We start from the raw sequence: 72,089 nt of genomic DNA, 5'->3' as shown, positions 1-72,089 counted from the left end.
TTTTCTGATTCAGAATAATTTCTAAGTAGACTTCTTGTGTGAGCAATGGTTTTCACTAAATGAATTGCATACAAGGGTCACATTTGGACTAAATATCCTCTGCCTTTGGGCTAATGGGTTGAATAATAATTAAATTTGGATGAATCAAAATTATCATCCAGCATGCTGAGCACCATGGGGCAGTACTTCTAAGGCAAGAGTAACTACTGTCTGAGCACTGAACTTATCTTTAGAGTATACTCTAAATCAGTAGTCCCCAACCTTTCTGGCACCAGGGGCCAGTTTCGTGGAAGACAATTTTTCCATGGACCCAGGGGGCCAGGGGATGGTTTCAGGATGATTCAAGCACATTACATTTATTGTGCAATTTATTTCTATTATTCCATTGTAATATGTAATGAAATGATTATACAAGTCACCATAATGTAGAATCAGTGGGAGCCCTGAGCTTGTTTTTACTCACTGATAGGGCTTTGATATGAGTCTGCAAGCAATTGATTTATTACGGTCTCTGTGCAGTCAAACCTCTCTGCTAATGATAATCTGTATTTGTAGCTGCTCCCCAGCGCCAGCATCACCGCCCCAGCTCCATCTCAGATCATCAGGCATTAGATTCTCATAAGGAGCACGCAGCCTAGATCCCTCACATGCGCAGTTCACAGTAGGGTTCGAGCTCCTATGAGAATCTAATGCGGCCACTGATCTGACAGGAGGCAGAGCTCAGGCGGTCATGCGAGTGATGGGGAGCAGCTCTAAATACAGATGAAGCTTCGGTCGCTTGTCCCCCACTCAACCCCCCGGAAGTTGGGGACCCCTGCTCTAAATGAGTGATTTTTATTTGCCATGCCTGCAGCAAGGTTTTCTGTTGTTGAAGAAGGCTTGTCCAGCTCACAAGGGATTCTACGAGAGGCAGAGTTTGGTGACAGCTCTTCCACTCTTGTGCATTCCACAATCCCTCCTCCATATCCTACTCCTCAGTGGGCCACTGAGCTCACAGTTGACAGGAAAAAACCCTTTGGGATGTAGGGAAGAGGGAACTTTCCCTCTTCCCTACATCCTATGGCCACCCAGTCTCCTTAAGTGCCTTATTCCCTTCCCTTCAGGCTCTTCTTCTGTTTCTCTCACCTGTTCAGTTTTAGCTCTTTTCAGGCAAAGGGAAGAGGATGGGGAATGAGGCTTGGAACAGAATGTTCTGAGGGCACTATTTTGGGAACAGTGACCCAGCAGGCCAACTGTCTGTCACTTCCACACCCGTCAGTTTCAGGACTGGTTCTTCCGGGAATCTAATCCCAGGAAAGCTTTTGGGGGTGGGGAGAGTTGTTACCCTAGAGCATGCTGTTGCAATGGGAAATGTTGAAAGAGGAAAAAAAAAAAGCCTGTAACCTGATGCCAGTCTCAAATACTCTCCACCAACCATAAATCGAGAGAAAGTGGGGCTTCCCTGGTGGCGCAGTGGTTGAGAATCTGCCTGCTAATGAAGGGGACACGGGTTCGAGCCCTGGTCTGGGAAGATCCCCCATGCTGCGGAGCAACTAGGCCCGTGAGCCACAACTACTGAGCCTGCGCGTCTGGAACCTGTGCTCCGCAGCAAGAGAGTCCGCGACAGTGAAAGTCCTGCGCACTATGATGAAGAGTGGCCCCCCGCTTGCCGCAACTAAAGAAAAAGCCCTCGCACAGAAACGAAGACCCAACACAGCCAAAAATAAATATATAAATAAATAAATAAATAAAAGATTACTATTAATTAAAGAAAAAAAACAGAAAGTGAAATAATTTCCATCACACTCAAACAGCGTGTACTCTGGGGTTTGCAGGAACAGAAAAGACAATATGGAGAATATGCATTGCTCTGTGGTTCTGAAATCAAAGCCCAATTAGTCAGAAGATAAATCCAAGAGACTTCGGTAATAAAACATATGTCCCAACCATGCCTTATTAAGCAAGCCCTAAACATCAGAAAAGGATAGACCATAAGGCAACTGCAGTCGAGAACATCTTTGTTTCCATTACAGGATTTACAGGTAAATTTTGAAAGCACTCTATCGACTGAAGAAAATATTTTAATTGGCCTTTAAAATATTCTTATGGGGCAAATTCAGCTGTTTAAAATGTTTCCTGACTGGTCTCTGGTTATGATAGCTCGTTACAGTGTCTTAACACCATAAGAATTATTAATCATTATGTCAGTTTTTAAAAAATCATTCCAGATTTTATCCAATTCTGGGTAGAGGTTATTTATACCTTAGAATAAGCTGTTCTTAACAGCTTCATGTCAAAGGAAAAAATCTGGAATGAGTTATAATTATGACCTAATTTAATATCTTTCTAAATTATAATGTCTTGGGAAATTTTGCTCATATAATTCTTTGAGCCTGGGATGTCCTTTTATCCCCTTCCGCAAATTCTCCTTATCATTCAAGACCTAATTCAGATACCACTTTCATCCATGAAACTGTTCCTAATTCTTCATCAGCATTAACCAAACCTTCCTCTTTGCTCCAAAGACAATGCATCTATCTTCACTCAACATTTTATAATGATCATTTTGCTTTATGTTATAGTTACTTGCCTACATCTGTCTTCCTGAGTTTAAATATCTTCAGTGGAACAGACAGGATCTTATACATTTTGCATCCCAGGAAACTGATAAGGTGCCTGGAATTAGTAAGCATCCAACAAAGGTTAGATTACATGAAATTGAACTGTACGGGTTTGATCTGATAGAAATTGTTTTTCAGCTTGTTCTCTTCATGTGTTTGAAGCAGTTTGTGCATTTCAATAATTATGAAACCCAAACTTCAATCAGTTAGGACAAATACTTCTAGTGCCTTCTCTTCTCTGGTCTTAATTTTGAGTTCCAGTAAGTGCCAGGAGATAAGCAAAACATTTTCTGATGCATGCTGTCTCAGATTGGAATCGCACCAGATACAAGTCCAAGTGGGTGAATAATGCAATGGCAATTTGGCCTGACTTCAGGTGCTTGCGGGCAAGCTAGCTAATAATTAATTAACGTAAACTGTTCTATAAATGCTTTGTTTCAAACTCGCCCACTTGTTCCCTCACTCAGTAACTCCCTCATTTATTATCAACAAATGATGTTTGAGCCCATAGTACATACTAGGCATCTTTAGCAACTAGAATTACAGAGTTCAATAAGGATATAGAACTGTACTCCTATAAAGAAATGAGGGGCATATTAATAGAAGATTCAAACTTTTAATATTCAAAAATCTAAAAGATTGTTTTAACAGAAAATGTTCATCCAGAATATACCCTAGGTGAGAAAGAAGAGTTTGTTTTTCAGCAAAGACAGGGACTACTTTAGTAATTGCATTTCAAAATATACATTGTGCTGTTGGGATCATGTAAATAATTCAGACTAAGGTCACCAACCATGCACGGCAAGAGTAATTGCAGGCATGTATCCAGAGACAGTGACCATCTCTGGGAAATCCCAGTTGCCATACTGTACCAAGTTTGCACCAGCCTCTCCACCGCGTCTCCCTCAAAGCCGAGGCCTCACCAATCTGGTTTGATGTTTGTTTTTCTATGACCTGAAACCTGATGTTGTAGATCAAGAAAACCACTCCCAGCCTGCAATTTGTGGCTGGGATTCTGCTTACAAATATCGAGAGTCATACAAATCTTTCAGATGCTATGAGATTATTTTTGTAGAAGAAGAAATCAGAGCAAATTCCCAAGTGTTCCTTATCATTTGCATTTTTAATTTTATGACATTTTATTTATTTATTTTTATTGAAGTATTGTTGAGGTACAATATTATATAAGTTACGGGTGTACAACAGAGTGATTCACGATTTTTAAAGTTTATACTCCATTTATAGTTATTTTAAAATGTTGGCTATATTCCCCATGTTGTACCATATATCTTTATAGCTTATTTTATACATAGTAGTTTGTACTTCTTAATCCCCTAATCTTATATTCCCCCTCCCCACACTGTCCACTGGTAACCACTAGTTTTTTCTCTATATCTGTGAGTCTGCTTCTTTTTTGTTATATCCACTAGTTTGTTATATTTTTTAGATTCTACATATGTAATATCATACAGTATTTGTCTTTCTCTTACTTATTTCACTTAGCGTAATACCCTCCAAGTCCATCCATGTTGCTACAAATGGCAAAATTTCATTCTTTTTTATGGCTGAGTAGTATTCCAGTGTGTGTGTGTGTGTGTGTGTGTGTGTGTGTGTGTGTGTGTGTGTGTGTGTGTGTGTTTATACACCACAATTTCTTTATTCATTTGCATTGTTAACCCTGCAACTCTGGCTAGAGCCAGGGGCTTACCTTCCACAGCAGTGTTCAGCTGCCTCAGCCCACCTCACAGTAGGGACAGAATGAGATGCAGTTCAAATAATAATTGCCCATTATACCCAAGGTTGCTGTGTATAACCCTATTCTGGGAGAAACTCACACAAGTGTAGAAAGAGTAGGCAAAGGACTGTGGACAGTGGTTATTCTATTTATTATTGAATGTTTTTCACTAAAATGTGCTTCTTTGGTTTTCTGTAAGCATTAGGTATATCTGTTAGAATGTTGTTGATGCAAGTCATAGAATACCCAATTTGAAGTAGCTCAAACAGTAAGAAAACTTGTGATAGGGCAAGGCAGCGTTCTTTAATTCAGTGGATAAATAATATCAAAGCCCCTGGTACTTCCTATATTTTAGTTTTGTCATCCTCAGTATGTCACGTGACACCCTTTACAGTCAAAATATGGCTGCAGCAGCATCAGATGGCAGCTTTAAACACAGCAATATGTAGAGAAGAGGAGGGGAGTTTCCGCCTGTGTCTTAATTATTTTTGGTGAGAGGAAATTTCCAGAGGCTCCCCAATTGACGTCTAATAAAGTCTTATTGGTTAGATTTAGTCACACGCCCATGCCTAAATCAATACCTGTGAAGGGAATGAATTTATTATGATTGCCTTAAACCAAGCATAATTCACTCCCTGGGGTCCATAGAGACTGTCACCTATCCTGCACTCATGAGAAGGTGACACCAGGACAAAATCAAGCCTCAAGGGAAAGGAGAGGGGATGGCTTAGGGTAGGCAAATAACTGTCGCAACAGAATTAAAGAACACATTTGGCAGGGGAAGGAGACTGGTTACAAGCGAAGGACTTTTCTATTAGAGTATAAACCAAACTTGACCTCCCAATGATGAAAGAAAAGGTCACCAAACAGTGTTTGATTTCAAAGAGGTTTTCCAAAGCCTAGCCAGTGAATTCATTTATTTAATCACCAAAGTTAATGAGAATTTTGTATTTATAAAACACCATTAAAATTCCAAAGCAAATTTCCAAATTCTAAATAGCATTTTTACTTGTGGACGAGGCTTCCAAAATCCAATGAGAACCTTTATTTTAAAAAATAAATTTTATACAGAGAACAGATCAATGGTTGCCAGAGGTAGGGGTGGTGGTGGATGAAATGGGTGAAGGTGGTCAGAAGGTACAAACTTCTAGTTATAAAATAAATAAGTCCTAAAGAAGTAATGTACAGCATGGTGACTATAATTAATAATATCGTATTGTATATTTGAAAGTTGCTAAAAGAGTGGATCTTAAAAGTTCTAATCACAAAAAAAAAATTTGTAACAATATGCAGGGATGGATGTTAACTAGACTTATTATGGTGATCATTTTGCAACTTACACAAATATTGAATCTTATGTTGTACACCTGAAACTAATATAACATATCTCAATAAAAAAATAAGTTAAAAATTGTAATGTTTGAAAATGATTTCAATAGTACAAAAGAATAGTCCTAAATTTCTAGATTTCATATAATTTTCTTGAATATAAAATTTTCAAAAGGCAAAACACACTTTTTCTGAAATCCACAAAACAAATGCAAGATGTGAGAAATGTAGTTTATCTCTTTTGCCAAGCTCATCTCAGCACCTTCCCCTGTTTTTTATCTGCAGCTGTCCTCCTCTCCTCCTCAATATTTTCTCACATTTCTCATTCTTTTCTTCTCCTAGTTTCTCTTCTTTCCCCACACCTCACCATTTTTCATAATAATTTTGCACCATTTGCTCTCTGCTCTGACCTTCTCCCATCTCCCTGTCTCTATCTTTTCCTTTATTCCATCTCCACTCCTCTTCCATCCTTATTTTCCCTTAACTAGTCCTGCTACTACAAGTGATGCCAGTGCAAATGACCTTAGATGTGAAAAGTTCTTTACTACCTAAAAGACATTCTTCACATATATTATCTCATTTAATGTGTCTCTTAAATTGCCTGTGTTCTGGCTGGCCACATAGTAGGTATTCAATACAGATTAATTTAATTGAAAAAGACTTTTCACCTTTGCCTATTAATTATGTCTTTTATATTTACATATATAAAATATCTATTGTTGCATAACTTATTGGCTTAAAAGAATACTCTTTATTGTCATAATTTTATAGATTGACTAAGTGGTTCTTCTGCTTACCTTACCTGGACTCAGCTGGTACTACATTCAGTTGGTGACTGGGCTGAACTGTAAAGTTCAAGATGGCATCACTCATACATCTGGGCTTCAGTAAAAATGGATGGAAGGCTGGAACCACTTTGTCTCCATCTGGCCTCTCATAATTCAGTAGTCTATCTTGATCCCTTTCACATGTGACTTGTCTCCAACAAGGCAAAAAGGAGGCTGCAAGACCTCTTAAGACCTTGGACTAGAAATCACACAGCATGATTTCCACCATTCTATTGGCCAATGCAAGTCACAAGGCTGGTACTGACACAAAGAGAAGAGAAAGAGACACCACCTCTTGATGAGAGAAGAAAAGGGCAGGTAGAATGAAACAGATGATTGGAGCCATTTTTTGAAATAATCTTCCTCCGGTAGTGATGTGATGAGTCTTCAAAATTTCTCTGTATAGATCAGCCATCTTTCAGAAACAGCAAGTTCAAAATCTTCATGTTGTCTAGACATAAGACCAATTAGTAGAAGAATAAAATAGAATGTGTAGGAATAGGCACAAATACATAGGAAATGTAATACATTACAGAGTTAGAATCTCAAATCAGTGGGAATAAAGATGAACTTTTTTTAACTGAAATTTTTATTGAGATAATTATAAATGTATATAGTTATAAAAAATAATACAGAGAGATATTTTGTACACTTTGTCCATTTTTCTTCAATGAAAACATTTTGCAAACTTACAGTAAAATAGCACAACCAGGTATTGACACTGACACAATCCACTGTCTTATTCAGACTTCCCCAGTTTTATTTGTACTCGTGTGTGAATATGTGTATGTGTAGTTCTATATCGTTTTATCACCTCTGTAGTCATATATACAACCACACTCGAGATACTGAACAGCTTTGACACCACAAGGATCTCTCATATCGTCTTTATGTAACCACACTCACCTCCCTTACCCTGCCCTCCGCCTCACATCCCCAGCCCTTGGCAAACACTAGTCTGTCCTCCATTTCTAAAATGTTGTTAATTTCAAAATACTATATAGGCATACCTCATTTTATGTGCCTAACTTTGTTTTGCTTCATTGATACTGTTTTCTAAAAATTGAATTTTGTGGCAACCCTGTGTCAAGCAAGTCTCTCGGCACCATTTTTCCAACAGCATTTGCTCACTTCATGTCTCTGTGTCACATTTTGGTAATTCTCACAATATTTCAAACTTTTTTGTTATTATTATATTTGTTACGGTGATCTGTGATCAGTGATCTTTGACATTACTGCCATGACTTGTTGAAGACTCAGATGATGGTTAGCATTTTTTAGCAATATTTTTAATTAAGGTATGTACATTTTTATATATAATGCTATTGCATACTTAATAGACTACATTATAGTGTATACATAACTTTCTAAAAATTCATGTGACTCACTGTATTGTGATATTCACTTTATTGCTGTGGTCTGGAACCAAACCCACAATATCTCTGAGATCTGCCTGTGTAAGTGATCATACAGTATGCAACTTTGGGGGATTGGCTTTTTTCACTCAGCATAATTTCCTGGAGATTTGTCCAAGTTGTCATGTGTATCAACAGTCTGTTCCTTTTTGTTACTGAATAGTATTCCTTGGTATGGATGGACCACATTTTGTTTAATCATTCACCTGTTCAGGACAAGTGGACAGATTTCAGTTTTAGGTTATTACAATTAAAACTATAAACATTTTCATATGAATATGATTTCATTTCTCTGCAATAAGTGCCTGAAAGTGTAATTTCTAAGTCATATGGTAATTACAGGTTTTATTTTATAAGAAACTGCCAAACTTCTCAGAAGTTTGACATTCCCACAATACAATTTGCCACTCCCACCAGCAACATATGAATGGTTCAGTCTCTCTGCATCCTCATCAGCATTTGGTGGTGTCATTCTGATAAGTAGGTACTGGTATCTCATTGTGGTTTTAATTTGCGTTTCTGGATGGTTACTAATGTTGAATATCTTTTCATGTGCTCATTTGTCATCTGTATGTCTTCCTCACTAAAATATTCACGTCTTTTGCCATTTTCTAATTGGATTTTTTTACTTGAATTTAGTTGAGTTTTGAGAATTTTAATATTCTCAAAACTCAGAGATACAAGCTGTTGTTGGTTATGTGGTTTGCAAATGTCTTCTCCCAGTCTACAGCTTATCTTTTCATCCTCTTCACATGGGCTTGACTGAAACTTGCCAATACACTACATGGCTAAACTTTAGTTGACAAGCTTGGGACCCTCACTGGTTTCTGCTTGGGTAACTTTGGAAGACTGACTAGAAAACTTTTAAAGCCCTTTCAAACCTTGAGGTTCAAAAAGATAACAGTAGTACTTAGTGAACTAAAGTTTTACTCACTAAAATAGTAAGTAGTGAGTCAAGTACTCTATGTCTATGCAACAAAGAAGTTAATTGTTCAAATCCCTCGAGTCCCAACTCTCTGGAAGGATCCTGGGGGACTCAGGAATTCCTCTAGGCCACCATTACCATTCTTCTGTGGCTGTTTGACAGCATCCTCCCCTCTTGGTGACCTTTATTTGCCCCTGCTGCTCTGGCTCTTGATCCACTCTCAATATTGCTCCTGAGCTATGACTGTGACATCACTGCTTGAGGACATCACTCATCCATCAGCAGGACCTCCAGACAGGCTACACTTACCTGCAGTCGAGGCTTTTCACTGACACAGCAGGCAGTTTATCATCATGTTTATGGATCTTCAGAGTTTCCCGAAAGCATGGTCCTTTCACTCTCTGGTTCCTAAATAACTTCTACTAATACAGCTTTTATTATTCTCACTTTTCAGGGTTTTTTTCCCCAAGGCCCTATCTCAAAGAACATAGGTTATGTTCACTGAAGGCCAGTTTAGCAGATATTAAAGAAAATTTTCATAATTTATAATTTAAAGCCCCCTTCCACTGATTGACCTCTACCTAAAGATGAATTCCCTATTTATTTTAACTTTAGGGCCTTGCAACCTATTTATCCAGCCCTAAGATCACCTTCATCATTTAAATGGAACACGTGGCCACTCATGAAGCCATGCTAGAGTTTTCAAGGTATGTTTCTGTGTTCAGAGGTCCTCAGTGATTCATTAGAATGACTTAACTCAAAAAAACTGTTATGCTCACAATTATGCTTTATCATATATCAAGAGGATTCAGATTAAAATCAGTACTGGAGAAACGTAAACTCCAGGAGAAACTAGGTATAAGCATCCAGTTGTCCTCTTGCAGTAGATTTACATGGACAGCTTAATTCTCCCAGCAGCAATGTATGACAACAAGCACAGAGTATTACCAAACAGGGAAGCTCACCTGAGCCTTTGTGTCCAGTCTGACTGCTCACTGGGCTGACCTTCAGTCTCCAGTCCCTCTAGAGGTTGAGCTAATACATCTTCCAGAGGAACAAAGATGCTCTTATCAAACAAGATACTCCAAGGGCTTAGAAGTTACCACCCAAGGACAAGGCAGAGGTCAACCTCTCTTTGGAATGTACAGGGTGTGGACAACCTGCTAAGTTAATCCTTTACTGCAAGGGTCCCCAGTGGTACCCGTCTGTGTCCTGTTAGGAACAGGGCTGCACAGCAGGAGGTGAACAGCAGGCAAGCGAACAAAACTTCATCTGTATTTACAGCCGCTCCCCATCACTCACATTACCACCCGAGCTCTGCCTCCTGTCAGATCAGTGGCAACATCAGATTCTCATACGAGCTCGAACCCTACTTTGAACTGCACACGTGAGGAATCTAGGTTGCGCACTCCTTATGAGAATTTGATGCCTGATGATCTGAGGTGGAGCTGAGGCTGTGATGCTAGCACTGGGGAGCCGCTGCAAATACAGATTATCATTAGCAGAGAGGTTTGACTGCACAGAGACCGTAATAAATCAATTGCTTGCAGACTCATATCAAAACAATATCAGTGAGTGGCAAGTGACAATTAAGCTACATCTTACGGAGTAGACTAGACATAAGCAACACACTTCAGGTGTCACTGTCTCCCATCACCCACAGATGGGACCATCTAGTTGCAGGAAAACAAGGTCAGGGCTCCCACTGATGCTGCATTATGGTGAGTTGTATAATTATTTCATCATATATTACAATGTAATAATAATAGAAATAAAGTGCACAATAAATGTAATGTGCTTGAATCATCCCAAAACCATCCCCCATCCTGGTCCATGGAAAAATTGTCTTCCATGAAACCAGTCCTTGGTGCCAAAAATGTTGGGGACTGCTGCTTTACTGTACGGTTCCATTCGGATCACCTAAGATTCTCAATACAAAAACTACCTTATTCAAAATGTAAAGGGTGCTCAAACATCAATATCTGTGTTTATCACATCCTAATCATTCTCCCTTCTGACTTTTCAAAATTGAATAGTCTTAATCTTTGCAATGTAGTCTCAATTGAGAGTGACTTTATTCCTTTGGTGATTTTTCTTCTTTATTTCAATTATTTTACTTGACACATAGAGAACTGAACTGCATCTAATAATCAAGGTATATGCATATCATAATTTATATATAACATTAGGAAAATATCTATGATCAAAATATTTCCCAAATATCTTGGTCCAAGATACATGTGTTTGATGCTCAACATTTATAAGCATTTTAGGCCAAAGAAATGGACCTTGTGATGGTTAATTTTATGTGTCAACTTGACTAGACCAAGAGCTACCTAGATAACTCATTAAACATTTTTTTCTGGGTGTGTCTATGAAGATGTTTCCAGAAGAGATTATATTTGAATTAGTGAGCTGAGCCAAGCAGATGGCCTTCCCCAATATGGATGGGCATCACCCCTCCAAGGAGAACTGGCACTGGCTCCTGCAGGAGACCCACATCCAGATGATGACTTACTACCACAGGAGGGAGAGCCTGCGCCAGGTCCTGCAGGAGCTTCAAAGCCAGGTCAAAATTCACCACCACCACAACGACCACCCCTCCTCCCCCACAGGGAGAGCCTGTTCAGGCTCTTGCAGGAGACCCAGAGCTCTTTCAGAAATCCACCAGCCCCATGGGCAGAGCCAGCTCTGCAGCTACCATCGCTGTCAACTCCTGATGTACACCATCGATCTGCTCCCCCGCTTGAAATTTACTTTCCTTTCCCTGTCTTTGTTTGTGTTTGGGTGTTTTGTAATTTTATATTTTCCTTTCATGTTATTTATGGCATACTATACTTTATGCTTTAAGTGTAAAGTAATAAATTTAAAAGTTGTTTTATGTTCGAAAAAGAAATATGGGTGGGCATCATCTAATCCATTGAGGGCCTGGATAGAACAAAAAGGCAGAAGTTTGAATTCTCTTTCTCTTCCTGATTACTTAAACTAGGACATGAGTCTTTTTCTTCCCTCAGCAGTTCTGGTTCTCAGGCCTTCAGACCCAGGCTGGAATCTATACCATTGGCTCTCTGGTTCTCAGGGTTTTGCATTATACCATCTGCTTTCCTAAGTCTCCAGCTTGAGATGGCAGATCATGGGACTACTCAGCCTCCAAAATTGCATGAGTCAATACCTTATTTTATATATATATACATGCATTTAGTTTAATATATTTAATATATATAATATAATAAATGCATTACATTGTGCTTTCACTAAACCACATTAACTTATCCCTATCCAAAAGGAAAATGTGGATACTTAAATGAAAAATTAAATTTTTGCATGTCGTAAAAGGAGAAATTAATAGTTTGAAAAAACTTAGGTAATAATTGTCATACAAGTGATAGAAAAAAAGTTTAATATCCTTAATTTATAAAAAATTCACAAGAAAACTTCAAAAAAAATTTAGTGAAATATAATTGATATCTATCTTTTCTATAAGACAACCTACTGAATGGGAGAAAATATTTGCAAATGATATGACTGATAAAAGGGTTCCAAATATATAAATAGCTCATACAACTCAATATCATAAAAACAAACAACCCAATGAATAAATGGGCCGACGACCTGTATACACATTTTTCCAAAAAGACATGCAGATGGCTAACAGGTACATGAAAAGATGCTCAACATGACTAATCAGATGAACTCAATTCAAAACCACAATGAGGTATCACATCACATCTGTCAGTATGGCTATTATCAAAAAGCCTACAAATAAGAAACACTGACAAGGATGTGGAGAAAAGGGAACATGTACATTGTTGTACATTGTTGATGGGAATGTAAATTGGTGTAGTCACTATGGAAAACAGTATGGAAGTTCCTCAAAAAACTAAAAATGGAATTACCACATGATCCAGAATTTCACTGCTGGGTATATATCCTAAGAAAACAAAAGCACTAATTCAAAAATATACATGCACCCCAACATTCATAGCAGCATTATTTACAATAACTAAGATATGGAAGCAACCTAAGTGCCCATCAACAGATGAATAAATAAATAAATAAGATGTGGTATATATATACAATGAAATACTACTCAGCCACAAAAAAGAACGAAATTCTGCCTTCTGCAAAAACAATACAAATGAACATATTAACAAAACAGAAATAGACTCACAAACATAGAAAACAAACTTACGGTTACTAAAGGGGAAAGAGGGGAGGAGGATAAATTAGAAGTTTGGAATTAACAAACATATACTACTATATGTAAAATAAACAACAAGGACCTACTGTATAGCACAGGGAACTGTATCTTTTTTTTAAACTGTAAAATTCTGCGGATTGCAAAATCATGGATGAACCTAGGGAGTCTTATGCTTAGTGAAATAAGTCAGACAGATAAAGGCAAATACTCCATGTTATTACTTACAACATGGAATCAAAAATAAAACAAACAAATGTGTATAACAAAAGAGAAACAGACTCACAGTTACAGAGAACAAACTAGTGGTTACCAGTAAGGAGGGGGAAAGAGAGAAGAGGAAGATAGGGTTATGGAATGAAGACACACAAGCTACTATGCATAAAATAGATAAGCAACAAGGATATATTGTACAGTATAGGGAAATATAACCATAATAATAATAATAATAATAATTTTAAATATAATAATTTTAAATGGAGTATAATCTATAAAAATATTGAATCACTATGTTGTACATCTGCAACTAATATAATATTGTAAATCAACTATATGTCAATAAATAAATAAAATAAAATACAAAAAGATAAAATTAATCTAATATCCCTTTATATAACTGTAATTTTCCAGAAATACTGATGTTCTCTGTTGTCAGATACACATTACTTTGATGTAAGAAAAACTGATGATATTATCAAAATTAATTTTCAAAATCTTTCTGTGACGATAATGGTTATTTTAACAAAAGAGCAGCACAGGACTTTCCTGGCAGTCCAGAGGTTAGGACTCCATGCTCTAGTTGCTGAGGGCCCAGGCTCCATCCCTGGTCGGGGAAATAAAATCCCACAAAGCTATGCGGTGCAGCCAGAAAAAAAGAAGGCAAACTCATAGAAACAAAGAGTAGAAAACTCAGAAAGAGAAAAACAAATATCGTATATTATGCATATATGTGGAACCTAGAAAAATGGTACAGATGAACCGGTTTGCAGGGCAGAAATTGAGACACAGATGTAGAGAACAAACGTATGGACACCAAGGGGGGAAAGCAGCGGGGGGCTGGGGGTGGTGGTGTGATGAATTGGGAGATTGGGATTGACATGTATACACTGATGTGTATAAAATGAATGACTAATAAGAACTTGCTGTATAAAATAAATAAATAAAATAAAATTCAAAAAGAAGAAAAAAACCTGATTACCAGGGACTGAGGGGTGGGGTAAATAGGGAGAGATTGGTAAAAGGTTACAAAACTTTCAATTATAAGATGTTAAGTTCTGAGGATCTAATATACAACATGGTGACTATAGTTGATAGCACTGTATTGTATGTTTGAAATTTGCTAAGAGAATAGAACTGAAATGTTATCACAAAAAAAAAAAACAAAGGAAATATGTAAGGTAATAGATGTGTTAATTAACTCAGTGGAGGTAATCTTTTCATGATGTATACATATATTAAATTATCACATTGTATACTTTAAATATCTTGTGAGTTCATTTGTCAAATATAAGTCAAAAAAGCTGAAAAAAAGAACATCTCATAAGCCTTTCAATTGTTGATAGAAGCTTGAATTACCTAAAGAAAAACATATAAAATGAAAATGTAGATAGTTCTTTTGTTTAGACTTCTCTTGATGCTGCATCCATTTATTTTTGGATGGGGAACAGCATAATATTAGAAAAAAATCTTTCCCAGGTGGAATTTGAAAAAGCCAGTGATCTAATCTTTTAAAAATTATTGTCATGAGGCGGTTGAGAAGAACAGAACTTTACTGGAGAGCAAGTATGTCTACAGACTTATATAAGCAAAGAAGTAGAGGAAAGCTGTTCAGAGAGCCGTCGACTACAATCTATTCCAAGATGACAAGATTTCTTTCTATTTGCAACAGGAAGCTGCTCTGAGTGAAGAGAGCACAGTGTCAGAATCAAAGAATGAATCCATATGGGACCACAGTCAATCTTAGTGGGATTCCTGGAGGCCAGAGTCATGACCCTAAAAGTCTTTAGAGAGAGGAATGAACACAACAACAAATGTGGGAGAAGGGAAGGAATGACTGTAATTTTTTTTTTTTTTGGCCGCGTCATGCAGCATGTGGGACCTTAGATCCCTAACCAGGGATCGAACCCATGCCCCCTGCAGTGGAAGCACAGACTCCTAACCACTGGACTGCCAGGGTATTCCCTATAACTTCCTTTTAGAAAATAAGAACTCAAATTCTATAAAAAGTGAAAACAAAACCTCTCTTGGAAAATACACTATAAACTGGCAGTGGCTTTTGGTATTGAAACTTATTAGGAGAAACAATATTCAATCAAAACAAATATACCTGAGTAAATAAAAAACTTGCAAGTAACATCTTTGCTGTCACAGATACAGATGTAAATAATATCAGTGCTAGTCCTCTACTAAAAGACCCATGATAATAAAAGAAGCTTTTGTATTATAAAGCTCTTCATTTTCCAATTAATGAAACATAAGGAGGAGGTTGATCTGGAACTTCTCTAGGGGGCCCAGAATTCAAATTTATTCTGCTTAAAGGGAATCAAATTAACAACCAAATGAATTGTCAGTGTCATTTTTTAATTAAAGCAATCAAAGAAATTTCAAAATGTAACATGTTTATCTTTTTAGTTTCTTTATTTTTTGGCTGCGTTGGTTCTTCGTTGCTGCGCCTGGGCTTTCTCTAGTTGTGGCGAGCAGGGGCTACTCTTCGTTGCAGTGCACAGGCTTCTCTCTGCAGTGGCTTCTCTTGTTGCAGAGCATGGGCTCTAGGCACGCGGGCTTCCGTAGTTGTGGCAGAGCACGGGCTCTAGAGCGCAGGCTCAGTAGTTGCGGCACACGGGATCAGTTGCTCCTCAGCATGTGGGATCTTCCCAGACCAGGGCTCGAACCCTGTACTGGGTGTCCCCTGCATTGGCAGGTGGACTCTTAACCACTGCACCACCAGGGAAGTCCCTGTAGCGTGTTTAAAAATTGAGGAGCACCCACCTAACTAGATGACAGAAGAGAGAGGCAAAAATCAGAATAGCCATCACTGTCTTTGGGATTTGGGAGATCTTAATAACGTAGGTGAGACCCACAAATAAAATAACTCAGAATCACTCAAGACCAAAATCACTACAAGGAATATACGAGAGTGGAAAGGATGAAGAAATGGGGTAAAATCATAGGGTATGGGTTACAGGCTGGTCATTAAAACATCTGGGCAATAATGATCACTTACCAGTTTCGATGGAAGGAAGAAAAGTAATTTTGAAAAGAAGAAAATGTTTTGTGTTCTTGGAACTATCTTAAGCAAGAAGGAGGCCCATTCTACTTTCCAGGAATATATATCATTGTCTGAAGTGGAAGTGGGACAAGAAGGGAAGAGAACTTACTTTTATTGGAAGGTACATGGCCAGACGTGAAGCTTAGCGTCTACATGTACTTTCTTATCTGATCCCAATAACAACCCCAGTAGAAGACATCACTGATCCCATTTTACAAATATGAGTAACAATTTAATGAGTGCTTCTCGTATGAAGAAACTACGCTTAAGACTTCGCATGGATTATCTTTCTCATCTAAGCCTCACAACAACTGTTAAGTGAGTGCCAACATTATCCCATTTTACAGAAGTGAGGTTCAGATGTTGAGGCTCGGATGTTGAGGTCACTTGTCTATGGCCATATATACATTAACAGTAGAGCTGGGATTTCAAGAACCCTGGACTCCTTCATAGCACATGCTCTTCCCACTATACTAAATGAAAAACTTCAAATGAGAATGAACTGTAGAAACCATGTTGAAGAGGAAACTGACCCGGACAAGACCAGGCCATCAGTGGCAGAACTTGTCTACTTTCATCTAGTGGTCCTTCTAGCTCCCCACAAAGCCAGAATGAAGTCTGCGAGATCTGCTTTGTCTTATTCCATCCTCACCAAAACAAACCTCTTGACATTAACTTGATTTTCAAAACAAAGGTTTCTCATCCTAGAAAGAAGAGGCACTATAAGGAAGTTACTTAAAAATAAAGGTGTTAAAGGGAAGTCTTTGAAAAGGTTCCCTAAGCATTTTTTTTTTCCTAATCAGATGGCCAGCATCACTAATCATCAGGGAAATGCAAATCAAAACCATAATGAGATACCACTTTATACTTGTCAGAATGGCTATCATCAAAAATGTCTACAAATAACAAATATTGTCGAGGATGTGGAGAAACTGCTACACTGCTGGAGGGAATGTAAATTGGTGCAGCCACTCTGGAAAACAGTATGGAGGCTTCTCAAAAAACTAAAAATAGAACTACCATATGCCCCAGCAATTCCACTCCTGGGTATATATCTGAAAAAACAAAAACAGTAATTTGAAGATTCATACACCCCAATGTTCAATTGCCAAGATATGGAAGCAACCTAGGTGTCCATCAATAGATGCATAGACTGCTCAGCAATAAAAAAGAATGAAATTTTGCCATTTGCTGCAACATGGATGGAGTTGGAGGGCATTATGCTAAGTGAAATAAGTCAAACAGAGAAAGACAGATACTGTATGATATCCCTTATATGTGGAATCTAAAATATACAACAAAGTACTGACTCTAACAATAAAAGAAGCAGACCCACAGATAAAGAGAACAAACTAGTGGTTACCAGTGGAGAGAGGGGAGGGGGGAGGGGCAATATAAGGGTAGAGAAGTAAGAGGTACCAACTATTAGGTACAAAATAAGCTGCAAGGGGGCTTCCCTGGTGGCGCAGTGGTTAGGAGTCCGCCTGCCGATGTTGGGGACACGGGTTCGTGCCCCGGTCCGGGAAGATCCCACATGCCGCGGAGCGGCTGGGCCCGTGGGCCGTGGCCGCTGAGCCTGCGCGTCCGGAGCCTGTGCTCCGTGACAGGAGAGGCCACAACAGTGGGAGGCCCGCGTACCACAAAAAAATAAAAAAATAAATAAAAATAAAAAAATAATAAGCTGCAAGGATATATTGTACCACACGGAGAATACAGCCAATTTTTGGTAATAAATGTAAATGAAGTGTAACCTTTAAAACTTGTATTAAAAATAAAATTTTAAAAACTTTTTAATGAAATAAAATCAGATGGCCAGTTGGTTTATGGTGTAACAATGCTCAATCACGTTAGCAGGCATGTGTCATGCTGCTCAGACCTGAGCCAGCCCAGGACAGGGGGCACCTATGTTAGATACCTTTCACCCCCAGAGTCTATAATTTGGCAGATAATCAGGAACTTAAGTCCTGATGCCAGCTGCTACTTCCTCTCTCTGCTTGGGCATGAGCAGAAATTGTTCAATGAGCACATTTGAACAAGAAACAAAATGTTGATCTTTCTTGAGACTCACTGAGATAGATGCCCACTGATGGCCAAAATATTCGTCTCACAGAAGTGAAATCTGAGTTCCCAAACCTGCCAAGGGGCATAGAGGACTCTGGAGGAAAGGCACCACAGGAATTCCGTAGTCACAATGCTGTCATCAGGGTTAGATCATGTTTGCCCGCGTGGACATTACCACATAGCAGGGGAGGTAGACACTGAATAAACAATTATAAGGACAATAAATGCCATGCATGAGAAGAGTTATGGAGCAGGGAGACCTAACACAACCTGGGACAGGGGTGAGGGGGCAGGGGTAATGTATCCATGAAGGTTTCCCTAAGGAAGTAAGTTTAAGATTAAACCTGAAAAGTTAGAGGGTGAGAAGAGGTTACCCAAGCTCGTGTGTGTGTGTGTGTGTGTGTGTGTGTGTGTGTGAGAGAGAGAGAGAGAGAGAGACAGAGACAGAGACAGAGAGACAGAGAGACAAAGAGACAGAGAAAAAGAGATGGGGGGTGTTTATAGCAGAAATCAACATCCTTGGAAAAGGGAACCACATACAAATAAATTGATAGGAAGTAAAGAGCATAGAACATTTAAGAACTAAAGGAAAACTCCTGTCACTGGAACAGAAGGAACAATGGAGGAGAGGCCTGGAGATGCAGCTGGAGCTGTAGGCAGAGACATTCTGATTTTATTCTTCTGTCTCGTGAGCTTATTTAACAAGTCTGCTCATGAGAGATGGATCAGCTCTCAGTGTTCTGCCAAAATCCAATTTAAGAGCCTCTAAGACAGAGGCCAGACCAAACATGACATCTACCAAGGCAATGATGCCATCCTATCAGCCTTGTGGGAAACAGCCTGCCAGCCCTTTACCCCAAGACCAAGTTATGGTTCTGCCATATGGCTACGAAAGCACACTTTGATTTCCTTTTGTGATTAATCACAGCTTATCAGCGTATAGACAAAAGGATTCCTTGTGTTGATTTGTGAAAGACAACTTCTTGATTCATTTTGGTAAGAATCTAACTATCTACTTGTTGCTGGGATTTTACACATTGGCCAAATATCCACTGCCTTTAACTAAAACTGACTTTCTAATTGATCGACTTAAATGTCTTTACTTCCAAAACCCAATCAATAGGATCCTTGCAGAAATTCAGAACATGCCTAGATCCCAATTTCTGTGCCTCTTATATCCACACCTTAAAAATAGTAATTGATGACATAATTTAACTTAGTGATTGTGAATATGTTAATGTCAAGCCCTCATAAGAATTTTACAGAGTATCAGTTAATGAGACCTGAACCAAAAGCCCTCTTTTGCAAGAAAGTTTTATGAAAACTTACACTCAAGCTTTTTCTTGCTGCCCTGCCAAATGTCTGAACAAAAGTCTGAGAAATAAGTTGCCATGTCTAATGCTTACAGTTTCCAACTCCACAGATAATTCCAGATGCAGATGCAGCCCCACAAGATATGTTTAAACTTTTGGTCTACGTTCTACCAGATATCCAATTCTAAACACTGAAGAAATGAGTTCAAAATTGATATCTGGGCTTCCCTGGTGGCGCAGTGGTTGAGAGTCTGCCTGCTGATGCAGGGGACACGGGTTCATGCCCCGGTCTGGGAGGATCCCACATGCCGCGGAGCGTCTGGGCCCGTGAGCCATGGCCGCTGAGCCTGCGCGTCCGGAGCCTGTGCTCCACAACGGGAAAGGCCACAACAGTGACAGGCCCGCGTACCGCAAAAAAAAAAAAAAAAAAAAAAATCGATATCTAACATCCAGATCTTGAATGTCTATAGATAAGACAACCAGGGTTATCTCACTAAATTTTGTATTTAACAGTTTGTTATCATTCGATCTATTCAAACATATGCCGAAAATCAGAAGGATGTGGTCAAGCAGGGCAGGAAGATGGGTCCCACTGGTTTCCGCGGCTTAGTAGAGATGGGCCTCAGTCCATGTACAGAGGAATATTCTTTGCTGTATGTTCCCATTTCTTAAAAGAGCCAGGTCAGGCTGGACATTGATGATTTTCAGCAGAGTTTGACGAGGGGCCAAAAAGATATAAAACCATAACTCCTGTGTACTAAACTTGGAACTATCAAAAAGAAAAACTGTAGCTCAGGGCAAATTTTCATGACACTCAACAGCTTTTTTTTTTAATCTTCTTGGAGTATAGTTGATTTACAATGTTTTGTTAGTTTCAGGTGTATAGTATAGTGATTCAGTTATTCATATACATATATTCATTTTTTTCAGATTCTTTTCCCATATAGATTATTACAGAATATTGAGTAGAACTCCCTGTGCTATGCAGTAGGTCCTTGTTGGTTATCTATTATATATATAGTACTGTGTGTATGTTAATCCCAAGCTCCTAATTTGGTCAGCTTTTAACTCCAGAAGAATACTGAGTGGTGAAAGATCAGAAAAGCTCTGAAGGCTTCAGTTAGGGTTGCCAGGTAAAACAAAACATCCAGCTAAATTTGAATTTCAGACAAATATCAAATACATTTTTAGTGTAATCATGTCCCATGCCACATTGGCAGTAGTATTATTTGCTAAATATGGCAACCCTGGTGATAGGAGACTTTTGTTTTTACTGCTCTCCTGCTCTATAAGGTTTTGAGGGTGAGGGTTTAGCTGTGAGGTGCTAAGACTAAATTGCTCTTCACATGAAAGGGAGAGATATGGATGCCCAGGGTAAAGCTGGGAAGATTAGTGCTAGCTAGGTGAGGGCAGGAAGACAAGCCACTTGGCAGAGGTTTGAGGGGCTTGAGAGAAAGGACACAAGGAAGGGACATGTATGAAATGTTATGGACATTTTCCTGAAGTGTAAAATCCTCCTCCTTTTCCTCTACAAATGCATCAGTAAAATCTACATTGTTCACAATGCATGGGGGTAGGTGTAAGTAGTTCCTTCTAGAGTGAATTATTTCTTTTTTTATTGAAATCTAGTTAATGTACAGTGTTGTGTTAATTCTGCTGTACAGCAAAGTGACTCAGTTTTTTATATATATATATATATATATATATATATATATACATTTTTCATATTCTTTTCCATATGGTTTATCACAGGATATTGAATATAGTTCCCTGTGTTGTACAGTAGGACTTTGTTGTCTATCCATCTTATATAAAATAGTTTACATCTGCTAACTCCAAACTCCCACTCCATCCCTCCCCCACCCACCCTCCCCCTTGGCAACCACAAGTCTGTTCTCTATGTCTGTGAGTTTGTTTCTAGAGTACATTCTTTCTTGCTACTAAAGGGTCAATTCCTACTTAAAGTTTGGCACAAATCAGCCAACATACGGATGAAATGAATAATTGGAGAGACTCTTTAAGCAACAGCAAATCTGCATATGTTTGCAACAGCCTCTAGACTGGCAGGTCTGTAAACCCGACGTGACTAAATGTGAGCTAAAACAGAGAAGGTTCTGCTTAGGGCTAGTGGATGATAGCTCGTGAGCATGTATAAAAAGGAGTTTGGACCCAGACCAGACTAAAATCATTAACTAAACACTCATAGACAAGGGCTTCACTGATACCCTACCCACAGAAGACTACAACAGTACCTCTACAAGGATTTTATTACTATTATTATTATTAAGAAATATTGGTCTAATGCTATAAAGGTTAAACACCAACATAGCACTGCCAACCCAATACCTTGTGAGTTCACTTTAACTTAGTTAACTAAGTTTTTAACTTGGTATTTGCTTCCTTGATGACTTAACAAGCTTGACCATTTTACAAACACTCTGTGGCTAATCACTTTATAACAAAATACGTTTACAGAAGTGTAAATGAATTTTGGTAATGTGAAGCAATGAACTACACCAGAAAACATCTCTGAAATCTTTTTGAATACCAGGTTTCAAAATAAAAACTTGGAAATGTGATTCCATTTTGATGATAAACACCTGCAATAAACTAAGAACATTTTTCCAAACTACTCTCCCAGTTCCATGGAACATCAAAATGCTATGTGATTAGGTTTGGGAGGGTGTTTACTGTTGCTTAAAATGTTTTGTATTATTCAGAGAGAACTTAAGTCAGTGAACCCATACTTGTCAAGCACCCTGTGGACCACCATAGGGGATACTGAAGTTCAGGTGTTTTACTGATTCTTTGTTTTGGACATTGTGCGACTGTTCTGAGTACAGCAGTTTCCATCTATCGTTAACCATGGAAAACAGAGCATAAGATGACACCATCGGTGGTGCAAAAAATCACAGCATGAGTAGCTGATAGAACAGTGCTGGGCACAGAGTGGGTGATAGATAAATACTCATTAAATCAATAAATATTTCTCTATCTTCCCTCTAACTTTAGGAAGAAATATTAATGAAAGAAAAAATAAACTCTAAGTGTATTCTGGAAATAATCTAAGGGACATTGTATATGTGTACGTTCTAAATGCATTTTTGTTCTTTCTAAAGAACATTTTGAAAATAAGGTAAAAGAAATTCCTCTGTCTAAATAGCATTCCTATCTGTGAGTGTTGGTTGGATGTAGAAAATGATAGCTGTACTATTTACAATAGCCAAGACATAGATGCAACCTAAATGTCCATCGACAGATGAATGGATAAAGAAGATGTGGTACATATATACAACGGAATACTGCTCAGCCATGAAAAAGAATGAAATAATGTCATTTGCAGCTACGTGTATGGAACTAGAGATTATCATATTAAGTGAAGTAAATCAGACAAAGGCAAATATCATATAATATCACTTACATGTGGAATCTAAAATATGATACAAATGAACATATTTACAAAACAGTAACAGACTCACAGTCATAGAAAACAAACATCATTACCAAAGGGGAAAGGGGGCTGGGAGGAATAAATTAGGAGTTTGGGATTAGCAGGTACAAAGTACTACATATAAAATAGATAAACAACAAGGTCTTATTATATAGCTCAGGGAACTATATTCAATATCTTGTAACAAACCATAATGGAAAAGAATATAGATATAGATATATATGAATCACTTTGCTGTACACCAGAAACCAACACAGCATTGTAAATCAACTATATTTCAATTAAAATTTTTTTAAAAAGAAGAAAAGAGAATGATAGCTGTCATTGTGTGGGTTAGGAAGAGTGTGCACACCAAATGTTCTCAGTCTTGTCTGCACATTAGTATAACCTCAGAGACTTTTTTAAAATTCTGATTTCCAGGCCACATCGCACACCCATTAAATCAAAATCTGTGTAACTAGAATCAGACATCGTTTTGTTTTTTTTTTAAGGAATCTTATCGTGTATTCAAGGCTGAGAATGACTGGCATATACTCTGATTCTCCTCTTTGCCCAAGAAGAGCATGCATATTACTTTGCTCTAGACAAAGAATGAATAAAAACCCAGCCTCCATTTCTGAGACTCTGGAGCACTGTCCTTCCTTGGCTGAGAACTATTCATCTCCTGCACTGTGTTCCCAACTGGTGGTCACACAAATGATATAATTCCCCAGAAAGGGTGAGGGGCAGAAGGGGAAGTTGAGCAATCTATGTTTCCTCTTCCGACGAGATTACTCTTATGATGCTCTATTTGACATAAACTTATAAAAGTTAATGTTTAAAAGAAACACAAAAGTACTTTTAGGAAATCTCAATTTGGGGCAGACAGGGGCAGAGCTTGGAACCACTGCTCTAGTGGTTCTGGATCTATTGGTCACCTGGTAGCATTAATCAACAGGAGGAAGATGAGCCAAATCCACTGTGTTCAAGTCCCCTGAGCACCCACATACGAGGGACGAGACAAAATAGGGAAAAGCTCAGGGAGTTCACATCCTACCCAGTGGAAGATCTTCTGTGCCTCTGCTCTTGTGGTCGCAAGAAACAGAGTCTCACCGGTTGTCTCAAGTCATGAGGGCTCATTAGATGGACACCTGGGGCAGTAAGAGAAATGTCAATTCCAAATCACAAGATGGTCCCACTCAACAACAGCTGATATCAAACCTCTGTCGCTAGGGTAACATGGCTATTCCTCCTGTGTCGGCTTCTACCTTCTCAGCCTTCTTCCCTTCAGTACTGCATCTTTTCTCTACCTCACTATGTATGTTTACTCCAGAACACATTTCCCTATGCCTCTCCATAAACCTTGCTGCTTTTTATCTCTCTCTGGATCTTTTCAGCCTTTGCTCCCAAAGCTCAGGCAAATCAGAATCTCTCATGTAGCACCCAGGTATCAGTAACTTTTCAAACTCCCCAGAGAATTCCAGTGTGCAGCCAAAGTGGAGAACCATGGCACCAAAAAACAGGGAGTATGTGTAAAGCAAACTGGATTTATGATTACAGCTTTAGCCCAAAATAAAGAAAACTTGAAGATGTTTTCTCCAAATGCCTGAGATTGCTGTTCTCCTCGCATTTTTCTTTTAATTCAGTGTCTCATTTCTCTTTCTATGGAGTATAAATTTATTCATAGACTTCCCTGATTGGCGCAGTGGTTAAGAATCTGCCTGCCAATGCAGGGGACACGGGTTCAAGCCCTGGTCCGGGAAGATTCCCACATGCTTCGGAGCAACTAAGCCCATGCACCACCACTACTGAGCCTGTACACCTAGAACCCATGCTCCGCAACAAGAGAAGCCACCACAGTGAGAAGGCCGTGCACCACAACGAGGAGTAGCTCCCGTTCGCTGCAATGAAGACCCAATGAAGCCAAAAATAAAACATAAATAAATAAATAAATTTTAAAAAATAAATTTATTCACATGTATATTAGTATTTTAACTGTGTTATATTTAAAGGGAAGCAAAAACTGCCTTAGGAAGTGGTGGTCTCAGTGCAATAACTTCCTGGAGAAACTATTAGGCAAGCTTGATGCTCTCTAATGAGCCAAGACTGCCATCTAGTGGTGACTTCCAGTGAATTGCAAATACGAGGCTTCTCAACTTTTAACAAAGCTCCTGGGGGAGTGGCTGGTCAATTTCAATAACTCATCTGCCTAAAACAATATGCACCTGTTGGTAAAAGTAGCTTTGCTATTTTCAAGCTGTGTGTGTAAATATCTCCAGGATAAATTACTGATATTGAACTGTACTTGTAAAGGAAAACCAACTTCTTCACTCTGTCAAATAAGAGGGTTTTTCACTGAATTGAGAGGTTATGTGACTGATAAGATGAAACAAATGGTGGTTATTAAATGGTTTATGTACATCCCAAGTGAAATGGCTAGCAATAAAACCTTGACTTATAGTGCGGTTTGAACAGCAGACCCTGGAAAGACATGTTCACATCCTAATTCCCAGAATCTGTGAATGTGATCTTATTTAGAAAAAATGTCTCTATTGAAGATGATACAAACAGATGGAGAGATATACCAGTTTCTTGGATTGGAAGAATCAACATTGTGAAAATGACTATACTACCAAAGCAATCTACAGATTCAATGCAATCCCTATCAAACTACCAAGGGCATTTTTCACATAATTAGAACAAAATATTTCACAATTTGTAAGGAAACACAAAAGACCCCGAATAGCCAAAGCAATCTTGAGAAAGAAAAACAGAGATGGAGGAATCAGGCTCCCTGACTTCAGACTACACTACAAAGCTACAGTAATCAAGACAGTATGGTACTGGCACAAAAACAGACATATAGCTCAATGGAACAGGATAGAAAGCCCAGAGATAAATCTACACACATATGGCCACCTTATCTTTGATAAAGGAGGCAAGAATATACAATGGAGAAAGGATAGCCTCTTCAATAAGTGGTGTTGGGAAAACTGGACAGCTACATGTAAAAGAATGAAATTAGAGCACTCCCTAACACCATACACCAAAATAAACTCAAAATGGATTAAAGACCTAAATGTAAGGCCAGACACTATAAAACTCTTAGAGGAAAACATGGGCAGAAGGCTCTATGACATAAATCACAGCAAGATCTTTTTTAACCCACCTCCTGGAGAGAGGGAAATAAAAACAAAACTAAACACATGGGACCTAATGAAACTTAAAAGCTTTTGCACAGCAAAGGAAACCATAAACAAGACCAAAAGACAACCCTCAGAATGGGAGAAAATATATGCAAATGAAGCAACTGACAAAGGATTAATCTCCAAAATTTATAAGCAGCTCATGCAGCTCAATATCAATAAAACAAACTCAATCCAAAAATGGGCAGAAGACCTAAATAGACATTTCTCCCAAGAAGATACACAGATTGTCAACAAACACATGAAAGTATGCTCAACATCACTAACCATTTGAGAAATGCATGTCAAAACTACAATGAAGTATCACCTCACACCAGTCAGAATGGCCATCATCAAAAAATTCTACAAACAGGGCTTCCCTGGTGGCGCAGTGGTTGAGAGTCCACCTGCCGATGCAGGGGACACGGGTTCGTGCCCCAGTCTGGGAAGATCCCACATGCCGCAGAGCGGCTGGGCCCGTGAGCCATGGCCGCTGGGCCTGTGTCCGGAGCCTGTGCTCCGCAACAGGAGAGACCACAACAGTGAGGGCCCACGTAGCGCAAAAAAAAAAAAAAAAAATCTACAAACAATAAATGCTGGAGAGGGTGTGCTGAAAAGGGAACCCACTTACACTGTTGTTGGGAATGTAAATTGATACAGCTACTATGGAGAACAGTATGGAGGTTCCTTAAAAAACTAAAAATAGAACTACCATATGACCCAGCAATCCCACTCTTGGGCATATACCCTGAGAAAACCATAATTCAAAAAGAGTCATGTACCACAATGTTCATTGCAGCTGTATTTACAATAGCCAGGACATGGAAGCAACAAAAGTGTCCATCAACAGATGAATGGATGAATGGATAAAGAAGATGTGGCACATATATACCATGGAATATTACTCAGCCATAAAAAGAAACAAAACTGAGTTATTTGTAGTGAGGTGGATGTACCTAGAGTCTGTCATACAGAGTGAAGTAAGTCAGAAAGAGAAAAATAAATACCGTATGCTAACACATATATATGGAATTAAAAAAAAAAGTGGTTCTGAAGAACCTAGGGGCAGGACAGGAATAAAGACGCAGACGTACAGAATGGATTTGAGGACATGGGAAGAGGGAAGGGTAAGCTGGTACGAAGTGAGAGAGTGGCATGGATTTATATGTACTACCAACTGTAAAAGAGCTAGCTAGTGGGAAGCAGCCACATAGCACAGGGAGATCAGCTCATTGCTTTGTGACCACCTAGAGGGGTGGGATAGGGAGGGTGGGAGGGAGACACAAGAGGGAGGAGATATGGGGATGTATGTATATGTATAGCTGATTCACTTTGTTATAAAGCAGAAACTAACACAACATTGTAAAGCAATTATACTCCAATAAAGATGTTAAAAAAGAAAAAAGGTTTCCCCAGATGTAATTAAGTTAGGATCCTCAGATGAGATCATCCTGAATTATCCAAGTGGGCCCAAAATTCAATGACCTTGTAAGATACACACAAAAAAGAAGAGAAGATACAGGAAGAAGGAGGAACTGGTCATGTGAAGACAGAGGCAGAGATTGGAGGTAATGATGCAGCCACAAGCCAAGGAACGCCTGAAGCCACCAGAAGCTGGAACAGGCAAGGAAGGAATCTTCACTAGAGCCTTTTTTGGTTGTTTTGGTTTTTTTTTTTTTTTTCCTTTGGGTTTTTCGGCCGTGCTGCACAGCATGTGGGATCTTTTTACCCCGACCAGGGATCGAACCCATGACCCCTGAAGTGGAAGCACGGAGTCTTAACCACTGAACCACCAGGGAATTCCCCACTAGAACCTTTAGAGGGAATGTGGCCCTGCTGACACCTTGACTTCAAACTTCTAGCCTCCAGAACTGTGAGAGAAAAAAAATCTCTGCTCTTTTAAGACACCCAGTTTGTGGTCATTTGTTCTAGCAGCCAGAAACTAATATAGCTACTCTTCCTTCCTCTTCAGTATACTTTTCCAGGAAACAAAATTAACATGTTTGGAAATGACCTAGGTACCTAAAACTCTTTTTGTTTGTTTCTTTGTTTGTTTGTTGTTTACACAGGAGAGCGTGTGAGCTTGACTTGGAGATGCCCCTCCAGGTGAAGTATTACCTTTTGGCCAACAACACATAGAATTAGAAATGACTTAATGATTTGCTCCAACAGAAGTCAAGGCAAAAAGAGTAAAGCAGAGAATAAACTTTCATGAACATTTGCCCAATTGGATTGGGGAGCCCTCACCCAAACCTGGGACTGGCTTCCAGAAAGAGCCACCTTTAAACACAATACATGTAAATTCATCAGCCTACAATATTACAGAATGCTATCCAATCAGTAGCATGAATACTTCACTGCCTAGCCATTATTTCCAAAAGTATTTTGGATATCAAAATTTCCATTTCAGAAGTATTCCACTAAAAATACTGAAGCTGTAAGATTTGTCAACTAAAATTCTCTTTCCTAAGAGGGAAAGTGAAGCAACAAGACTTTTGCCTAAATATAGAGATGTATAATCAGAATAACTCACGTGTCAGGTCCAGTTGGGACAACATTGTAAATTCAACAGGAATGTTCATGAACTGCCCATGATGTGAGGTATTTGGAAGGTATGTGAACACAGAAAACAACAATGTCAATACAATTGAACTGGCACATTAATAAAGCTGTCATTCAGATCAGTGGATAATCTTGTAACTGAATATTTGGGAATCTGGGGGAAGGAAATGTACAAATAATCAAAGGCATCAAATTCCCTTCAGGAAATGTGGTATCCACACATTGTATTACAGGTTTGGTTTTACTGAATAATGCATGAAGAAGTCTGTTTTAAATTATTCACTGACTACGGAGTTGATAAGTAACCACTGAAGAACCATGGGATTAGCCACTAAGTGCCTCTGTTTGATGTTTGATTCAATGAAGGCTATTTTTCCTCTAGGGCATGAGAGGTTCCATGTAATATGATTCAAGTAAGAAGTGCAGATTCTGTGGTCTGCTCACAAAATGGTTCCATTAAATGTGCTGATAGAATTCTGGAGCCCAAGTGTCTAATAATAGGTGTCATTGAGGGCCACACCTGGTTCTGTAGCACTTTGATGTGTCAAAGAGTTAAGTTCTGCCATTTTTCTGCATAAGCATATCCAAACATAACACTACATGAAATATTGAACTATCCTATAGTGTCCTTGGAGCATTTTGGCAAAGAATGAGCACTGCCCCTAGGAGATAAGAGTTCTGTCCTTCTTGAATTCATTCCATTATTCTTCATCTATGTTGTTTTCAAAATTTTTAGATACACTGAGAAAGATGGAAGAGAGCAAGAGGTTTATTCAGATAACGGTGGCTCTAATTTATAAATCCATGATAATTATTGATGTAATAGATGAGAAATCTAAAGCTCAGAATGGTTGAGGAACTTCCCCCACCCCCATTATATAATAAGGAATCATAAGAAAGGTCCTTCTCTTCCAGAGCCTGGCTGATGGCAAAACACTGCCTAATATAAACCTCAAATAAAAGGTTTTCTCATCTACTGACTATTGGCTAAGAGCCTCCCCTCTCCAGTTCCAATTGACTCTTCTAGAGGTTTATTAAAGCCAGGGACTGTGTCTCTTCATCTTTACATCTGCAACACCTAGCATGGGGATCATCCTCTAATAAAGCACTCAGCAAGTGTTTACTGAATGAACACATAAAAGGTACAGAAAAAAAGAGAAGGATTTGGGGAAAAACAATATAGAACAACTCTGGTACCAGAAGCTAGGTCTGCAGGACCCTATCACCACTCCACGTGTCTCTACCCAGAAGTGCTGACCTGCCAGGCAAGGCACGATGAAAGTTCTGGAAGAAGCAGAGGCAGCTGTAGCAGAAGCAGCGGATCCAGCAGTTCAGCAACCTGTGGGTCCGACTGGAGGAGAGGCTCGCTTGGCCGGACATTGTGGGTGTGCATGCTGGATTTCTCCCAGATGCTTACTGACTAACATGGATGTCCCACTATCCCTTGCAGTGGAAGGTTCCTCCTTGGCGCAGTGAGTGAAGAACATGCAGCAATTGCTAATAGGTTTGGGAAGTGGAGACTCCTTCCTCTCTCCATGAACATGCCATGATCATGTCTAGGGCCACCACTCAACTTCTACCTTAGGATTCAAAATCGGATCAACAGCAGGACTTCAACAGGACTGGGGGAAACAGAGAATCCACTCTTGGAGTGCTCACACAAAGTAGTATGCACATCGGGACCCAGGGGAAGGAGCAGTGACCCCATAGGAGACTGAACCACACCTACTTGCTAGTGTTGGAGGGTCTACTGGAGAGGCGGGGGGTAGCTGTGGCTCACCATGAGGACAAGGACACTGGCAGCAGAAGATCTGGGAAGTACTCCTTGGCGTGAGCCCTACCAGAGTCTGCCATTAGTGGGTAGGCTCCAGTGTTGGGTCACCTCAGGTCAAACAACCAACAGGGAGGGAACCAAGCCCCACCCATCAGCAGACAAGTGGATTAAAGCTTTACTGAGCTCTGCCCACCAGAGCAACAGCCAGCTCTACCCACCACCAGTACCTCCCATCAGGAAACGTGCACAAGCCTCTTAGATAGCTTCATCCACTAGAGGGCAGACAGCAGAAGCAAGAAGAACTACAATCCTGCAGCCTGTGGAACAAAAACCACATTTACAGAGAGATAGACAGATGAAAGGTCAGAGGGCTATGTACCAGATGAAGGAACAAGATAAAACCTCAGAAAAACAACTAAATGAAGTGGAGGTAGGCAACCTTCTAGAAAAAGAACTTAGAATAATGATAGTGAAGATGATCCAGGACCTCAAAAAAAGAATGGAGGCAAAGATCAAGAAGATGCAAGAGATGTTTAACAAAGACCTAGAAGAATTAAAGAAAAAAAAAGTGGAAGAATTAAAGAACAAATAAAAAGAGATGAACAATACAATAACTGAAATGAAAAATAAGCTAGAAGGCTTCAATAGCAGAATAACTGAGGAAGAAGAATGGATAAGTGACCTGGAAGACAGAATGGTGGAATTCACTGCTGTGGAACAGAATTAAGAAAAAAGAATGAAAAGAAATGAAGACAACCTAAGAGACCTCTGGGACAACATTAAACGCAACAACATTTGCATTATTTGGGTCCCAGAAGGAGAAGAGAGAGAGAAAGGACGTGAGAAAATATTTGAAGAGATTGTAGTGGAAAACTTCCCTAACATGGGAAAGGAAATAGCCACCAAAGTCCAGGAAGTGCAGAGAGTCCCAGGCAGGATAAACCCAATGAGAAACATGATGAGACACACAGTAATCAAATGGACAAAAATTAAAGACAAAGAAAAATTATTGAAAGCAACAAGGGAAAAACGACAAATAACATACAGGGAGCTCCCATAAGGTTAACAGCTGATTTCTCAGCAGAAACTCTATAAGCCAGAAGGGAGTGCCATGATATATTTAAAGTGATGAAAGGGAAGAACGTACAACCAAGATTACTCTACCTGGCAAGGATCTAATTCAGATTTGATGGAGAAATCAAAAGCTTTACAGACAAGCAAAAGTTAAGAGAATTTAGCACCACCAAACCAGCTCTACAACAAATGCTAAAGGAACTTCTCTAAGTGGGAAACACAAGAGTTGAAAAGAACCTGCAAAAACAAACGAATAACAATTAAGAAAATGGTAATAGAAACATACATATTGATAATTACCTTAAACGTGAATGGATTAAATGCTCCAACCAAAAGACACAGACTCACTGAATGGATACAAAAACAAGACCCATATATATGCTGTTTACAAGAGGCCCACTTCAGACCTAGGGACACATACAGACTGAAAGTTAGGGGATGGAAAAAGATAATCCATGCAAATGGAAATCAAAAGAAAGCTGGAGTAGCAATACTCATATCACATAAAGTAGACTTTAAAATAAAGAATGTTACAAGAGACAAGGAAGAACACTACATAATGATCAAGGGATCAATCCAAGAAGAAGATACAACAATTATAAATATATTTGCACCCAACATAAGAGCACCACAACACATAAGGCAACTGCTAACAGTTATAAAAAAGGAAATCAACAGCAACACAATAAAAGTGGGGGATTTTAACACCTCACTTACACCAAGGGACAGATCATCCAAACAGAAAATTAATAAGGAATCAAAGGCTTTTAATGACACAATAGACCAGCTAGATTTATTTGATATTTATAGGACATTCCATCCAAAAACAGCAGATTAAACTTTCTTCTCAAGTGCCCATGGAACATTCTCCAGGATAGATCACATCTAGGGTCACAAACCAAACCTCAGTTAATATAAGAAAATTAAAATCATATCAACCAACTCTTCTGACCACAGCGCTATGAGATTAGAAATCAATTAAAGGGGAAAAAAACATAAAAACACAAACACATGGAGGCTAAACAGTACATTACTAAATAACCAAGAGATCACTGAAGAAATCAAAGAGGAAATCAAAAAATACCCAGAGACAAATTACAATGAAAACACAATGATTCAAAACCTATGGGATGCAGCAAGAGCAGTTCTAAGAGGAAAGTTTATAGCAATACAGGCCTACCTTAAGAAACAAGAAAAATCTCAAATAAACAATCAATCTTACACCTGAGGAACTAGAGAAGAAGAACAAACAATACCCAAAGTAGGTAGAAGGAAAGAAATTATAAAAATCAGAGCAGAAATAAATGAAATAGAAACAAAGAAAAAATAGCAAAGATCAATAAAACTAAAAGCTGGTTCTTTGAGAGGATAAACAAAATTGATAAACCATTAGCCAGACTCATCAAGAAAAAGAGGGAGAGGATTCAAATCAATAAAATTAGAAATGAAAGAGGAGAAGTTACAACAGACACCGCAGAAATACAAAGCATCCTAAGACACTACTACAGGCAACTCTATGTCAATAAAATGGACAACCTGGAAGAAATGGACGAATTCTTAGAAAGGTATAACCTTCCAAGACTGAAGCAGGAAGAAATAGAAAATATGAACAGACCAATCACAAGTAATGAAATTGAAACTGTGATTTAAAATCTTCCCGCAAAAAAAAAGTCCAGGACCAGATGGCTTCACTGGTGAATTCTATCAAACTTTTAGAGAAGAGCTAACACCCATCCATCTCAAACTATTCCAAAAAATTGCAGAGGAAAGAATACTCCCAAACTCATTTTATGCGGCCACCATCACCCTGATACCAAAACCAGACAAAGATAATACAAAAAAAAAATTACAGACCAATATCACTGATGACTATAGATGCAAAAATACTAGCAAACAGAATCCAACCACACATTAAAAGGATCATACACCATGATGAAGTGGGTTTTATCCCAGTTTTGCAAGGATTCTTTGGTATATGCAAATCAATCAATGTGATACACCATATTAACAAATTGAAGAGTAAAAAGCATATGATCATCTCAATAGAGTCATAAAAACCTTTTGACAAAATTTAACACCCATATATGATAAAAACTCTCCAGAAAGTGGGCATAGAGGAAACCTACCTCAACATAATAATAGCCATATACGACAAACCCACAGCACACATCATTCTCAATGGTAGAAAACTGAAAGCATTTCCTCTATGATCAGGAACAAGACAGGGATGTCCACTATCACCACTGTTATTCAACATAGTTTTGGAAGTCCTAGCCACGGCAATCAGAGAAGGAAAAGTAATAAAAGGAATACAAATTGGAAAAGAAACAGTAACACTGTCACTGTTTGCAGATGACATGATCTTATACATAGAGAATCCTAAAGATTCAGGATTAACACATATAGGTGGATCCTAGAAAAATGGTATAGATTAATCTAAAGATGCCACCAGAAAACTACTAGTGCTCATCAATGAATTTGTTAGAGTTGCAGGATACAAAATTAATGCACAGAAATCTCTTGCATTCCTATACACTAATGATGAAAAATCTGAAATAGAAATTAAGGAAACACTTTCATTTACGATTGCAACAAAAAGAATAAAATACCTAGGAATAAACCTACCAAGGAGACAAAAGACCTGTATGCAGAGAACTATAAGACACTGATGAAAGAAATTAAAGATGATACAAACAGATGGAGAGATATACCATGTTCTTGGATTGAAAGAATCAATATTGTGAAAATGACTATACTACCCAAAGCAATTTACACATTCAATGCAATCCCTATCAAATTACCAATGGCATTTTTTACAGAACTGGAATAAAAAATCTTAAAATTTGTATGAAGACACAAATTATACTGAATAGCCAAAGCAGTCTTGAGGGAAAAAACGGAACTGGAGGAATCAGACTCCCTGACTTCAGACTATACTACAAAACTACAGTAATCAAGACAATATGGTACTGGCACAAAAACAGAAATATAGATCAATGGAACAGGATAGAAAGCCCAGAGATAAGCCCATGCACCTATGGTCAACTAAGCTATGACAAAGGAGGCAAGTATATACAGTGGAGAAAAGACAGTCTCTTCAATACGTGGTGCCAGGAAAACTGGACAGCTACATGTAAAAGAATGAAATTAAAACCCTCCCTAACACCATACACAAATATAAACTCAAAATGTATTAGAGACCTAAATGTAAGACTGGACACTATAAAACTCTTAGAGGAAAACATAGGAAGAACATTCTTTGACATAAATCACAGCAAGATCTTTTATGATCCACCTCCTAGAGAAATGGAAATAAAAACAAAAATAAACAAATGGGACCTAATGAAACTTAAAAGCGTTTGCAAAGCAAAGGAAACTACAAACAAGACAAAAAGACAACCCTCAGAATGGGAGAAAATGTTTGAAAGTGAATCAACCGACAAAGGATCAATCTCCAAAATATATAAACAGTTCATGCAGCTCAATATTTAAAAAACAAACAACCCAATCAAAAAATGGGCAGAATACCTAAATAGACATTTCTCCAAAGTAGATATACAAATGGTCAAGAAGCACATGAAAAGCTACTCAACATCACTAATTATTAGATAAATGCAAATCAAAACTACAGTGAGGTATCACCTCACATCAGTTAGAATGGGCATCATCAGAAAATCTACAAACAACAAATGCCGGAGAGGGTGTGGAGAAAAGGGAACCCTCTTGCACTGTTGGTGGGAATGTAAATTGATACAACCACTATGGAGAACAGTATGGAGGTTCCTTAAAAAAACAAAAATAGAATTACCATATGACCCAGCAATCCCACCACTGGGCATATACCCAAAGAAAACCATAATTCAGAAAGACACATGCACCCCAATGTTCATTGCAGCACGATTTACAATAGCCAGGTCATGGAAGCAACCTAAATGCCCATCGACAGACGAATGGATAAAGAAGATATTGTACATATATACAATGGAATATTACTCAGTCATAAAAAGGAACAAAATTGGATCATTTGTAGAGACATGGATGGATCTAGAGACTGTCATACAGAGTGAAGTAAGTCAGAAGGAGAAAAACAAATATCGTATATTAACGCATATATGTGGAACCTAGAAAAATGGTACAGATGAACCAGTTTACAGGGCAGAAATAGAGACACAGATGTAGAGAACAAACATATGGACACCAAGGGGGGAAAGTGGCAGGGGGTTTGGTGGTGTGATGAATTGGGAGATTGAGATTGACATATATACACTAATATGTATAAAATGGATAACTAATAAGAACTGCTGTATAAAAAGTAAAATAAAATTCAACAAAAACATAACAAAGGAGGTAAAAACTTGTACACTGAGAGCTATAAAATGTTGCTGAAAGAAATTAAAGAAGACACAAATAAATGGAAAGACATCCTGTGTTCATTGATTGTAAGACCTAGTATTGTTAAGATGTCCAGATGTCTCAAAGCAAGCTACACTTTCAATGCAATCCGTATCAAATTCCCAATGGCATTTTTAATTAATTCTTTTTTAAAAAATATTTTCATTCTTTTATTACAAATCTACATCTTAGAGGAAGTCTGAGAAGTAGATTTGTAGTAAAATCTACTGACTTGGAATTTATTTTGGAGGTAGAACTTAGATGACACACAGATGGATTGTTTATGGTGGCAGGGAAGAAGGAAGAAGATTCTTGATTTGAGCTTGAATAACTTAGATGGTGGTGTCATTCACTTAGATAGGGTAGACTAGGGGAAGTTTGGGTGGGCATCGAATTCAATGTCCTGCTTTGGTCATGCTAGTTTTGAGATGTCATTTAGAAATCTATCCAGTGATCAGTTGGAGATTTGATCCTGTAGCTCGGGGAGAAGTCATGAATATAGACACTACCTTTGGAAATCTTAGATGCAAATGACGTTTAGAGCCCTGAGCTGGATAAGTTTACTTAATCAGGGACCTCAGTTTAGTTCTGGCCTCCTCACACATTTTCTGGCAGTCACAGCTGCAAATACCAGCAAAGGCTTTGTATTAGCTTCCTAAGGCTGCCATAATGAAGTACCACAAACTGGGTGGCCTAGAAAAACAGAAATTTATTGTGTCATGGTTCTGGAGGTTAGAAGTCTCAAATCCAGGAGATGACAGGGCCATGCTCCTTCTGCACCATCTGGGGAAAGATCCCTCCTTGTCTCTTCCTAGTTTCCCATGGTCTCAGGCGTTATTTGTCTGGTGACCATATAATTTGAATCTTTGCTTCCATCTTCACATGGCCGTCTTCTCCCCATATGTCTCTTCACAGAATCTTCTGTTTGTGCATGTCTGTGTCTATGTCTGAGTTTCTCTTTTTTATAAGGACACTAGTCATATTGGACTACAGTTCCACCCTACTCCGGTGTGATCTCATCTTAACCTAACTAACTATGTCTTCAATGACCCTATTTCTAAATAAAGTCGTATTCATTCTGAGTTACCTGGAGTTAGGATGTCAACATATCTTTCTTGAGGATACACAATTCAACTCATAACATGCTCCTACAAGGATTTCTACCAGTCTTACAGAGTTAAAAGGATATTCTTAAGTTGGAACCATATTATATATGATTGTATATGACATTTTACATTAACAGGAATATTAAATGTATTAAACCATTGCATTATTCACCTGTTCTGAATAATTATCTATCCTGACAACATTGCCCTTAGAAAGTAAATGCAGAACACTTCAGAACATCACACACTGATCAGGATTCTCAGTGTGGAGGCACAGGGATGTAATTCCTGAAAAACACACTTGGATTCCGTGAATACAGTACTTTACCAAATTTGTAGAAAATAGTCAAAGAGCTGACTCATGTTTCTGGATTTTTGGAAATCCAGACACTATGCCACAGTACATATTGATGTATGTACTCAAAAAAAAAAAATGAGGGAAAAGAGCTCACAAAACTGCTGAAGATTTGGAGTAGGCAGAAACACTATGTACTGGCTGAGATCTTGGGTCTCCTCAATTTCAACTTTCTGCCAGAGGTTTTGCTTGTTTCGGCGTCATGTCATTTTTCACAGTTGTACACTTTTAAAGCATGTAGCACCTCTAAATACACTATTTTCAGAGGTAAGGAAGCAGAAATTTTAAATAAAACAATGTAAAGTCATGTAGAAGCGTCCATGGAGACATTAACGAGCTGAAAGATTCTAGGACTTGGGACCGTGTTTTGTTTGAGAAACACCTCAGCTGATGGAAGCCTCCAAAGTCTTGACAAGCTTTGTTGATTAGAAATGGCTAGTTGTAATTCCCAAACATTTTTTCCCTTATAGAGGTATGGCTAGAGATTATTAAGAAATATGATATGGAACTCATTAGTTCATCTTTTTGCTCAAGCTACTGAGCAAAATCTTATCATATAATAATCAATAGTATAATTCAAGAGACTCTATGATGCTGGGTCCTAGAGGCAGGTGATGGGAAGAAAAAAAAGGCATCGGGGAGCTAGAGCTGCTATGGACATGGCAGTGAAACCACTGTTGCAAATAGAGTTTCACTGGCCCATGGCATCACCTAGGGATGAAGTTGGCTTTGAAGCCAACTTCCTTGAGACTGAACACATAGCTCTACTTTGTGTCAGTTGGGTGTCCTAAAAAATTGTTTAATTTCTTGGTGCTTCAATTTTCTTGCTTTTGCAAGATGAGAACAATGACAATCTTTTTACATCATTGGAACCAAGAATAAATTTCATTAAAAACACAGATTCCTGGGCCCCAACCCTGGTTGTCACTAAATATACAGAGTAGTTTGAGAAACATGAATTGCATGCAGTATGTAAAGTACCTAGAATAGGGCATGTGGCATAACAGGCACTCAGTGAATGTTGGTTATCTTTCCACCTCTTCCCTTATCAAGTATGTAAAGATGAAGGAAATGTGTCACGTAATGTGGTCACAGCTGAGCAAGGTAGTGGAATCATTCTATCAGTATCTCTCTAACTCCTAATTATCAAGTGTTCTGAGTGATAAAATGTTTGGATAGGGTTACTGGTTTATGATCTACCGGTCAATCAAGTGCCATGACCTCTTCAGCAAATTAATATATTTTGGGAGGTTAATTTGAGTTTATTTTGAGACTTTCTAGTCACTTCTATGGCTTTGTTTCTTCTTGTGCTCATATCTTACTGCTTTAATTATTGAGATCAACCCCATGACCCATAACAACATCTAGCAAGAAAGAAAAATCCATGCCAATAAGGACCATCTTTTTGTCTTAATGTCCTGATAGCTTCAGTTAAGGACATAAAAGTACAGTGTGAGCAGATTTGTGTAAAGATTTTTTTTCTGGTAGAAGCTGACTCATAGCAGTAGAAAGCAGAAAGAGAATAATGAGTGTAATTGTTTATCCTATGTGTCAACTTGGCTACTCTATGGTCCCCAGTTGTCTGGTCAAACATCAGTCTAGACATTGCTGTGAAAGTAGTTTTTAGATGTGATTAACATTTACAGTCAGTGGACTTTGAGAAAAGCATATTACCCTCCATAGTGTGTGCGGGCCTTATCCAATCAGTTGAAGGCCTTAAGAAAAAGACTGAAGTTTCCTGGAGAAGAAGGAATTTTATTTTACTTTGGCCACACCATGCGGCATGCAGGATCTTCGTTCCCCAGCCAGGGATCGAACCTGTGCCCCCAGCAGTGGAAGCAAGGAGTCCTAACCACTGTGCCGCCAGGGAAGTCCCAAGAAGAAGGAATTTTAACTCACAATTGCAACATAGAAAGCCTACTTAAGTTTCTAGCCTGTCTAGCCTGCCCTATTTTGGACTCAAGACTACAATGTCAACTCTTACCTGAATTTCCAGCCTGCTGGCTTGCCCTATATATTTTGGACTTTCCAGCTCTCATAATTGCATGAGTCAGTTCCTGAAAATAAATCTCTCTGTCTATATATATCCTATTTATTCTGCTTCTCTGGAGATTCCTGACTGAAACACTGAGGGAACTAAGTGAAAGCTGTGATCAGACTTCTTTAAAGAAACCTAATATTTCCTGCTAGTACCATGCCCCCATCTGTTCAGTTGATTAATGAATGTTTAGAATGTACCCCATGTGCTCAGAACACTTTTGTCAGTTTTACTATGTGATTACAGTTTTACTATCAATGGTACAGATCAGGACCACCCAAATGAAGAGACACATAGAGTAAGTTCTGGGTCCCGAACACAGACCTTCCAGGTCCTCTCCCTGCCTTTACCAAATTTCAAAAAAGATTCTATTATAGCTTTGTTTTATCTAGACTTTTTTAGTGCTTGCATTGGTTTGTCTGTCACAACACTGAGCAATCCAAGATTGTGTAGTTTGAGAATTTCACGTGTAAGTAAGCATAAGATGGGTAAGTCTGGTGTTTATATAAGTGCCACTGCTTTAAAACAAAGGGGCCTGCTTGAAAGCAAGAGGCAGATAACTCATACATGGTGATAGTGTTGTGATTTCCCAACCAATTGTAGGTCTGGACCAATGAATACAACCATGAGGAGTTTCCCTGTCTTGGAAAATACTATTGTACATAACCACAGCATGCTATGCATAAAACGCAATGGACAAAGCTATGATGTGAATCTCAGAGGGTACACTGCTAAACTCAAGTGTTCTTGGAAAATACTATCACTTGAAGAATCAAGAAAAATGAGTGTCAGGTTATTTGATTGAAACTGGGCTTTCTCATCACTGAACCACAAAAGAAGGAGACTCACAAGAGAATATTCCAAATCTGGGCATGCACAACTTTATACTTGATCAAAATCAAGCTGTCCAGTTTTGTATAAATAAAGCTACCAACATAGAAATGAGATGATACCTAAAAATGATGTTTTCTACATTAAAAACACCTTTGAAAACCTCATAGGGCTTTTCAAACCTTCAAGAATTCAACACCGAGTTGGTTATCACAATACTGCAGAGAGTTTAGAACTGTCATTTTACATAAGGAGACCAAGTTTAGTGCAGTGGCTTTCACAGTTTTTTTTTGAAAACTATGAGCCTTTTGTCTAAAAAGCTTTACAAATGAGGTCAGGGGGTGGGGGGTATCAATGCAGAAAATAGACCAAAATGAATTACTCTGAATGAAGGGATCTGGGTCTTGGAACCCAGGTTCTTGGTCATGGCACCTTGCTCTTCCATTTCTCAGGAGATGCCATGGAATTTGGAACTTCCAGTTCAGTGTTTACAATCTTAGGACAGCACTCAAGTTAGGGGTCCAGCAGTTAGGCAGAGCATCTTAAAAGATTCTCTACAGAAAAGCTCAAGCGTCTCAACTCACTGGGTGAGAGACTAGGCAGCCTTTTGCTGGAAGAGATACGATGGCTCCAGGACCAGCTGCACCTCTAGCTATAAGAGCAGTGGCAATGAGAGATGTGATGGAGATTTGTGTCCTCAGCACAGTCCCTGGCACAAAGCCATCCACAAAAATCAGCTATTACTATTTCTGCTATGACTGCCATCACTCTGCCACTGCCATTGTTTTCCTGTCCAGGACCCCCAAAAGCAAAGAGTGAGATCAAAAGGAAAAATGACACCAGTCCCCTTATTTTAGTTCCCATCTACATTCCAAAGTTCCAAAATTTATGGCTGATACAGCAATAAAAATAAATGAATAAGAATAATTGGTCCCATCTGTCCAGTTATTAGCATTCTGTCTACCTGTAAAGTAACTGCTGAACATACAGTATCTCACTTTATTCTCACAGCAACTCTACGAGGTAGGTACTTTTATTATCCCCATTTTAAGGATGAGGAAACCGAGTCCCAGAGAGGTCAATTAGATTGCCCACAGTCACAGAGCTACCAAGTGAAAAAAGTAGGACTAAGCATTCTGTTTATATTGTGATTGTTTTGAGATTTCATCCAGGAAGAGTCAAGAGGGATTGAGATTGTGGTTTTAAACACCTCACCCAAAACCGTGCCCTGAGGTTTACACACTCAAGAACCTCTCTATCCCAAGTGTGCAGAGAAGCTCTGGCATTGGGAAGCTGCGGCTTGATGAGCAAAGAGGAGGCAACGCAAGCTGGGAGAGCAGAAGAATGGTTTTGGAATGCTCCAGATGGTTTCCAGAAAAACAGGCTCGCTTTCCTTGGTGAGTGATCCTCTGGACTGGCTGTTGGCAGAAACTAAGCCTAAGAGAAGGCAGGGTTCATGGTGCTCCAGCCAGAAAGCCATGAAGAATGGGGGCTGGGAAATGTTTGCTGGGCATCAATCAGGTTAAAAACACAGATAGAAGGGCTTACCTGGTGGCGCAGTGGTTGAGAGTCCGCCTGCCGATGCAGGGTACATGGGTTCGTGCCCTGGTCCGGGAGGATCCCACATGCCACGGAGCGGCTGGGCCCGTGAGCCATGGCTGCTGAGCCTGCGCGTCCGGAGCCTGTGCTCCGCAACGGGAGAGGCCACAACAGTGAGAGGCCCGCGTACGGCAAAAAAAAAAAAAAACACAGAAGTCAACAGAACTCTTGGTTGTCTATATCAGGTCCAAATGCTCCTTGAAGGCTTTCAGTAGTTCCTTCTGCACCCACACATCACAAAATCCCTTATTTTACCTTGACTATCAGGCAGTGCCTTTTTATCTGCCACGCATCACATCCTGCATTACACTAGCCATTTTTCTTCAGTCTTATGAAGTTGGCTTTTATTTTCTTGTGTCTCTTTCAAGCTTTTAGCTCTCACTCAAGTCATTTTTCCCAAACTCTTTAATATTCAGAATTGGATTTTTAAGTCTCTAAGTTCCTCTTTTTCTTTTTAAAACTTATCATGAAAGCCTCTTCCTAGCTGACTCCCTTGCCTGACACCATCGCTCACCTCCTGTCCTTCCTGTGCCCCTTCAGGACAGGGGCACCATGTGCATTCAACAGTGAGGATGGCATTGGCCTTGATGAAGAGTTAGTGCCCACAGATTGTTGTTGGTGATTTCTGCAAGGAGTGCATAAAACAACACTATCTTGACTTCTAAGGCAGTTTACCAACTACACAGCTCTACTGGGAAAAAGATACATTTTTCAACCTGGAAATTTCAGAAGGACCAAACAATGGCCTAGGGAATATTTAGGGGCCACAACAAAACTCAGGGTAAACCAAAAATATAAATAAATAAAATAGAAAAAAATTTAAATCACTTAAAAGAAAACTTTGTCTAACTCCGAGTTCTCACTGCTGAGGGCCTGGGTTCTATCCCTGGTCGGGGAACTAAGTTCCCACATGCTGCACAGCATGGTCAAAAAGAAGAAAAGAAAAGACCAAAAAACAAAAATAGATGCAGGAATTCTTTCAGGGCAATGACGAGTAATTAGAGCTCTCTTGTGGAACTGTGTAAACTGTAACACTATAATTTTTAATCTTCAAAAAGAAAATCCCAATTTAAAAATCATCAATGTAAAGGAAAAAGTGAAATAAAGTACTAATTATGCTCCCAAAAAATAACACTTTACCTAATAACCTATAATGGAAAAGAACCTGAAAAAGAATGTGTGTGTGTGTGTGTGTGTGTGTGTGTGTGTGTGTGTGTGTGTGTATGTATAACTGAATCACTTTGCTGTATGCCTGAAACTAACACAACTCTGTAAATTAAATATACTTCAATAAATATTTAGAAACTAAAAAACCCCAAAACTTTGTCTAAAGTTTATATGGAAGAGCCTTTAATATTATCTTTCACATCCAAGGTAACCACCAACCTTTAAACAAACTGTTCATCACTTCCTAAATCAGGTTTATTTTATATATATATATATATATATATATATATATATATATATGTATATTTTTATCACATTTCAAGTAAACCTTCAATACCACTTGAGGGTAACTTATTTTGGTCAAATACTTAAATATTACAAAATCCTAAACGAAACTTCCTTCTTGATCAGCCTCTAAGTTCCCAAAAGTAGGTCTCAAATTCAGCTGGTATTTACTGAACATTGGGCTTCTTTTAATGTATTTTACGAATGAACATGATTGGGATGCTTGTAAATGATTGATAGTTCGATATGGAAATGGCGAATACTCCTGAAATGTTCTATATTATTTTTTTTTGAATTTCGGAATTTTATTTTATTTATTTTTTTATACAGCAGATTCTTATTAGTTATCCATTTTATACATATTAGTGTATACATGTCAATCCCAATTACCCAATTCATCACAACACCAAGCCCCCCCTCTCCCTGCCACTTTCCCCCTTTGATGTCCATACGTTTGTTCTCTACATCTGTGTCTCTATTTCTGCCCTGCAAACAGGTTCATCTGTACCATTTTTCTAGGTTCCACATATACGCGTTAATATACAATATTTGTTTTTCTCTTTCTGACTTACACCACTCTGTATGACAGTCTCTAGATCCATCCACGTCTCTACAAATGACCCAATTTTGTTCCTTTTTATGACTGAGTAATATTCCATTGTATATATGTACAATATCTTCTTTATCCATTTGTCTGTCAATGGACATTTAGGTTGCTTCCATGACCTGGCTATTGTAAATCATGCTGCAATGAACATTGGGGTGCATGTGTCTTTTTGAATTATGGTTTTCACTGGGTATATGCCCAGTGGTGGGATTGCTGGGTCATAAGGTAGTTCTATTTTTAGTTTTTTGAGGGACCTCCATACTGGTTGTATCAATTTACATTCCCACCAACAGTGCAAGAGTGTTCCTTTTTCTCCACACCCTCTCCAGCATTTGTTGTTTGTAGATTTCCTGATGATGCCCATTCTAACTGATGTGAGGTGATACCTCATTGTAGTTTTGATTTGCATTTCTCTAATAATTAGTGATGTTGAGCAGATTTTCATGTGCTTTTTGGCCATCAGTATATCTTCTTTTGAGAAATGTCTATTTAGATCTTCTGCCTATTTTTTGATTGGGTTGTTTATTTTTTTAATATTGAGCTGCATGAGCTGTTTATATATTTTTGAGATTAATCCTTTGTCCACTGATTCGCTTGCAAATATTTTCTCCCATTCTGAGGGTTGTCTTTTCGTCCTGTTTGTAGTTTCCTTTGTTTTGCAAAAGCTTTTAAGTTTCATTAGGTCCCTTTTGTTTTTATTTCCATATCTCTAGGAGGTGGATCAAAACAGATCTTGCTGTGATTTATGTCACAGAGTGTTCTTTAAGAGTTTTATAGTGTCCAGTCTTACATTTAGGTCTCTAATCCATTTTGAGTTTATTTTTGTGTATGGTGTTAGGGAGAGTTTTAATTTCATTCTTTTAGATGTAGCTGTCCAGTTTACCCAGCATTACTTATTGAAGAGACTGTCTTTCCTCCATTGAATATCCTTGCCTCCTTTGTCATAGATTAGTTGACCATAGGTGCTTGGGTTTATCTCTGGGCTTTCTATCCTGTTCCATTGATCTATATTTCTGCTTTCGTGCCAGTACTATATTGTCTTGATTACTATAGCTTTGTAGTATAGTCTGAGTCAGGGCGTCTGATTCCTCCAGTTCTGTTTTCTTCCCTCAAGACTGCTTTGGCTATTCAGGGTCTTTTATGTCTCTATACAACTGTTAAGATTTTTTGTTCTAGTTCTGCAAAAAGTGCCATTGGTAATTTGATAGGGATTGCATTGAATGTGTAAATTGCTTTGGGTAGTATAGTCATTTTCACAATATTGATTCTTCCAATCCAAGAACATGGTATATCTCTCCATCTGTTGGTATCATCTTTAACTTCTTTCATCAGTGTCTTATAGTTCTCTGCATACAGGTCTTTTTTCTCCCTAGGTAGGTTTATTCCTAGGTATTGTATTCTTTTTGTTGCAATGGTAAATGGGAGTGTTTCCTTAATTTCTCTTAAGATTTTTCATCATTAGTGTATAGGAATGCAAGAGATTTCTGTGCATTAATCTTGTATCCTGCAACTTTACCAAATTCATTGATGAGCTATAGTAGTTTTTTGGTGGTATCTTTAGGATTCTCTGTGTATAGGATTATGTCATCTGAAAACAGTGACAATTTTACTTTTTCTTTTCCAATTTGTATTCCTGTTATTTCTTTTTCTTCTCTGATTCCTGTGGCTACGACTTCCAAAACTATGTTGAATAACAGTGGCAATAGTGGACATCCTTGTCTTGTTCCTGATCTTAGAGGAAATGCTTTCAGTTTTTCACCATTGAGAATGATGTGTGCAGTGGATTTGTCATATATGGCCTTAATTATGTTGAGGTGGATTCCCTCTATTCCCACTCTCTGGAGAGTTTTTATCATAAATCGGTGTTGAATTTTGACAAAAGATTTTTCCGCATCTATTGAGATGATCATATGCTTTTTACTCTTCAATTTGTTAATATGGTGTATCACCTTGATTGATTTGCTTATACTGAAGAATCCTTGCATCCCTGGGATAAATCCCACTTGATCATGGTGTATGATCCTATTTATGTGTTATTGGATTCAGTGTGCTAGTATTTTGTTGAGGATTTTTGCATCTATAGTCATCAGTTTTATTGGTCTGTAATTTTCTTTTTTTGTAGTATCTTTGTCCGGTTTTTTATCATGGTGAAGATAACCCCATAGAATGAGTTTGAGAGTGTTCCTCCCTCTGCATTTTTTTGGAAGAGTTTGAGAAGGATAGGTTTTAGCTCTTCTCTAAATATTTGATAGAATTCACCTGTGAAACCCTGTGGTCCTGGGCTTTTGTTTGTTGGAAGATTTTTTATCACAGTTTCGATTTCATTACTTGTGATTGGTCTATTCATATTTTCTATTTCTTCCTGGTTCAGTCTTGGAAGGTTATACCTTTTTAATAATTGGTCCATTTCTTACAGGTTGTCATTTTACTGACATAAAGTTGCTTGTAGTAATCTCTCATGATCTTTTGTATTTCTGCAGTGTCAGTTGTTACTTCTCCTTTTTCATTTCTAATTCTATTGATTTGAGTCTTCTCCCTTTTTTTCTTGATGAGTCTGGCTAATGGTTTATCAATTTTTTTTATCTTCTCAAAGAACCAGCTTTTAGTTTTATTGATCTTTGCTATCATTTCCTTCATTTCTTTTTCAGTTATTTCTGATCTGATTTTTATGATTTATTTCCTCCCGCTAACTTTGGGGTTTTTTTTTCTTCTTTCTCTAGTTCCTTTAGCTCTATGGTTAATTTGTTTACTTGAGATTTTTCTTCTTTCCTGAGATAGGCTTGTATTGCTATAAACTTCCCTCTTAGAACTGATTTTGCTGCATCCCATAGGTTTTGGATCATCGTGTTTTCATTGTCATTTGTCTCTAGGTATTTTTTGATTTTCTCTTTGATTTCTTCAGTGATCTCTTGGTTATTTAGTTCTGTATTGTTTAGCCTCCATGTGTTTGTGTTTTTTACCTTTTTTTCCCTGTAACTGATTTCTAATCTCATAGCATTGTGTCAGAAAAGAAGCTTGATATGATTTCAATTTCTTAAATATACCAAGGCTTGATTGGTGATACAAGATGTGATCTATCCTGGAGAATGTTCCATTTGCACTTGAGAAGAAAGTTTAATCTGTTTTTGGATGGAATGTCCTATAAATATCAATTATATCTAGCTGGTCTGTCATGTCATTAAAACCTTATGTTTCCTTATTAATTTTCTGTTTGGATGATCTGTCCATTGGTGTAAGTGAGGTGTTAAAGTCCCCCACTATTACTGTGTTACTGTTGATTTCCTTTTTTATAACTGTTAGCAGTTGCCTTATGTGTTGAGGTGCTCCTATGTTGGGTGCAAATATATTTATAATTGTTATATCTTCTTCTTGGATTGATCTCTTGATCATTATGTAGTGTCCTTCCTTGTTTCTTGTAACATTCTTTATTTTAAAGTCTACTTTATCTGATATGAGTATTGGTACTCCAGCTTTCTTTTGATTTCCATTTGCATGGAATATCTTTTTCCAACCCCTCACTTTCAGTCTGTATGTGTCCCTAGGTCTGAAGTGGGCCTCTTGTAGACAGCATATATATGGATCTTGTTTTTGTATCCATTCAGTGAGCCTGTGTCTTTTGGTTGGAGCATTTAATCTATTCACGTTTAAGGTAATTATCGATATGTATGTTCCTATTACCATTTTCTTAATTGTTATTCATTTGTTTTTGTAGGTCCTTTTCTTCTCTTGTGTTTCCCACTTAGAGAAGTTCCTTTAGCATTTGTTGTAGAGCTGGTTTGGTGGTGCTAAATTCTCTTAGCTTTTGCTTGTCTGTAAAGTTTTTGATTTTTCTGTCAAATCTGCATGAGATCCTTACCAGATAGAGTAATCTTGGTTGTAGGTTGTTCCCTTTCATCACTTTAAATATATCATGGCCCTCCCTTCTGGCTTGTAGAGTTTCTGCTGAGAAATCAGCTGTTAACCTTATGGGAGCTCCCTTGTATGTTATTTGTCATTTTTCTCTTGTTGCTTTCAATAATTTTTCTTTGTCTTTAATTTTTGTCCATTTGATTACTGTGTGTCTTGGCATGTTTCTCATTGGGTTTATCCTGCCTGGGACTCTTTGTGTTTCCTGCACTTTGGTGGCTATTTCCTTTCCTATGTTAGGGAAGTTTTCCACTATAATCTCTTCAAATATTTTCTTAGGTCCTTTCTCTCTCTCTTCTCCTTCTGGGATGCCTATAATGCAAATGTTGTTGCACTTAATTTTCCCAGAGGTCTTCATTTGTTTTCTTTTTTTTTTTTTTCTTTTTTTGCCTTATTCTGTTCAGTGGCTGTGAATTTCAGCATTCTGTCTTCCAGGTCACTTATCCATTCTTCTGCCTCAGTTATTCTGCTATTGATTTCTTCTAGTGTATTTTTCATTTCAGTTATTGTATTGTTCATCTCTGTTTGTTTGTTCTTTAACTCTTCTAGGTTTTTGTTCTTTAATTCTTCTAGGTCTTTGTTAAACATTTCTTGCATCTTCTTGATCTTTTCCTCCATTCTTTTTATGAGGTACTGGATCATCTTCACTATCATTATTCTAAATTCTTTTTCTAGAAGGTTGCCTATGTCCACTTCATTTTGTTGTTTTTCTGGAGTTTTATCTTGTTCCTTCATCTGGTACATAGCCCTCTGCCTTTTCATCTTGTCTATCTCTCTGTAAATGTGGTTTTTGTTCCACAGGCTGCAGGATTGTAGTTCTTCTTGCTTCTGCTCTCTGCCCTCTGGTGGATGGGGCTATCTTAGAGGCTTGCGCCCCTCCTTAGTTATGTTTATTTCTACATATTTTATTATTGTGATCCTTTTGTAAATGGCATTGTTTTCCTAATTTCCTCTGGGGATTGTTCATTGTTATTGTATAAAAACACAACTGATTTTTGTATGTTTATTTTGTATACAATAAATTTATTGAATTATTTTATTAGTTATTACATTTTTTTGGTGACTCTTTAGGGTTTTCTACATATAAGATCATATCATCTACAAACAGATCATTTTATTTCTTCTCTCTGAGTTGCTTGACTTTTATTGCTTTTTCTTGCCTAATTGCTCTGGCTGTGACTTCCAGTACCACGTTGAATAGAAATGATGAAAGCAGTCATCCTTACCTTGTTCCTGAGCTTGAAAGAAAAGCTTTCAGTCTTACAACATTGATCTTATAAAACACTGGTATTTACAGTATATTTACTGTGCATTTTTCATATATGGCTTTTATCATATTGAAGTAGTTATCCTCTATTTCTGTTTTGTTAAATGTTTTTCTCATGAAACGGTGTTGAATGTTGTCAAATGCTTTTTCTACCTCAATTAAGATGATAATGTATTTCTTTGCTTAATTCTGTTAATGTGGTGTAAGAGACTGCTTGATTTTCATATGTTAAGCCATCTTTGCATTCAAGGAATAAATCCCATTGGTCATGGTGTGTGATCTTTCTAATGTGGTGTTAAACTTGGTTTGCTAGTATTTTGTTGAGGATTTTTGAATCAATGTTCATAAGGGATACTGCTCTGTAGTTTTCTTGTAGCGTCTTTTTCTGGCTTTGATATCAGAGTAATGCTGGCCTCACAGAATGGGTTAAGAAGTGTTCCCTCCTCTTCAATTTTTTGAAAGAGTTTGAGGAGAATTGATGTTAACTATTTTTTAAATATTGGGTAAAATTCACCAGTGAAGCCATAAGATCCAAGGTTTTTCTTTGTTGGGAGGTTTTTATTACATTTTTAATCTCCTTATTGGTTATAGATTTATTCACATTTTCTATTTCCTCATGATTCATTCCTGGTAGGTTTTGTGTTTCTAGGGGTTTGTCCATTTCATCTAGGTTATCTGATTTGTTGGCAAACAAATTGAACAACAGTTAGTTGTTCAATATGTTATGCTTTTTGGTGTTATTGTTTTTATTTCACTTTCTGATTATTTACTGCTATTATTATATATGAATAAAATTGATTTGCTAACATTAGCATTGTATCCTGTGAACTTGATAAATTTACTTATGTATTCTAATGGCTAGTTTATAGATTCCTTAAGATTATCTATGTGAACAATCCTGTTATCTTCAGAGATAGTTCTACTTCTTCCTTCTGATCTTAGTCTTTTACCTAAATGTATTTTAACTGATTTGACTTTAACAGTTTTAATTATGAAAATGTTATTTTTAATGTTTGCCAAGATGTTATTTTTAAAGCACTCAAGGACAACAGATTAAAACTGTCATTTTTTTTTTTTTTGGCTTTGGATAAATAACATTTACTTTATCATAGTTTTGTTAAGGAACTGTACTGGTTTTGAACTCTTAAATCAACCTACAATCAAAGTAGACAAAACATAATTATGGTACAGAATATGAAATAAACATTACCTCCCCTAACAAAGGCCCAGTTAACAGCTCTTGGAGAGTGAGTGTAGAAATAGAGATGACAAGAAATATAAATCTGATTTTTTAAAATGTGCACTTAATTATATGACATATTTACACTGTAACAGACAGAAGGGCTGTCTAAAATTGGGAAGAGGCCTGAGAGAAGAGAGGGAGTTGGTTCAGGTGACCTAAATTTTAAAATTTCAAATCAGAGGATTACTAGAAACTGTGTGAAAATTATTTTAAGATGAAAGAAATAGCAGAATAGGCTTTGAATGAGCGTTTTGGTGGTAACAACCTGAACTAAAAACAGAAAGTTAAAGAGCTGGGGAGGGAATTGAGGTGTGCAGGGACTGTGCCTCTCCCTGTGCATTCATGTACCTTCCTGTTTTTCTTTGCTGTATGTGTATTACTTCGCTAGATATCAAAACATTATGAAAAAATGTATCTCAACCTAAAAACATTATGAAATTGAAATTACCTCTTAGTAGTTGTATTTCTACCCAGCTCACATTTCTCAACACTTGAGCTCACGATTCCCACACACAATACCATCATGTTACTGTTGGCACCATGTGGGCTTCTTCCATGGTGATAATTCCAAATTCTCTTGACCTCTAATCAGTTTCTAGCTGAAAACAGGCATGTTGACTTCTCGAATCCTGGAAGGAAGGTGACAACCACCACTTATCTGAATCCTTGTAGGGAACGACAGTCTCTGCTCATATGATGGTTTCCCAAAATGGTTAGTGACAGCAAGAGCCATTATACTACTGCCTGTTTGGAATCAAGAGCCAGCTCCACTGTTGGGTTAATAATGAGGTTATTTTGCTTTACTTTGGTGCATACCAGTGTCCCTGCAGCTGAACGATATATTCTAAGTGTCTCAAGATCATTATAACCATTTATGCAGACCACTCGTGTACCAAAAATAATCAATTACAGAAGCATCACTGAGGTTGTGGCTGAATGGTTTTTTTTTATTATTATTCATCAAATGTTTATGTACTCTCTTCCTAGTATGGTAATAAAGTAGAATAAGATTCTGTCCTGGATGAATTGTCCTAATGTAATGGACAGTACTCCTATAGAAGTGACATGTAATTTGTGACTTCAAAAGGTGGAAGGGATTGCTGATCAGTAATGTGAACTGAAGAAATGTTTTTGGAGAACAAGACATCTGAACTGGCCTTTGAAGAAAAGGTAGTATTCAGATTAATGGTAGGCAGGATACAGGAATAGAGTAAATAAGGGTACCAAAGGAGAGATTCACAAAATATGTTTCAAAGGTAGAAACAGAGACCAAATCAGACTGCTGTGAGGAGTACTAGAACCTAATGACTGAAGGTTTCAAATGACAGTATACTTCTTCAAGAAGTGATACTGGGAAAACTGGACAACTACATATAAAAGAATGAAATTAGAACACTCCTTAACACCAAACACAAAAATAAACTCGAAATGGATTAAAGACCTAAATGTAAGGCCATACACTACCAAACTCTTAGAGGAAAACATAGGCAGAACACTCTATGACATAAATCACAGCAAGATCCTTTCTGACCCACCTCCTAGAGAAAGGGAAATTTAAAAAGAAAAATAAACAAATGGGACCTAATGAAACTTAAAAGTTTTTGCACAGCAAAGGAAACCGTAAACAATACGAAAACATAATCCTCAGGATGGGAGAAAATATTTGCAATGAAGCAACTGACAAAGGATTAATTTCCAAAATTTACAAGCAGCTCATGCAACTCAATATCAAAAAAACAAACAATCCAATCCAAAAGTGGGCAGAAGACCTAAATAGACATTTCTCCAAAGAAGATATACAGATTGCCAACAAACACATGAAAGGATGCTCAACATCATTAATTATTAGAGAAAAGCAAATCAAAACTACAATGAGGTATTACTTCGCACCAGTCAGAATGGCCATCATCAAAAAATCTACAAACAATAAATGCTGGTGAGGGTGTGGAGAAAAGGGAACCCTCTTGTACTGTTAGTGTGAATGTAAGTTTTACAGCAACTATGGAGAACATTATGGAGGTTCCTTAAAAAACTAAAAAAAGAACTACCATATGACTCAGCAATCCCACTCCTGGGCAAATACCCTGAGAAAACCATAGTTCAAAAAGAGTCATGTACCACAATGTTCATTGCAGCTCTATTTACAATAGCCAGGATATGGAAGCAACCTAAGTGTCCATCAACAGATGAATGGATAAAGAAGATGTGGCACATATACACAATGGAATATTACTCAGCCATGAAAAGAAACAAAATAGAGTTATCTGTAGTGAGGTGGATGGACGAAGAGTCTGTCATACAGAGTGAAGTAAGTCAGAAAGAGAAAAACAAATACCGTATGCTAACACATATATATGGAATCTAAAAAAAAAAAAAGTTCATGAAGAACCTAGGGGCAAGATGGGAATAAAGATGCAGACGTAGAGAATGGACTTGAGGACACGGGGAGAGGAAAGAGTAAGCTGGGACAAAGTGAGAGAGTGGCATGGACATATATACACTACCAAATGTAAAATAGATAGCTAGTGGGAAGGAGCCACATAGCACAGGGAGATCAGCTCCGTGCTTTGTGACCACCTAGAAGGGTGGGAGGGAGGGAGACGCAAGAGGGAATAGATATAGAGATATATGTATATGTATAACTGATTCACTTTGTTATAAAGCAGAAACTAACACACCATTGTAAAGCAGTTATACTCCAAAAAAGATATTTTTTAAAAATGAAAAGAAAGAAGACCTAATGCAAGCCTAATATCCATTCAATATTGTAAAATGGGGAAGCACTTTCTGCTACAGTGGATATAATTGTTCGGGGAAAAAAGTCTTTCTAACGTTTTTCTTTTTTTTTTTTTAATTTTAGAAATTTATTTTTTTATACAGCTGGTTCTTATTAGTTATCCATTTTATACATATTAGTGTATATATGCCAATCCCAATTTCCCAATTCATAACACTTTTCTTAAGATACTCCAATATATTATGCTGAAAACTCATTGTAAGGCTGCTAATTACAGACAGAATTCATAAGGAGTTGGACCTATCATGAGTGCATCTAAAAGGAGTTTCATTTTTGAAATATAAAAATAAGTCTGAAATAACTCAGGGAAATGCCTCAAGGAATAAGTAACCATTGATACAAACCTGGGAGGATTATCAATATCTGGGTATAAATTTCCTTGCATTCTCTCATTACCTTGATCTCCCACATAGTTTCATGGTCTACAAGGCACATGGATATGAAAAAGCCCAAAAAGTCTGAATGTCTGGATCCCCTGAGGCCATGGGAAAAACTGAGAGTCCCTTTAGCCCAGTTCCAGTGCCAGGCCCTGCCCTGCCAGAAATTCAGTCCTATCTATTCAGTAGCATCCATGCCTCTGGTTCTTGGGGAAACCATCTGTGTAAATGGCACTTACTTAGGCTCCCCAAATGGTACACGCAACTTTCATGCCAGTTCAGGCAGCAATCATTTCCCTTTAGTCAGTCAGGGTTCAGTCAGGAAAACAGAAGCCATTCTGGGTATTTCAAGAAATAATTTATATCTTAAAGGGCAGGAATCCCAAGAAATTTCCACAAGCATCAGAGTGAGTAATTCTCAGGAATTCCAGTAGCCTTTTGCAAAATCTTACCTCCATCCTCTGCTGACGCTCAGTCACCTGCCTGTCACGACAACCAAAGATCAACAGCTCCTCCTTCTTTCCTACTTCTCCAAATTCACACATGAGCCTCACATTGGAGAACTCTAGACTGCAACCTGCTGACAAGGTAAACTGGGAAATATATATATATTTTTTTTACATCTTTATTGGAGTATAATTGCTTTACAATGATGTGTTAGTTTCTGCTTTATAACAAAGTGAATCAGTTATACATATACCTACGTTCCCATATCTCTTCTCTCTTGTGTCTCCCTCCCACCCTCCCTATCCCACCCCTCCAGGCGGTCACGAAGCACCGAGCTGATCTCCCTGTGCTATGCGGCTGCTTCCCACTAGCTATCTATTTTACATTTGGTAGTGTATATATGTCCATGTCACTCTCTCACTTTGTCACAGCTTACCCTTCCCCCTCCCCGTGTCCTCAAGTCCGCTCTCCAGTAGGTCTGTGTCTTTATTCCTGTCTTACCCCTAGGTTCTTCATGACATATTTTTTCTTAAATTCCATATATATGTGTGAGCATACGGTATTTGTCTTTCTCTTTCTGACTTACTTCACTCTGTATGACAGACTCTAGGTCCATCCACCTCATTACAAATAGCTCAGTTTTGTTTCTTTTTATGGCTGAGTAATATTCCATTGTATATAATTTTTAACATTTCAGCCCTATAAGGCAGGATGGAGCTTAGAAGGGCAAGGATGTTGTTGAAAGCCAATAAACAGCATCCAGCACACCTTTCATCTCTTGACAACCCATATCTAAAACCATTCCCAAGAAATCAAGATTCATTCCCCCACCGTATTCTCATTGTGATGATTTCCCTCCAGAGACTCAACTGGGTGTTCCTTCTTCCCTAGTCTATGTTCTGCTGGGCCTTCTGCTCCCCCTTGAAAACCACACCTCATCTTCCAAAGAGCCACTTTTCCAGAGTTTGAATAACAGTTTGTGCATTTTTGTGGGTGAAGAGGTGGAGGAGGAATGGTGTGGAGAGACTTTCACTAAACCCAAGATTAAGCCCCTAACATGAAAAGGATAGGTTGTACAATACATACTGAACAGTGCCCCAGTTAGCCAGCCAAGCACATACAAAAACAAAAGTGTGTACAGTACTTAACTTTGGCATATTCCAACCCAAAGAGAATCTACAGAGTGGGTAGAGATTTGGGATTGGCTTGTCCTCACTATTCCACTCACTCTCTGTATCCATTGTACATACTTCTTTTATAGAAATTCTCACTAGATTTTCAGCTACTTGAATGTAAGTATCATGCTTTGCTAATCTTTGTATCTCTGGTACATAATATAATAATACTTGTATAGTAGGATTTCCTTGAATAAATGGAGCGGTAAGCTGGAGCTTGAAAAGTTTTCTACTGTATCTCCAAATGGCTGCTCAATGTTCCTATGTATATATCACTTAGTCACTTCAAACACAACATATCCAAAACAAAATCCATCTGTTCCTTAAATCTTTTTCCTCTCAACAGGTCAATAGTGATTTTTTTTAACGATATAGTTCATCAAAAAGGTAGGTAAATCCTAAGGTCAAGATGTTTTATGGTTTTACATGGCTGTTGAAGACGTTTTAGAAAAGACATGAGAAAAATGGAAGGAGTAAAATGTTCTAGGCAGATAAAAATGGAGATTGTTGGGCATTAGACAACAACTATTTGTGATCTAGCCAGAGGGATTGAGGGCACTTTTAACATATTTGAATATCTACTGATACTGAATGATAATATAATGGCATTTCCAGATTTACTTGATAATAATGTAAAAATTTAGAAGCAATTATACATATTATCACTCTTACCCCAAATTTCATGAAAAGCAAATCAATTAAAAATAGAAGACAATAAATTCACCACATGTTAGAAGAAAAGAAAGTGTGCCATCTAAAGACATTTCTGAGGAATCTCTAAAAGGTGGTAAACAGACAGAATCATATCTGCAGAGTCACAAAACTGAAAAAAGCCTCAGTGTGAAACACATGCAGAAGAAGGTGGCATGCAGTTCTGGGAGTTCCACAGTCAACAGATAAAATAATAGGGAAGAGTCTGAAGGCAGCTTTGAAGATGCTAAACTGGTTAGTCCCTCCCACATCCTGCTAAACAGCTGCCAGGAGAAACATTGGGAACTGAGGTAAAGCACTGATGTCCGCTCCAGGGTCCAAGACCCAGGCGGTATCCATCGACAGAGGAACAGATAAAGAAGATGTGATACATATATACAGTGGAATATTAGCCATAAAAAAGAATGAAACAATGCCATTTGCAGCAACATGGATGGACCTAGTAATTGTCATACTGAGTGAAGTAAGTCAAAGAAAGACAAATAGCATATGATATCGCTTATATGTGGAATTTTTTAAAATGGTACAAATGAACTTATTTACAAAGCAGAAATAGAGTCACAGATGTAGAAAACAAACTTCTGGTAACCGGGGCAAAAGGCGGGGAGAGGGATAAATTGGGAGATTAGGATTAACATATACAATACTATACATAAAATGGATAACTAATAAGAACCTACTGTATAGCACAGGGAACTCTACTCAATATTCTGAGTGGATATATGTATATGTATAGCTGATTCACTTTGCTGTACACCTGAACCTAACACAACATTGTAAATCAACTATACTCTAATAAAAAAATAAAAGAAACTGACCCAAGGAGGAGCAGGGAACCTCCTTACCTCTCATCCAGCAGAGCATTCCACCCTTTCCATGCTATCATTAAAGGTGATCTACAGTTACTACAATCAGCATCTTCACACAAGTAACAAGGACAAAGATAAGAAAACAACTAAAAATTACTGAACATTTGAGTTAAAGCAATACCACTAAAGAATGGCACCAAATCCAACTAACTGATTAACTAACATCTGAGAAAAGAGAATTAATAGAACAAGGTGAGGGAAATGTCTTTAAGTAAAAATTTTATATAGTCATTAAGGGCTGAATTCCCCCAAAATTTATATCTTGAAACCCTAACTCCCTAGTAACTCAGAATGTGATTGTATAGAATACTTGGAGATAGAGCCTTTAAAAAAGTAATTAAGTTAAAATGAGGTTATTGGGTGGTCCCTAATCCAAGACTAGAGTCCTTATATAAGTAGAGATTAGGACACATAAGGGAAAGCAGATATGTGCATACACAGAGGAAAGACCATTTGAAGAGGCAGCAAGAGGATGGACATCTGCAAGTGAAGGAGAGAAGCCTCAGAGGAAACTAACCTTGCTCGGCACCTTGATCTTGGACTTCCAGTCTCCAGAACTATGAGAAAATAAATTTCTATTGTTTAAGCCACCATGTCTATGGCTTTGTCGTGGCAGCCCTAGCAAATTAATACAATAGTGATATTCTCAGAAATCAGAGGATATAGCCAAAAAGAAAAACAAACTAAAGGGTTTAGAAATTTAAAATGTTATTGTTGAATTTTTTTAAGTTATCTAAGTAGAATGGACATAGCTGAAGAATGAATTGGCGAGCTGGAAGCTCAAGCTGAGCAAGTCTCCCAAAATGCTGTGTAAAAGAAAAATGAGACAGAAGGCATGAAGGAAGAGAAGAAGACTTGGAGGACAGATCCAGAAGTTTCAGGGCTGTCTGATAGGTATCCCAGAGCAAAAACAGAGATCACAGAAAAAAGGAGATGACATAGAAGTTATTGAAGAAACTTCCCCAGAGATGAAGAAACATATGCATCTTTTCATTCACAGGGTCCATCAAGTGCCTATGAGAATGAATGAATGAACAACAGTAAATCACATCCACATGAAACTTCAGAACTCCAGTGATAAAATGAAAATCCTAAGCACTTCCAGAGAAGTGGAAAAGGTTATCAACTAAGGAATGAGAATTAGATTACTACCTATCTGTAATTTCTCAGACCCAGCAACACTGGGTGTGAGAAAATGCTGGAATACTATGCTCAAAATTCTAAGAAAAATTAACAGTTGAACCTAGAATTCTATGTCAGCCAAATTTCAAGTGCAAACACAATAGAAAGATATTTTTAGATACAGAAGAACTCAGAAAACTTAATTATTCATCCTTTCTGAAATAATTTTTCAAGATTTACTCCAAAAATTTTTTAAAGTAAATATAAAAAGAGGAAGCTTTGGAATACAATACATTGTAGACAACAAAGAAAACAGTAGCTATTTCAAAAATCATTGATTTTTTAAAATTTAATAACCATTTATAACCAAAATTACAAGAAACCTCAACATGTTAGGTACGTATGGGGTTAATCAAAGAGGGAAAAAGAAAAAGTGCACATCTCTTGTTTGGGAGTAATGTTTAGATACTTATTAACTCTAGACTTCACTTAAGAAACATAAGTTTGAAATGGTTCATTTCATAAGTATTCATTTTTGAGAAATATATACCTTGAGGGAGTAATTAAAGAAGAGAAATAAGGGGCCTTACTAAGATTACTAATCGCACCAAGTAGCTACTAATACATGTCTGATGGAGTGAAGAAAATGGGCCTATGAGAGGAGCAGAGAGCAATGACCTTCCTTAATTGCCCCTTCCATTCCTTGGCTCTATGTTTTGGGAGATGGACAGTGCATTGGACAAAAGTATAGTGTTTAAGTCCCAGCTTCCCATTTATTAGCTGTGTGAGCTTAGTCACCATACTTACCTTCCCAGAACTATGGTTTGTCCATTGTTAAAGTGAAATTGATACCACCACATAAAATTGCTGCATAAATAAAATAATATAAGCCTCTCTTGGGAACCAACCATGTGCACTTCTGGACAGGAATATAGAATGATGTCTAGACAGAGCCTGAGACCCTCCCCACTCCAAACAACCTTCTGGTTTTCCCTTCTTCCTCTTCTTTTTCCTCACTCTCCTTAGGAATTCTCAGGGATCCAAACTTTGGGACAGTTGTGCAGAGAAATTTTCATGGTGGGCTAGCTGCAGCCGGACCTCACTTTATCTTCCCCAGAACCCCTCAGGAGCTTCATCATAGCCCGGAGGACTTAGTGTAAAGGTCTGGTAGCTTCAGCTTAGCTTTGCCACTGGTCACCACAATCTTGAGGCAAAGAACTATTATTTTCACAACCTCCTCAGTGGGTAGGACCTCAGAGAAGAGCTCTAGGATTCATTTCTTAATGCCAAAAGTAATAGAACTACAGAGGCATGTTCTTGCTGATTTAAAAGTTGCTTTTCGATATGTCAAATTCTCACCTACATTTGTTGTTGTTTTTTCTTTTTTTCTTTTTTTTTGCGGTATGCGGGCCTCTCACTGTGTGGCCTCTCCCGTTGCAGAGCACAGGTTCCAGATGTGCAGGCTTAGCGGCCATGGATCACAGGCCTAGCCGCTCCACGGCATGTGGGATCTTCCCAGACCGGGGCACGAACCTACGTCCGCTGCATCGGCAGGCAGATTTTCAACCACTGCGACACCAGGGAAGCCCTGTAGTTTTGTTTTAAATGTTCCTCCTTATCTGTCTTTTCTTTACAATTTCCAAACCTAAGAACTGTGGGTTATCTATAATCAGCCTTTGATGTTTTCATTATCCTCAGTTGGTGAATATTTGAAGAAACTGGGAATTCTTTTTTTTTTTAATAGACGTTTATTGAAGTATAATTGCTTCACAATACCGTGTTAGTTTCTGTTGCACAACAAGGCGAATCAGCCATATGCATATATATATATCCCCATAACCCCTCCCTCTTGAGTCTCCTCCCATCCTCCCTATCCCACCCTTCTAGGTCATAGCAAAACACCGAGCAGATCTCCCTGTGCTATGCTGCTGCTTCCCACCAAAACTGGGAATTCTTGAAGCTCTGGTAGTTGCTTGAGAGAGAGTCAACAAATAACAGGGTACAGAAAAGCCTCAAGTAAAACTAGATGGCTATTATTGGGTACGCATGATGTAAGGATACACATAGTCTTTTATGTTGTGGAGTCAAAATGTGCCATCTGAACCGAATAAAAACTGTACAGTTTATTAGCTTTAAAAAAACCTGGTCGGGCTTCCCTTGTGGCACAGTGGTTGAGAGTCCGCCTGCTGATGCAGGGGACACGGGTTCGTGCCCCGGTCTGGGAAGATCCCACATGCCGCGGAGCGGCTGGGCCCATGAGCCATGGCCGCTGAGCCTGCGTGTTCGGAGCCTGTGCTCCGCAATGGGAGAGGCCACAACAGTGAGAGGCCCGAGTAACGCAAAAAAAAAAAAAAAAAAAAGAGAGAGAAAGAAAGGAAATAAGGTCTTCCTTATTTTCCTTAGCAGTTACAAATTTACCTAATGGTATCAATCCAAATTAAGCAGAGAATAAGGTAAAGTTATTTTAAACATTTGGCAATTTGTGTTTTAAGTCCTACTGACAATATTAAGAAACCCATAATTTAAATCACAAATCATGTGAAATAGTCATTTTCTTTAAAAATGCTGGGTTTCTTGGCCTATGTTGTAAAAAAAAAATATTATAAGGGACCGATTACAGCAGGAATTTTATAGATCATTTGTGGAATGAAATATGTGAAGAATTTCTCTAGTTTATTTCCTTCAAATGAGCCACACCATAAAAGTGGTTACAACACACTTTTATATATGTAAATATGTCCCTGGGCCCTCTTAATTGTTGGTAGACTAGTTTTGCTATGAAAGACTGAAGAACTCCAGCTGGATTCTGTCCTCAATTGTTACTGAATGTTTGATTTAATTATCTAGCTGAGCTGCTGTAATTAGTATCCACAAACTTCGTCCTATGGTGACTTGAATTAGACTTTAGGGAAGGCTGTTACCATCTGGATGGGCCCTCTGAAATATAGCATTCCACCTGGGCAGCTAACCCCAGAAATTAATGTCCATTCAGTTTCCATTCCCTCCTCCTAATGTGTTTGTGTACTGTTCAATGACAACTGTAACATGTTTGTAGTACAAACAGTACTTTGAATTTGGGGTTTAGATCTCTTCAGGCTTTCTCATGTGGCTGGAATGTTGGCATGGCTCAGAAAACAAAAGTCAACTTAAAAAAAAAAAAGTTGGTTCTTCCAGAAAGAAAGAGATGGCTATCCAGCTTGACAAATGCAGTGTAATGTGAACAGGGCAGCAGGGCTAATTCTGTTAAGCGACCGCTACAGGCCTTTGCTTGTCTTGGACTTTCAGCCTTTTGCTGCATGCAGGGTGGGCCTTGTTAAACTGCCAGTTCCACAATTTTATATCCAAAGGCTTTTGACCATTTTATATCAGGCTTTGCTTCTCTGTTGTGATTTTTCAACAGCAAAATTCAAAGTGCTCTGGGACTTTTGTTTCTGAGGCCGTGATAACACTTAGCGGACTAGGTGATTGTTGTTTGCTGAATGCAGGCTTAGAAATGGGGTTCTAAGAGGAAAACATAATCGAATAAAATCATTGATTTGGATACGACAGTGGGCTTTGCTAATTTCTGTTGGCTGGTACTTTTTTAAAGTTTGAGTTGGACATCGGATCTCTGTTTCCACTGAACCGTTTCAGAAACCAGAATACAAGGCTGAGTTTCAAGGTGAAGAGCAGTGTGGGGTTATCTTTCTACTGCCGGGGCATTCTCCAGCTCGGCAAGGTTCTCGACATTGTGGAGATGTGTATTAAGCGCTTACATTACCTCATCTGTGTCAAGCTTAACTGAGGCACAGATCATTTAAAAAGTAGCCCCAAGTCCTGAGGCCCAGTGCTGAAAATCTAAGAGCTGAAAATCAATGTCACTCGATGGATACAAATCAGCAAGCCTCATTCAGCACACATTTATTAAATACCTGTAATGTATTAGACACTCTACTAACCATGTGTCCCATGTTGTGCAAAAAAATAAATAAACATCCAGTTAAAAGTTTCTAAAAATGACCAGATCTCCAACCAGCTCCATCAGAACCCTCAGGCAAGTTTATATACTAAGCGGATTGCTGAATCCTACCCTAGATCTACTTAACCAGACTGAGGGGGAGGCTAATTTTGTATTTCTAACATGCTCCTCAGTGATTCTTATGACTAATGTTTGAAAACTATTCTAGGCCCATGACTCTCAAATCTGGCTAAACATTTGAATCACCTGGTGAATTTAAAACCACCCAAGGGGTGGTGTGGTGAACTGGGAAATTGGGAGATTGGGTTTGACATATATACACTAATATGTATAAAATGGATAACTAATAAGAATCTGCTCTATAAAAAATAAATAAAACTCTAAAATTTAAAACAAACAAACAAAACCACCCAAAGACGTAGTACCACAGCAGATGGATTAAATCAGGCCCTCTGGAGGGAAGAGGGTTCCTGGAATCAGTTTGTGTTTGTTTTTGTTTTTGTTTTTTAAGAGCTCTTGGAGTGATTCCCGTACGCAGTCAAGGCTGAGAAGAAGCCTGAACAGTAAGCCTTACAGGAATTCACAAGAGAGAGAAATGACTCCCATCTGGGGAAGGCGGGTGCTACCTTTAGTTTCTTCTCATATCTTGTAAGAGACATTATGTTCTCTTTGGAAAGTGTCTGAGTATGGGTTTATTACTGTTAATAAAATGAAATACTTATACAGCATCCATCTAAGAAATAGAGTATTTTTATAGACACTACTTAATCTCATTTATCCTCAATTCATCCCTTGTAATGTAATTAGAAGAAGAATTTATTACTGTCCCCAATACAAATAAAGCAGAAGATCAGTACTTTGCCCGAGATTACACAGCAAGTTCATTCTAAAAACCTGACTCCACTGAGTTTGCTTCCAAGAAAAGTTTTTTTTAAAAAAATAGTCTTTAAACAGTGCTGGTTGAAATGAACCTATTCAATTCTGAAAATTATTCAAATATACATTTTGCACATGCATATCCCATAATAGACTGTCTTTCTTTTGGCATTCTTTCTTTTGTTTGTAAATGAGGGGATATCCTGAAGGTTTGATAATCTTTTTATTTCCCTGTTTTACTGTCCCCATAAGTCAATAGCATTGAGTAAACTAATGGGCTTACTCAGTTAAGGTTTTCACCTGTCCAGTTTTCCCAGAGCTTTCCCAGTTTTAGTACTGAAAGTCCCATACCCAGTAAACCACTCAGTCCTGGGCAAACCTGGACAGTCTCTATCAAAAGTGGAAGTAGCCATGGTTTAAGGATCATGGAGCCTGAGAATTTGCATTTCTAAAAGTTCCTATGTGATGCTAATGCATAGATGGGATGCAAGATCATACTTTGAGAACGAGTACTAGAGGTGCTAGGTAGACTTCAAGTTGAGCATAGGTAACAGGCGGTATAGATGGTGTCTTGGCACCAAAGAGCTAGAAGCAGACCACATTAGGTAGAGATGTAGCCTGGGGGCCAAGGCTAACATGGCAGGACCCAGGCTATAAGGACCTGGAGTACTAGACAGATAATGACAAGAGGACCTCCATTATAAAGAAGTATGACCAAGACCTTTCTACTAGATGTAGGTGCAAGGTGGCTCCTCAACCTTAGATCAAGGCAAAATTCAGTTCCGGGGCAACAATGCAAGGTCACAGACTTAATGTCCAGTCAGTGAAGCTATTGATTAGGAATTCTTAAAGATCCCCTAACAAGAATAAAAGTATGGGGACCAACCATCCTTGTTGCCCAGGACTTTCCTGATTTTAGCACTGAAAGGCCAAGGCCTGGGTAATTCCTCGGTCCTAGGACAGTTGATCTCAGGAGACTGGAGCCCAGGTCCACCTCCATCTCTTGGTCAGATGGCTGCAGCCATAGGAAAGGAAGGCACAGGTAGGAAGAGAAGAGTCCAGCTGGAGATAGAGGCACAGAACAAGGATGGTCATTTCAGCCCATGGCCTTCAAGAGAGGGAAAAAGGGCACCCAGGAAAGTAGTCTATAAATGTTGAAATGCATTTGCTTTAAATGGTCAAAAAACATTAAATGACTCCACAGGCCTTCAGTTTTTCTAAACTCATGAAAGGGGAAAAGTTCAGCACAAACAGAATAATCCAGCCACCCCATAGATGGAAGTCACTCTCACTGCCTTTTGACAATCATCACACACACTTAAGATCCCACTGTAAGTATAACCTTAAAGGGCCCTGATATGTGCACACACACTCCAATAGGGAAAAATTTTTGTAAATATTGGCAGGTATCCCATGTTATTTTGGGTCCCCACCATAAAAAAAAAAATTTAGCTAAGTAAACACAGTTCAAGATGACTGAAACATGAAAGAATATTTAAATCTAGGAAAAGAGTCTCTCTGGTTGAAAAGTGATTTTACCTAAGATCCTTAGTGCAATCAGCTAGCATGCCAGAGCCATTCAAATCTCTCCAGGACTGAATATTAATTAACATTCCACCAGAATGGCGAGCACGAGGCCACTATGGACAACAGCACATCCTACGAGTAACAATAGATTTTAAGTTGTTCTTCGTGAAGGTCATCCACAAACTGTATAAAAATACAGAACTGTATAAAACTGTATAAAACTTTATAAAACTGTATAAAACTGTATAAAAATACAGAAAATTTTCCAACTGTAACAAGGATCATCACTAAGGAAAGTACCAAAACCAGCATAAAGAATCCACAAGCCAATGCTGAACTAACCCATCTTTCCAGTGACCAAGTAAACCTTGCTAAATGCAGCATACATGGAAATAATCTCCTCAGTCATACTTAAAATAGTCACTATGGTGATGAACTTCAGCCTAAATGGATGAGGAAGAAGAGTGCCCCAGTATGCTGATTTTTCATGGATTGAGAAGAAATTGATATAACCAAGGTCTTCAAAATGCAAGTATGGGGACTTCCCTGGTGGTCCAGTGGTTAAGGCTTCACCTTCCAATGCAGAGGGTGCCAGTTAGATCCCTGGTCAGGGAGCTAAGATCCCACATGCCTCGGGGCCAAAAAACCAAAACATAAAACAGAAGCAATATTGTAACAAATTCAATAAAGACTAAAAATTGTCCACATCAAGGAAAAAAAAAACAATCTCTTTAAAAAAATGCAAGTATGTTCCTCCTGGACGAGCCATTCATCTGATAAATTGCAACAGAGGGACCCAAGGAAGACGCCCTCACAGAGCCCTAGTGAGAGTTCAGAGCAGACAAGAAGATTGAAAATCTCCCAGATAATCTTGGAAAGAACGCCAGATAAACATGAGATTACTCACTCATGCAATCACTCATTCAACAAATAGTTATTAAGTGGCATCTATATGCCAGATCCGAGGTGCTATGGATATTCATGCTTGTGTCTCCCCCAAATTCATATGTTGAAGCCCTAATGCCCAATGTGATGGTATTAGGAGGTGAAGCCTTTAGGAGGTGATTAGGTTACGAAGGTAGAGCCCACATGATTGGTTTAGTGCCTTTATAAGAAGAAACACATGCAAACTTGCTCTCTCTCTCTCTTCCATGTAAGGATACAGTGAGAAGGTGGCCATCTGCAAACCAGGAAACAGGACCTCACCAGACATTGAATCTGCTGCTTTCACATTTAATGTACCACTAAGAAGTAAAGGATGTAGGTGGTTCTAACACCTACTAGACTCTGCGACCTACTAGGTGAATGCTCACAATAGCCATGCTAGTTCTAAACAATACATTTGGGGAAAAAAAATGGAAGCTTAAGGGTTTTATTTTGTTTTTCTTCCAAATTGAGAAGTTACTGGACATTGAAAATGAAATGTTCTGCTCATTTGGAGGAAATCCCTAGACAGGTGGCTGGCAGAGGTCCCACCTCCCAGTATGGAAAAGCCTACGAGCAGAAGATCTGCCTGCTCCCAGCCAGAGAGTAGGCCTTTCCTCCGCCAAGGTCTAAGCCAGGCTTTGCCTCCCTGAATTCTTGCCAGAGGGTGGTCCTCCATGTAGGTCTATTAAATTCTTCTTTGAAAACCTAAGTTAACCAGAGTCAACTTCTGTATTTGAAACCAAGAATCCTGGGTATGGTACATCCACACAATTATAGGAGAAAATATCTTCAAAATATTTTTTAATGGGTGGGTAGAAGATAGAAAGGGGTGAGAGAAGAAGGCAGAAAGAAGGGAAAAACAAATATTCCATCCATCAATGGAAAAAAAAAAAACCTTTGAAAATGTGTATTGTCTTCTACTCTGATTTCTTTTGGATGCAACTTATGGGTCCACGAGCCAATAACCACTGGTATTCAGTATATTAATAGACATCAAGTTGTGGGGACAGAAGGGATACAACATGATGTCATGGCTACACAAACAGCAGCAGGTTGATAACTTAAAGTTACAGAAAAGAACAGTATCGCCTTTCAAATAGTAATTGGTCCCTGACATCTACATGCCAAGTATTGTCAGACTCATGTCCATGGCTGTAGGTATTCTATGTCATTTTCGGTATTTGGGCACAAGTTAATGGAAAACAAAAAAACACTGTTTAGTTCAGATTCTTCTTTTTTAATGCAATCGGCATTGTATAAATATTTACTTTAAAAAAATTTTTTGCAGGGGGAATAGGGCTTAATTTATTAGCAAATTGCTAGGGGGAATTTATTAACTACACGTTTCTTTTTTAAAAGGTTCATATATTATGCAGCTCTTCCAGACTCTAAAAGCACAAATTATTGTGCTTAAGGCCTTTGATTTTCAGTTCTTCAGCATAAACCTCACATAGCAAGGCACAGACACTGGACATTTCTCCCTGGAGTCACTTTGCCTTATTATCAGGGCTGGACTTAAGTATCCTTCCCTGGAAGGGGCACAAAATCTCACATTATAGGACAAACATTCTGGAACCAGTACAAAGAGGCACAGTCATGTTGCAGGATGTGGTTTCAGCCAAAGGTGATACGATCACAAGGCTAGGTTAAGAGAGGAAATGACAATCAGTTGTCTTGAGTGTGTTCCCAATACCTGGAGTCTCCCTGCTCTTGTTCCTTTCTAACTCTGCAAGTCTCACTTACCACTGATGGGAATAATTAGTAATAAGAGCCGGAAGCAAAAGCTTTGGGACACTTGAGCTCTTTTGAACACAATGTAATAATAGTAATAAACTCACAAAAGAATCACTGAATTGAGGGCAGATTCTATTACACCAAAGAACCTGTACTATGATATTAATTAAGAAGATTGTTCTAAACTATATACTATACTCAGAGTTAAAACTCTCCCAAAACATCCTGCTCCACCTAAGAACCATTAACTCTCCGGTTTTCACACCTGGGTGACAGATATTCACACTCTGGATCTTTGATCTGACTCACTTTTCCATCATTAGAAGATTCAACATACAGGTGTTACACTACATGCAGAAGATTATGTTAATCATAATCATTCATTCATTGATTCATACATTCAAGCAACGACTGAATTGTGTGCCTGCTCACAAGGAACTGAAATTCAGATTCAGCTCATATATTTTGAGTATCCACCATTTAATAGGTATTGAGCTGAACACTTTATGTAGGCACTGATCACATGCTAGGTATTGAGCTAGTTACTTTAAGGAGTTATCTCATCTGTTCATAACAACCTCTGCAGTAGGCACTAGCATTTTTCTTTTACAGATAGCAAACTGAGACTCAGAAAAGTTAAGTGACTTGTCCAAAGTCATATAATCATCCAAGCTTTAAAATTGGTCTTTTAGCCCTAAGTCCTCTGGCTCTTTCCAATTGGTAATATTTTCTGTCTCATGATCCTGCCTTAACATCCTTGCTCTATGTAAAAGGGTGTCTGATCAGGAAGAAAGAAAGCCACTTATACTTTGATCAGGAAGAAATGAAAACACTAACTGTTGGAATCAGCTTTGCCCATGAGCTGATGGATTAGTTCACACCACCTCAAGCAAACACAAACCCCAGAGACATGGCACACATCAAATCTTTTCAGTTCTTGGGAGCATGGTGCCCAAAGGCTGCTACTTATAACTGCAGCAGAGACATATAAACAGATGGATGTGACATATTCCAGAAATGGCAGTTACATAATTTCTAGATTTTTCTAACTGACTCTTACAACTTGTCCAAGACTGAGAATGATTTACTAGGTGCATCCCAACAGGATAATCAAAAAGAAATCATTTCCCAATTAAACAAGTACAAATTTAATTATACCTCTTTCTTGGCACCATTATTTTGAAATTTCTAACTCGGTGAGGTTGTTTTTAACTTTATTTTTTTCTTTTTAATTTGTGGAAAGAGGCCATATACACATGTTTAGGTAAGAGCATAGGTTCTGAAATTAGACTGCCTGGATTCAAACCCTGGCTCTATTACCTAGTGGTTATGGAAAAAAGCATATTGCTTTACTGGGATTCAGCTTCCTCATCCATAAAATGGGTATAAAGTGCTTAGAACAAAATCTGGAATATACTAAATAAATGCTTCCTTTTTTTTTTTTAATTCTACTAGTATAAAGGAATATACAATTAAATCCATCCATGTCCTCCAGTTTCTCAGTTCTCCTTCCCTGGGATAAACTCTAGTATCAGTTTAGGTAGATAAATGATAGATAGATAGATAGGTAGGTAGATAGATGGATAGATAGATATAGAGATGGGTATAGATAGAGACAGATAAAGAGAGAATCTATGTATACGTAGTTATTCTACGTATACAGTCGTACCTCGTTTTATCATGCTTCGATTTACTGTGCTTTACAGATACTGAGGGGGTTTTTTGGTTGGTTGGTTGGGTTTTTTTTGCGGTACGCGGGCCTCTCACTGTTGTGGCCTCTCCCGTTGCGAAGCACAGGCTCCGGACGTGCAGGCTCAGCGGCCATGGCTCACGGGCCCAGCCACTCCGCAGCATGTGGGATCTTCCCGGACCGGGTCATGAACCCGTGTCCCCTGCATGGGCCGGGGGACTCTCAACCACTGTGCCACCAGGGAAGCCCGATACTGCGTTTTTTACAAATTGAACGCAACCCTGCGTCATGCAAGTCTATCAGCACCTTTTTTCCAACATTTGCTCACTTTGTGTCTGTGTCACATTTTAGTCATTCTCACAATGTTTCAAACTTTTTCATTACTATTATATTATATTATTATATGTGTTATAGTGATCTGTGATCAGTGATTTTGATGTTACAACTACAACTCACTGAAGTCTCAGATGATGGTTAGCATTTTTTAGCAAAGTATTTTTAATTAATGTATACACATTGTTTTCTTAGACATAATGCTATTGCACACTTAATGGACTACAGTGCAAACGTAACTTTTATATGCACTGGGAAACAAAAAACTTGTCACTCTCTTTATTGCTATATTTTCTTTATTGCAGGGGTCTGGAACCAAACCCACAATATCTCTGAAGTATGCTTTTATACAGTCACAGACAGACACAAATACATATACTTATGTATACACATTTATATATAATGTGCATATGACTTGCGTGCATGTTCTACTTTTTCACAAATATAAGTACACCATACACATGTTGATTTTCTCCTTTAAAATATTTTTGAAGATATTTCTATATTGACACATTTATATCTGCCACATTCTTCTACAAGTGATGTATAATATTCTATTTTATGGATATACCATAATTTATTTAACTAGGTTCCTACTGACAGATACTCAAGGTGTTTCCAATATTTTGCTACCTAAAAAACAATATTATAATGAGCATCCTTGTGCATACATGTGAGAGCTTATCTGTAGAAAACTCTCAGAAGAGTGAATTTTGGGTTGAATATTCTGTGTATTTTCAATTACTATGGATATTGCCAACTACTTTCTTAAAAAGTTGAGCGAGTTTAACCACCAGCAAAACATGAGAGTCTTTGTTTTTCAATACCTTTGTCAAGATGCACTTTTCAATGCCGAATTAGTAGGAGAATACTAATGACATTTTATTATAATCTGAATTTGCATTTAACCTATGAGTGAATTGGGTATATTTCCAATGTTTACATATTTTAATTTCCTTTTCAAAATTGGTTTTAGGTCACCTGCTCCAAAGATGGTTATTGATACTTGAATTTTGTAGAAGACATATGCTCGTTCTCCTGTAGATTATTCTTCAGTAGTTGAAATTGGCAATACATGCTTCTTTGAAATTCAGTGCTGCTGAGCATAAATTCATGGCATTTATTAAAGAAAAATGTATCAGTACCTACATTTTTCATTCCTATCATGAGGAGTTACAGGTGAGGAGGAAGACATCTATACCTATGTCACACTACCTCAAAAGAGGCTTGACAAGATTTTGACTTTTTTTGTGTGTGCGTATTTTTAACAAGGATTCCCATTTTTAATAAGTACTTGAAGGTGATTCTAATGCACTGCTAGGGTTGAAAAGTACTAGTTGCTAGGATTCCCCTGGTGGCGCAGTGGTTAAGAATCCTCCTGCCAATGCAGGGGACACGGGTTCGAGCCCGGGTCCGGGAAGATCCCACATGCTGCAGAGCAACTAAGCCCGTGCACCACAACTACTGAGCCTGCCCTCTAGAGCCTGCAAGCCATAACTACTGAGCCCACGTGCCACAACTACTGAAGCCCGCGCGCCTAGATCCTGTGCTCCACAACAAGAGAAACAACCTCAATGAGAAGCCCGTGCACCTCAACAAAGAGTAGCCCCCGCTCGCCACAACTAGAGAAAGCCCGCGCGCAGCAACGAAGACCCGATGCAGCCAAAAATAAATAAATAAATAAATTTATAAAAGAAAAAGGAAACTACTAGTTGATGTTACAAACTCACATGGATATATTTATTATAAATCCCCTGCCACCTTTCTGCCAATATACTCTAAGATGTATTCTTTTGACATTCTTTTTTAATATTATTTTCCATTATGGTTTATCACAGGATATTGAATATAGTTCCCTGTGCTATACAGTAGGACCTTGTTGTTTATCCATCCTATATATAATAGTTTACATCTGCTAATCCCACATTCCCAGTCCTTCCCTCCCCGACCCAAGATTTTGACTTGATGCTATATGAATATAAAGAGAAATTCTCCATCCCACACCTTGGTCCAAAACTTGAGTTAAAAGTACTTCTGAAATTGGAATATGAATTTGAGAATTGCCAGATCTAAGTGGTGAAACCTCTCTGAGGTGAAACTCTGCTGAGTTCTTACATACCTTAAATAATTAGTGGACAGACAGCAAAAGAACATCCTTAATTTTTCTTCCATAGAAGATCTTCCAAAGTTGATGCTGGCAGGATACTTGTGCCCTAGGAAATTCCTTGCTTTCATTCTTCATATTCCTTGAAAAGCATTCTATTGTCCCATTTTAACTTCCAATAGAGAATTTTCCAAACATCGGAAGTAAAAGAACATGAAGCAAACAAATTTATTTTATTTGTCTGAAACAGAGTGTCTTCTAATATCAAGAGTAAATTCCTTGGGATTGCTGGGTCGTATGGTAGTTCTATTTGTAGTTTTTTAAGGAACCTCCATTCTGTTCTCCATAGTGGCTGTACCAATTCATATTCCCACCAGCAGTGCAAGAGGTTTCCCTTTTCTCCACACCCTCTCCAGCATTTATTGTTTCTAGATTTTTTGATGATGGCCAGTCTGACTGGTGTGAGGTGATACCGCATTGTAGTTTTGATTTGCATTTCTCTAATGATTAGTGATGTTGAGCAACCTTTCACGTGTTTGTTGGCAATCTGTATATCTTCTTTGGAGAAATGTCTATTTAGGTCTTCTGCCCATTTTTGGATTGGGTTGTTTGTTTCTTTGTTATTGAGCTGCATGAGCTACTTGTAAGTTTTGGAGATTAATCCTTGATGGTCCAGTGGTTAGGACTTGGAGCTTTCACTGTCATGGCCCAGGTTCAATCCCTGGTCAGCAAACTAAGATCCCATGAGCCATGTGGCACGGCCAAATAAAAAAATTGTAAATTTCTTATTTTTATTTTTCTATCAGCTATTAAAAATAAAACATAAAATGTATGTTCATATGTACTATTTAGGGTGTTACAGGCATGACTGTTTTTGAAAAAACATACATATACATGGTACATATTCATTCACAAATATCACAAAGTCTATATCTTCCAAAACAGTTGAT

Source organism: Leucopleurus acutus (genome assembly GCF_964270905.1).
Source record: "Leucopleurus acutus genome assembly, chromosome: 5".
Lineage (NCBI taxonomy): Eukaryota > Metazoa > Chordata > Mammalia > Artiodactyla > Delphinidae > Leucopleurus > Leucopleurus acutus.
The sequence above is the reverse complement of the archived record's forward strand: the minus strand, read 5'-3'. Positions refer to the sequence as shown.